This window comes from Acomys russatus, chromosome 22 (genome assembly GCF_903995435.1).
Source record: "Acomys russatus chromosome 22, mAcoRus1.1, whole genome shotgun sequence".
In the NCBI taxonomy this organism is placed as follows: Eukaryota; Metazoa; Chordata; class Mammalia; order Rodentia; family Muridae; genus Acomys; species Acomys russatus.
Genome location: NC_067158.1, coordinates 25,224,092 through 25,286,672, shown reverse-complemented (window position 1 = coordinate 25,286,672; position 62,581 = coordinate 25,224,092). Strand labels below are relative to the sequence as shown.

The 62,581-nt window shown below is 47.8% G+C and overlaps 1 protein-coding gene and 1 long non-coding RNA gene across 3 annotated transcripts; both read left to right on the top strand.

The window, feature by feature from the left end:
* Nucleotides 1–4,515: 4,515 nt before the first annotated feature.
* On the top strand, nucleotides 4,516–19,223 carry LOC127205929 (uncharacterized). Its single transcript, XR_007832709.1, has 3 exons — nucleotides 4,516–4,627; nucleotides 18,793–18,875; nucleotides 19,021–19,223. It is a non-coding gene; the product is annotated as an uncharacterized LOC127205929 (long non-coding RNA).
* Nucleotides 19,224–20,811: 1,588 nt separating this feature from the next.
* On the top strand, nucleotides 20,812–37,190 carry Fam53a (family with sequence similarity 53 member A). 2 transcript variants are annotated; one of them, XM_051165248.1, is made up of 5 exons: nucleotides 20,812–21,071; nucleotides 21,868–21,941; nucleotides 26,386–26,440; nucleotides 28,873–29,636; nucleotides 36,358–37,190. In XM_051165248.1, exons 4-5 carry the CDS (start codon nucleotides 29,010–29,012, stop codon nucleotides 36,667–36,669), a joined length of 939 nt encoding a protein of 312 aa, XP_051021205.1. In that variant the 5' UTR covers nucleotides 20,812–21,071; nucleotides 21,868–21,941; nucleotides 26,386–26,440; nucleotides 28,873–29,009; the 3' UTR covers nucleotides 36,670–37,190. The 2 variants fall into 2 exon arrangements, with proteins under 2 accessions (XP_051021205.1, XP_051021204.1); XM_051165247.1 differs by lacking the exon at nucleotides 21,868–21,941 and having other exon boundaries at nucleotides 36,358–37,187.
* Nucleotides 37,191–62,581: the final 25,391 nt, after the last annotated feature.

Below are 62,581 nucleotides of genomic sequence, written 5' to 3'. Positions count from 1 at the left end.
TTCTTTGTCTCTTTGGTGGGAGATTGTCAGTGTCAGTGGAGATGCCAGGTGAGTCATCGACTCAGACTGAACCTAAGGATTTTGTAAGCTCTGATGTACCTGGGCAGATGACGTCCCTGTACGTGGGCATGTGGGCTTGTCCACTTTGCAACTGATGCACTTCACATAATTCAATATACTTAAGACTGTTGAGGGCTTCTTTTATTTTCTTTAGATTAAGATTTTTATTTTACGGTGCACTGGTGTGAGGGTGGCAGATCATCTGGAACTGAAGTTACAAACAGCTGTGAGCTGCCATGTGGGTGCTGGAAACCAAACTTGGATCCTCTGCAAGAACAGCTAGCCCATCAGCTGAGGATGGTGGCACATGTCTCCCCCCCGCCCTTTTTTTTCTTTCTTTCTTTCTTTTTTTTTTTTTCTTCAAGACAGGGTTTCTCTGCGTAGCCCTGGCTGTCTTGGACTTACTTTGTAGACCAGGCTGGCCTCAAAAGAACTCACAGAGATCCATGTGCCTCTGCCTCCTGAGTGCTGGGATTAAAGGCGTGTGCAAACGGGATTAAAGGCGTGTGCAAACAGGGCGTGATGGTGCGTGAGTGGTTTCTTCCCTGAATGGTCTAGACAGACACTTGGAATGCGTATCAAAGGAGGGAGGAAAGCTCAGCAAGACATGGCCTCTTGTGGAGGTGGCGTCTCCAGAGCCAGGAGCTGCTCTGCGTGTAGTCCCTTTGGAGCTGGTCATAACAGGAAGCTGAGGCAGAGCCCCTCCCATGGTTTCTCCTGCAGCTGAGAACGTCCTGTCCTGCCTTGGGAAGGATCCTGATGTCAGGGCTCTATTTAACCCCTGCTTTTCTAACCTCTCACCTATCTCCTGGATTTTCTTGGCTAGCCAGAATCTTAGTTATGTGCTAAAAGGTATCCAAAAGGTCTCTGAGTCTTGTGACTCAGGCCTTATTTGGTGTATTACTTCTTCCCTGGTCACTGTGATGAAATACCAAGAGAAGGAACAAAGTCACGGAAGTCAGAGACCAAAGTGAAACGGACACAAGAAGCTGCAAGAGGCAAGAAGAATCCTTCCCAGAACCCTTGGATCGTGGTGGCGCATGCCTGTAATCCCAGCACTTGGGAGGCAGAGGCAGGTGGATCTGTGAGTTCAAGGCCAGCCTGGTCTACAGAGTGAGTCTAGGACAGCCAGGGCTGTTACACAGAGAAACCCTGTCTTGAAGGGCGTGCAGCTTTGTGACAACTGGGTTTCCCAACTCCTGGCCTCAGAATGAGGGAGAATAGGTTTCTGGAAGTTTCTTATTTTTTGAGGCTGGGTCTTGCTCTATAGTTAAGGCGGGCCTTGAATGTACATTTCTCTTACCTCTAGAATGCAGGAAGTCCAAGCGCCATCACATTTGGTGGTTGTTTTTGTTGTTGAGAGCTGTCTGCTGAGAGCAGACATTGTCTTGTAGAATATTCAGCATCTTTGGACAGAAGTCTCCACAGGGTCTTTGCATATTAGCCCAGGCTTATGTGAGTAGAGCAGGCGACAGCCATTATGTGGAAGGGTAGCTACTGGCCAGCTAGTTTGGCTCAGTGATGTCATGCATTTGGGGTACCTGTCAGCTCACTAACATCCCCTCTAGTTTGACCAGCCTCTGGTGGGAGGCAGCGAGGGCAATATCCAGCAGCCTGAGGCCTTTCTTCAATCTGCAATCTGACCTAGAGCAGAGTTCGAAATACTTTTTGGTTTTATATGAATTCATCAACTCAATGAACATTACCCTAAATGGGCACAGACTCTCAATCCCTGGAAGGCTTTAGTAATTATTCAAATACAGCTGAGCAGGGTGGTGTAGGAGACTTAATCAGCCATAGGGCTTGGGAAACACAAGGTGACTGTGGTGATTTGAGAAGGCCACCATGGGTCCAGATCTGCTGGGAGGGGGAGAAGTGGGGGATGAGTACTTTTCTGGGCAGAGTTCTTCTTGGGCACAGGTGCCTGGCCAGATGTCTCAGTCCTTATCTGGCCCCTGCCTGCTGTGATCCGGGTCACAAGTCCCCTGTCCTCAAGAAACCTGGAGGAGGAAACTAAAAGTCAGTAGCTGGTCATCTGGCAGGTGAGGGCATTCTTCATAGTCCATCCTGGCTCCATTTGGCTGGGCCTCTGAGCCTGTACAGGACCTGTGGAGGCCGGGCCCGACTCCTGGTGTTCGTAGCATCAGCCCCAGGAATACCCAAATACCCAGTATACCCAGTGCTTTTCCTAATATATTTATTTTTTAGGTCTTATTGTGAATGCTTTCTTTTCTTTTCTTTTCTTTTTTTTTCTTTTTTCTTTTTTGTTTTTCGGGACAGTGTTTCTCTGTGTAACCTTGACTGTCCTGGATTCACTTTGTAGACCAGGCTGGCCTCCGACTCACAGCGATCTGCCTGCCTCTCTGCCTCCTGAGTGCTGTGACTAAAGACATGCGCCATTACTGCCCGGCTGTGAATGCTTTTGGAACTAACAACTCCATTTTCTTCTTCAAGTAGCTATACCTAGCCTGCAACTTTTTTTTTTTTTTTTTTTTTTTTTTTTTGATTTTTTGTTGTTTAGGGACATAGTTGTCTATGGATTCTAGGCATCTGGAATTACAAGATGGGAGCTATCACATCAAGTCCTAGCCAAGTAAGCATGTTTTGTTTTCTTTTTTAAACAAAACAAAACAAAATTTATTATTTATACAGTATTCTGCCTGAATGCCATTAGAGAGCACACAGTCTCATTGTGAGGCACCACGTGGTTTCTGGGAATTGAACTCAGGACCTTGGAAAAGCAGTCAGTCTCTTAACGTCTGAGCCATCCCTCCAGCCCAAGTAAACATGATCTTTCTTTCTTTCACTATTAAAAGTTTGTTTGTTTACTTGTTAATTTATTATGTAGACAGTGTTCTGCCCTGCCTGCCAAGAGAGGGCACCAGATCTCATTACAGATGGTTGTGAGCCATTATATGGCTGCTGGGAATTGAACTCAGTACTTTTAGGAGAGCAGGCAGTGCTTTTAACCTCTGAGCCATCTCTCCTGGTCCCTGAGTGGTTTTTGTTTGTCTTTGTTTTTGTTTTTTGTTTTAATTGCTTAACCTGGCCTCCTGCACGCTGGGAAGTGCTTCATCCCAGCCACATCCACCTGTGGCCACCTGCAGAGCAGCCTTACTTCCTAGCACCAACATACACCTGCCTCTCAGTCACACGGTAGGTCCAGAAGTGAGACCCCAGAGGGCAGGAGTTGCCCAAAGACACATCACCAGCAAAAGTTAGGGAGAGTTGGGCGTGGCGGCGAACGCCTTTAATTCCATGGCTTGGCAAGCATAAGAATCTCTGTAAGTTCGAGGCTAGCCTGGTATAGAGTACGAGCTATATGGACCTTGTTTTTTAAAAAAAAAAAAAAAGGAAAAAGGTCAGGGAGATGAAGGTGGCCACATCAGGCCTTGGAATCCGGGGGCCACTTGATCCCTGCCCACAGACTCGAATAGCGGCCGTGAGCCCCCGCCGCCCTGCAACCACCCGGAGGGAGGTTAACGTCACACCCGGTGCGTGCCAGTTTACACAAGGGGGCGGAACTCCTGACGGGGGCGGTGCCAGCGGCGGCGCTAGCGGCGGCGCACGTTGTCCGTAGGAGGGGAGTGAAAGCGGAGGGCGGGGCGGCACGAGGCCACGCCCACAACAAGCCCGGCGGTGGTGACGTCGCCCCGCCCGGCGGCGCGGGTTGAGGGTGGACTGCTAGCGGCGGCTTCCGCGCGCGGGTACGCGAGCCGACGGCTGACGGCTCGGGGCGGCGGTAGCGGCGCGGCGCGGCGGCCAATGAGGGCGACCAGAGGGGGCGGGGCGTCGGCTGCGGTTTTGTTCCGCGGTGGCTGAGGCGCGTTGTTCCCATGCGCGGAGCGCGGCCTGCGCGGCCGGCGCCCCGCCCCAGGTACGGAGCCCGGCGCTCGCCCACCGCGCGGAGAGTGCTCCGGGCCGTGGTTCGCCTGCGCACCGTCACGGACTCCGGCCCCCGGGACGCCGTGCCCTTGCGCTGTCAGCCCGGAGTCTCCTCCGCACGTCGGCCGGCGCCGCGCAGCCGCACGTCGAGAGCCGGGTGCATCGCCGCAGCGCGCGGAACACCCCCTCTGGTCGGCAGGAGCCTCAGCACCTTAAGGTCCCCGCGCGCCCCGGGCCCAGCACCGTCCTCGTGTCCTGTGTCCCCTACACCCTAAGGTCCCCGGGGACCCAACACCTCAAAGACCCCTGGGTCCCAGCTTCCTAGACCCCCTGGGCCCCACGAGTCCCGGGACCCCTCTAAGCTTGACCAGGCCCCAAGCACCCCTGTTGTGTTCGCTCCTGCACGCCGGGCGCTAAGGCCTGCCCGCTGCGCCTGGGGCGCGCTGCCACTTGTTGAATCACTTTTCGTGTCGACTTTGAGACCTGTTGTCGCCATGCTGAGCTCGTGGGCCCCGTGAGTCCGCTGTTTCTGAGACTCGGTGATTGTTATTTTGTACTCAGGAAGCAGGAAGATACGATGGTCCCTTGAGGGAATCCCAAGAGCAGATCCTGCCCAACGACCTTCATGCGGGAGGTGACTTGGAAGTGTATTCCGAAGCCACTTTTCTGCGTAGACTGGAGGGTGTGTAAGGACTTTTAAGACTTCCTGTGAGTGGAGGATGGAATGTGAGCTGTACACAGTGTGTTTTACTGCCCCTGATTGGCTGTTGCCCTACTTTGTACATTGGATTTTATTTCCCCTTAGTCTTACGTACAGATCTGAAATATGTCACTCCAGATTAAAATTACGGTTGAATTTTTTGCACTCCTAAGTATTTCATCATTACATATATCTTTAAAATATGGATCTAAGCTTCCATAACTTTTTTTTTTCTATCCCCGGGCCTGGCATGCCTACACCTCCAGCCCCATTACATAGTTTATAATAATGTCTCAACTCTGAGAATTTTAAAGGTGGAGTAGTTTGACTTCAAGAGTGTACTTTAGTTTTTACATTAAGAAATTTGATGGTGTGCTTTACTGACGCAGCTTCTTCAAATACATATTTGGTCACTTTGTGTCACTGAGAAGGTAGGACTGAGGATGGTTTTCTTTCCAAATCCTGAACATTACTCTAAGATGGAGATTGAGATTGTTTAGAAACTGGATCTCTTTGACACAGGTTTGGTTGGTGTGGCATTCTTTTAGATGATTCTCTCTTGGGTCTGGCACTTTGTCCTTTCTTTACTCCTCTTTGTGTACTGGGCATAGCAAGCCTGGTCGCTTCCAATGGCTTGATAAATGGTTCTGCTAGCTGTCGCTGGAGCTTAGATCTTGGTTCTGGAACTTTTCGCTCTGGTATGAGAGCTTGTGGCTTGGAGTGGAGCCATACCAGCTTACATGGCCTTTCAGTTTTTCTTCACCTAGGTTGGATTTTACAACCATAAAAGAGACAGTTTTAGTTGCTACTCTGAGACAGAGAAAATGGCAATCTTTTCTTAATTAAAAATTTTGTTTCCGTGTGAATGAAGGAATGAACGTTTTGCCTGTGTGTCTGCATCACTTGCATGCTTGATGCCCTTGGAGGTGAGAAGAGGGTCCCTGGTCCTGAAGAACTGGAGTTACCGATGGTTGTGGGACATCATGTCATTGCTAGGAACCTAACACAGGCCGTGGGCAAGACCAGCCAGTGCTCTTAACCATTGAGCTATCTGTCCCTCTAGACCAAGCAGTTCTTTCTTCCTTTTTTTTTTTTGCTCTGTTTTGTTTTGTTTTTTTTTTTTGAGATGTGATTTTTTTTCTGAGATCCATCTGCCTCTGCCTCTGGTGTGCTGAGATTAAAGGCCTGTACCACCACTGCCTGGCTTTCTTTTCTTTTCTTTTTTTTTTCTTTTTAACTAGCTATATTTTCTTTTTTCTTTTCTAAAAAAAAGATGTATTTATTTTATGCATACAAGTGCTCTGTTTTCATGCACAGCAGAAGAGGGAATCAGATTCAGATGGTTGTGAGCCACCATGTAGTTGCTGGGAATTGAACTCAGGACCTCTGGAAGAGAAGCCAGTGCTCTTAACCGCTGAACTATCTCTCCAGCCCCCAGCTGTATTTTAAACTTCTAGGTACATAGATTTTCGGTATGCACACACATGTGCTCAGAGTCTAGGAATAGCAAGGAGCTCCCAAGTCTGAGAGAAAACGTGATTTTAATGATATAGACAAGAGTCAAGAAAATCCTTAGGTATTTTCCACTGGTGCTTTCGAAACAGTTTTTTTGTTTTTTGTTTTTTTTTAGTTAAGGAAAACTTTATTTCCAGAGTGATGGTGGCTGTTTGTAGGGTGGCAGTGCCTTCCAGCTTAAATCCCAGCATACTGGAGGCAGAGGCAGGCAGATCTCTGAGTTCAAGGTCAGCCTGTCAAGTTCCTGGTGAGTAAGTTAGTTCCAGCACAGTCAGGATTACACAGAGAAACCTTGTCTCAGAAAACAGAACAAAACAAAAAGTGTTACTGTTTTCGGAACGGGGTATCCCTATGTAGTACAGGCTGCCCTGAAAATTGTAAACCTCCTGTCTCTGCCTTTCAAATGCTGGACTTATAGGTGTGTGCTCCCATGTCCGGTAATGCTTTATTTTGGGAGTAGTTTTAGGTTCACAGGAAATTACTCTTCATTTTCCCACCTTACTTATTCTTTGCTGTTATCAATATCCCTATTAGAGTGGCATATTTGTTACAGTTGTTGGTACTGGACCTTTTTACTTTTTTTTGTTTTTTTGAGATAGGGTTTCTCTGTGTAGCCTTGGCTGTCCTAGACTTGCTTTGTAGACCAGGCTGGCCTCCAACTCACAGTGATCCGCCTGCCTCTGCTTCCCAAGTGCTGGCATTAAAGGCGTGCGCCACCAAGCACTGGCTTCCTTTTTACTATGTTTTTTTTTAAAGATTTATTTTTTGTTGCGGCTGGAGAGATGGCTCAGAGGTCTGTTCTTCCAAAATGTCCTGAGTTCAATTCCCAGCAACCACATGGTGGCTCACAACCATCTGTAATGAGATCTAGTGTGTAGGCACATGCAGGTAGAAAGAATACTGTATAATAAATAAATATTTAAAAAAAAAAAGATTTATTTTTTGTTTTTGCTTTTGTTTTTTGAAACAGGGTCTCTCTGTGTAGCCCCAGCTGTCCTGAGCTTGCTTTGTAGACCAAGCTGGCCTCGAACTCACAGCAATCCACCTGTCTTTGCCTCCCAGGTACTGGGATTAAAGCGTGTGCCACCAGGCCTGGTGCAAGAGAAACGAATACTCTTAACTGCTGAGCCATATCTCTAGGCCAGATGCTGGGCTATTTGAGTTTTGACAAATGTATAGTGATACGGATTTACCATTACAATGCTAAGCAGATAATTTCAATGCCCTAATAATGGCTCTTTGCTTCACCTGTTCATCCCTCCCTCTGTCAGCCACTGCTCACCACTTATCCTTTTTTTCTGGAATGTGTGTGTCTGTGTCTGTCTGTCTGCCTGCCTTGAGACAAATGTTTCTCTGTGTAACCCTGGCTGGACTGGAACTCAGATCTGCTTGCTTCTGCAGGCAGATTAAAGGCATGCCTCCCCACCTCCTTTTTACTTTCGCTATAGTTTTGCCTTTTCTAGAATGTCATATATTTGGCAGTCTTTTCATATTGGCTTCTTTCACTTAGTAATATGTGTTTACTGACTTGATACCTCACTTTCTTTTTTTAAGGTTTATTTATTTATTTATTAGTTATACAGTATTCTGCCCACACCAGAAGAGGACACCAGATCTCATTATAGATGGTTGTGAGCCACCATGTGGTTGCTGGGAATTGAACTCGGGACCTTTGGAAAAACAAAGGTCTTAACCTCTGAGCCATCTCGCCAGCCCCTGATACCTCACTTTTTAAATGTTATTTCTAATTATGTGCATTGTGTGTGTAAATGTACAAGTGTCTTAAGCACAGGTACTGGAGGAGTCTAGAAGAGAGTGGACTCACCAGGAGCTGGAGCCACCTAATGTGGGTGCTAGAAACTGAATTCAGGACCTCTGCAAGAAAATCTACACTGCACACTGGCTAGTTTTATGTCATCTTGACATATGCTAGAGTCATTTGGAAAGAGGAGCCTCACTTGAGAAAATGCCACCACTAGATTTGCCTATGGGCAATCCTGTTGGGCATTTTCTTGGTTAATGATTGATGTGAGCAGTGCCACCCCTGGGTTAGTGGGTCCTAGGTGCTCTGCTTTAAGAAAGCAGACTTAGCAAGCCACAAGGAGCAAGCCAATAAGTAGAGTTTCTCCATGGCTTCAGTTTCTGCCCCACTGCCATTGTTGATGGACTGTGATGTAGAACTAGAAGCTGGAATGAATTCTTTTTTCCCTAAGTTGCTTTTGGTCATGGTGTTTTATCCCAGTAGAAACCTCTAACTAAGACATGTTCTTAACTGCTGGGCCTTTTGTCCAGTCCTAGTGTCACATACCGAAGGGCATCTTGGCTCTTTATTTATTTTTGAAGTAGGATCTCATTATGTAGCTCTGGCTGGCCTGGAACTCACTGTGTAGATCAATCTGGCCTTGAGCTCCCAGCAGTCTTCTGCCTCTGATTCCCAGTGCCGGGATTAAAGTGTGTACCACCGTGCCCTGTTGGTTGTGCCTGTTTAAAGTTATTGCCAAAGTTAAGGACATGAATATTACTTAGGACAGCCACGCAGTTCTCAACCTGTGGGTCTGGACTCCTTTGGGGGTTGAATGACTTTTATAGGGATTGCGTATCAGTCATCCTGTATACCAGCTGTTTAGATTATGATTCACAACAGTAGCAAAATTATAGTTAAGAAGTAGCAACCAGGGGCCGGAGAGATGGCTCAGAGGTTAAGAGCACTGGCTGCTCTAGGTCCTGAGTTCAATTTCCAGCAACCACATGGTGGCTTACAACATCTATAATGTGATATGATGCCCTTTTCTGGTCTGCAGTTGTACTTGAGGAACTGTATTAAATGGGCGCAGCATTAGGAAGGTTGTGAGAGCCACTGGTGTAGGAGTTAAAGCCTTTATGATTTTGAAAGATTATTTTGCTTGCATGGTGTTTTGCCTCCTATAGTTATGTTTGGGCACTACGTGAACGCAGTACCCTAAGAAGGCACTGGATCTCCTGGAACTGCAGTTACGGACAGTTGCTGCCCTGTGGGTGCTGGGTATCAAACCCAGGGCCTCTGGGAGAGAAACCAGTGTTTTAATCCACACTTAGGTCTGTGGTCCTTTTGAATTTCCTTTTGTGAAGAGTATCAGGTCTGTGTCTAGATTTACAAAAAATGTCCTAGCCTCTAGAACTGTGAGAAATAAGATCTTATTGTTTATAAGCCACCTGGCCTGTGGTATTCTCTTTTTAAAAAAATATCTGTGTGGGTGTTTTGTCTATGTGCATGTCTGTGACCCATATATATGCAGTGCCCAAGGAGGCCAGAGGAAGGTGTCAGATCTACTGGAACTAGAGTTACAGATGGTTGTGAGCTGTCATGTGGTTCTAGAAATCGAACCCAGGTCCTCCAGCAGAACAGCTAGTGCTCTTAACTGCTGAGCATCTCTCCAGGCCCCTGTGGTATTATTCTTGTAATTAATGAATTTATTTTAAAATTTTTATTAGATATATTCATTTTATTTTATGTGATTGTCTTGCCTACATGCATGTATGTGCACCACATGTGTACTTGGTGCCTGCAGAGGTCAGAAGGTGGAACGGATCTGGAACTGGAGTTAAGGATGATTGTGGAACACCATGTTGGTGCTAGGAGCCAAACCTAGATCCTCTGCGAGGGATTCAAGTGCTCTCAATAGCTGAGCCATCTCACCAGCCTCCACTATGACATTGTTATGGACTGAGATATTGGGATTGTGTTGCTTGTGTAGATCAAATTAGGACAAGTCAGCATCCTTATTGTCTTCCTGTGCATGGACATGGGCTTTTTTCTTCATTTGTTCAGTGTTTCTCTGATTTGTTTCATCAGACTTACATAGGATATAGCTTATTAGATATATATGTCATTAATTTTGTGTGGTGTCAACATAAATGACAGTGGGTTTTTTGTTTGTTTGCTTTTGTTTTTTGAGACAGAGTTACTCTGTGTAGCCCTGGCAGTCCTGGACTCAGTTTATAGACCAAGCTGGCCTCAAACTCAGAGACCTGCCTGCCTCTGCCTCCCGAGTGCTGGGATTAAAGGTGTGTACCACCACCACTTGGTTGCCTTTTTGTGTTTTTATGGGGACTTTGTTGCACTGGCACAATTGAAGCAAGGACAACCATGTTAAATGTGACTGGACACAAAGGCAGTGGCCTTATGCTGACAGTCCCCACGACACTGCCCACATGACACTGCCCAGATTCTTGAACGTGCCCCTCTGGAGCACAAGGGCAGGATCTGTTCTCAAGGGGGAGGGTATCTTGCTATTTACTATTGGACAAGGCATTATCTAAGGACAAGTTAGTATTAGAGTTTCTCATATTATGGTGGGAGGAGGGAGGAGACCCGAGACATGGGATAGAGGGGCCCATGTTATCATGTAGTGTGATGGAGGGAGAAAGGTAGTGTTTATCTGGGGCAAGGGAAGGAGGTCATGTCCTCACATTAGGAAGGAAGGACAAAGTAATGCCATCTTGTGATAGAGTGGAAGAAGTGTTGTTATTAAGCATCCCAAACATTTGATTTTTAAAGACTCAGGAGACAGATGCTAAGGTGAAAACCTAGTAGCCCAGAGAGGCAGAGAAAGCACCCAGCTGACTGTCCTACTCAGCTTGTGTCCTAGAGGAAAACCCAAAAATCTTAGTATCTCAGCTGATAGTCCAGGAGGCAAAGTCAAAAAAGCTAAAAGCCAAAGAGCTTGCTAACTCAAAGCTCAAAATCTCCTTTTTTGTTTTTGTCTTTTTAAAGATTTATTTGTTTGTTTATTTATTTTTATTTAATTTAGTATGTGTACAGTGTTCTGCCTACATGTATATCTGCACTCCAGAAGAGGGCACCAAATCTCATTATAGATGGTTGTGAGACACCATTTGGTTGTTGGAAATTGAATTTAGGACCTCTGGAAGAGCAGCTCTTAACCTCTCTAGACCCAAAAGCCCCTTCTTCTTATCCACACTTCTTAAATACCCTCCCACTCTTTACTCCCTGTCATCTGGTTTCTTGCTGCACCTCTTCACTAGGGTTAACTTTATTAAATCCTGTCTACAAAAAGCTCTTGGAAAGTTGTGTGCTAGGCACTTGTAATCCCAGCATTCAGGGAGGCAGAGGCAGGAGGATCTCTGTGAGTTTGAGGTAGCCTGGTCTACAAAGTGAGACAAGGACAGCCAAGGCTACACAGAGAAGCCTTGTCTTGAAAAACAACAAACAACCCCTCCCCCCAAAAAAAACAAACCAAAAGTAAAAAAGGCGTGTGCTAGGGCTGAGCCACACCATAATCACCTGTTTACAATAAAGAGTTAAGTTCTTGGATTAAAGGTGTGTGGTAGGGATGAGCCACAGCAAACAAAAGACAGGTTTTTACAGTTCACAATCTCAGGGTTCACAGTGGGGTCAAATGTCCTGCAGCAGAGAAGGCTTTGTCCTCATGCGGAAGGGAGAGAAAGGCTGTGTTCTCACAGGTTAGAAGAGAGGGGAAGGCCATGTTCTTCGGTGGTGGGAGGCAGGGAAGACCTTGTTCTCTTGTGGTGGAAGGCAGGGGTAGACCATGTTCGCGTAGGATGGGAAGGGAGGGAGGAGGAGCTTCAGTGTTTGGAGGGAAAGAAAAGGTTGTGGTCTTATTGAGGACGAAGAGAGATGTTCCCTCATGCTGGACAGCTAAAGGGTGAGCCATAGAAACCTCTTTTATCAGAGAAGAGGTCTGAGATGGAACATCCAAACAGCAACACCCTTTTCCCTTTTTTTTTTTTTTTTTCCTCCTTTCCTCCTGATACTGGGGAGTGGAACCCAGATCTTTGTTTAGACAGGTGTTTTGCCACTGAACTGCCCCCAGCTCATCTTCTGTTCATGTAGGTTTTTTGTTTGTTTGGTTTGGTTTATTTCAAAATGGGGTTTCTCTGTGTGGTCCTGCTGTCTTAGAACTCACTCTGTAGACCAGGCTGCCTCAAACTCAGAGATCCCTCTGCCTCTGCTTCCCAACTTCCGGAGAGTAAAGGATGCAGCAGCTGCAGCAGCAGCACCACCACCAGCTGCTTCTGCTTTTGTGTGTATGTCTCTGTGTGACTGTGTCTGTGTGTGACTGTATCTGTGTGTTTATCACAAATTAGTTGTTTATTGCATTTTGTCAAATATTTTTTGGCATCTTTTGATCCCACAATGTGATTTTTTTTTTTTTTCTTTTTAGCCTTGTCAGTGTGATGGATTGCATGAGTTGACTTTTAGTCCTGTTTTAACTAAACATCCTACCATCCAAATCAACTAGTTCTGGGTTTTAATACTGTCAAGATGTTGATTTGTTATGTCAGGGAGGTTTTGTCCTTTCCTCATTTTGTTTTGAAAATGTTTAAAACAACAACAACAACAACAACAACAAAAACCCAAACTTGTACAGTTGATCAGTAGTACCAGTGTTGTGGCACCCAAACAGGGCTTGTCTAGCCCTCTACCCTCCCAGGTTTCCTTCAGGACCGGTGACCAGCCCCAGGAGAGGAACAGGATATTTCGCTCTATTCTGTGGATTAAGTGTCATTGTTTGGGCTACTGTGGCAGCATAACAAATTACTTCCACAGTTGGTAGCTGGAAATAGTAATAGTAATTGATTTCTGTCCATGGTTGCTAGGGTGTGGAATTGCACAGCAGCTCAGTGGGGTAGCCCATGTGTAGAGTGTCAGGTATGTTGATCAAGAAGGTCTGGCTGGACTTCATATATACACAAGGGGCTCACTAGGCCATTATTACATGTCTTCTGGTGTGCTGCCTTTGGGGGTTTGCCCCTAAAGAGCCTGGCAGATGGAATACCCTTTTGACTTTATTCTGTACTGCCTACCTTCTGTCCTGTCAAGGGGGTAATAGACTCTGCTTTTTCTGAGAGGAGCATAGGTGTCTCAGGCATGTTCTACAGCCTCTGCTAACAACTTGACAGGTCATAATTGATACGCAGTCAGATTATTAGGCTGCAGTGTGTTAGTCTGTGTAGTGGGAATAACAGGGATAGCAGTAATTCTTTGTTGGTCAAGTTCTGTGCTTTAGGCTCCAGGTTTTGTGCTTACAGGCAGCTCTTTAAGCAGGACTTGGAAGTTTTTCTTCCTATGTAATATGTTAGGAGCCAGGATGAAGAGGTGGAGTAGCGTATCAAGCTTAGGTTTGAACTTGGTGTCAAGGTCTGTGTTAGCTGGATGCCTGCTCTGAACCTGCTGCCCAAAGGCGACTTTCTACACCTGTCCCTGCTATTTCCAGGGTCTATAGCCTGGTTATTCACACAAATGCTTATTAAGATTTACTATGTCAGGTGGCCTGCCTGTGAGGCTGCCAGGATGAGTTCTTCTCATTCAGAGGGATTGTAGCTGTAAGCCTGAGACCCTCTGCAGTGTGGTGGCAATGGTGTCTTCCATTTCATAGTGTAAGCAGAGAGAGAATGACAGCGGGATCCTGAAGTGTGTAGAATGGGAGCAGAGGAGTAGGGTAAAGATTAGGTGATGTGTAGGCTGAGAGAGGAGAGACTGCAAGCTCCAAGCAGCAGAGATGAGGAAGCACTGTGGAGGCCATGTGTACCGGGTGTGTGTAAGTCATGAATCACTAAAAAAGTTAGAAACTGAAGGTGAAGGTGGGCTCTAGAACAGTGGCAGTCCTAAAGATTAGAGAGGTGGCAGGAGAGACAAGAGATGAACTCAGTGCTCTCAATAGGAGTCTGGGACCATTTCCAGAAAAGCACAGTAGCCACTAAGTATCTGAGGCCCCAAGGACTTGGGAGGTACCTAAAGTTCTTGCTCATTATTCTAACACTGGAGAGAGACTATGCTGAATCCCGACAGGAGCCAGAAGTGTAAGTTTCCTTCAAGGAGCAGGAAAGAGAAGGTGTGGTTTCAGGGGCACCGTTCCTAGGAAGCTGCAAGATAGGACATTCACAGTGGCTTAGGAAAGCACTGTTCCCAAGACAACACAGGGGTGACATCTGTGAGCCAGCAGACTCACCCCAGGAACTTTATAATCCTTCAGGAGACTTTTGGGAGAGAACTTTACTAGGCAGAGACATTTGGGGGTGGGGTGGGGAAGGACTTAGGGGCAGACCTTAATTTGTAGTTTGTTTGGACCATTTTTAATAGGCTGTGTGGTGTTGAAAATATAAGGCTCAGTGGATAAAGGCACCTCTGATCATGATAATCTGAGGAAAGAGAACCAACTGATCTTTACATGTACTGTGCATACATACAAAATAAATAAATTAAAATTTTATTTTGCCAGATGGTGGTGGTGGACACCTTTAATCCCAGCACTCAGGAGGCAGAAGGAGGCAGATCTCTGTGAATTTGAGACCAGCCTGGTCTACAGAGTGAGTTCCAGGACAGCCAAAGCTGCACAGAGAGAAACCTTGTCTCAAAAAACAAAAGAAAACAAAACAAAACAAAAAACAACCCCCCAGACAGGTGTGTGTGTGTGCGCGCGCGCGCGCGTGCATGCACCATATCTATTCATGCTGTGTGAGGAGGGCAGCAAAGGGCATGAGATTCCCTAGAACTGGAGTTACAGTTGATTGTAAGCTGCTATATGAGTTCTAGGAACTGAACCTATGTCCTCTGCAAGAGTAGCAAGTCCTCTTAACTGATAAACCATCTCTCCAGCCCCCAAATAAGTAAATGTTTAAAAAATGTTTAGTTGGGCAGTGGTGGTTCACGTCTTTAATCCCAGCACTTGGGAGGCAGAGTCAGGAGGATCTCTGAGTTTGAGGCCATCCTGGTCTACAGAGTTCAATCCAGGACAGCCAGGGTTACAAAGAGAAAAAAAAATTTTTTTTAAGATTAATTTATTTATTAACATGAATATGGTACTCTGTCTGCATGTACACCTGCATGACAGAAGAGGACATTAGATCACATTATAGATGATTGTGAGCCACCATGTGGTTCCTGGGAATTGAACTCAGGACCTTTGGAAGAGCAGTTGGTGCTCTTAACCTCTGAACCATCTCTCCAGCACCCCCCCCCTTTTTTTAAAAGATTGATTTATTTATTGTGTATGCAGTGTTCTGCCTGCCTGCCAGAAGAGGTGCCAGATCTCATTACAGATGGTTGTGAGCCACCATGTGGTTGCTGGGAATTGAACTCAGGACTTCTAGAAGAGCAACCGTGCTCATAACTACTGAGCCATCTCTCCAGCCCCCCCCCCCCTTTTTTTTAAAGAATGTACATAGCCAGGCATGTTAGCACATGCCTTTAATTAATCCCAGTACTCAAGAGGCAGAAGCAGGTAGATCTTTGTGAGTTCAAAGACAGCCTGGGGTACAGGGTAAGTTTCAGGCCAGCCAGTGGTACACAGTGAGATTCTTTCTCAAAATAAGTAAATAAATAAATGAACAAGTGAATAAGCAAATAAAACCCTCAGGAAGTGTAGCATGGCATGGTACAGGGGAGCTGATGGCTAGTATAGTTGTAGCCAGGTGTGGTAGCATACACCTTTAGTCCCAGCACTTGGGAGGCAGAGGCAGGTGGGTCACTGTGATTTCGAGGCCAGCCTGGTCTACAAAGTGAGTCCAGGATAGCTAAGGCTACACAGAGAAACCCTGTCTGGAAAAACAAAAAACAAAACAAAATAAAACAAAGCAAAAAAAGTATAGTTGTGGGTGTAGGGAGTGGGGCCACTGGTATAAAGTGAGGATCCTAGGCGTCTGTAGCTTCTCACTGCTGATGTGCATCAGTCCCAGGTCCAGAGCTGAGGGATGCAGTGTATCTGGAGAGATGCTGGTGGGCAAGTCCTTTCCAGGTTCAGACATACACAGTTGCATGAGCTTTGAACCTGTGATCCACCTTGCCATGGTAAGATAAAATATGACTTGTTATGGGCCTAATGGAGTATCCCCAATTTGTATGTGAAAGTTGTAACCCCAAGACCTCAGAGTTATGAGCTAAATTTGGAAATAGGGTCATTTTACATGTGTTTAGTTAAGTCATGCTGGAGTGGGATGGGCTCTAATCCCAAGTGACTAGTGTTCTTGTGCAGAGTGAGACAGTGGACACAGACATGTGTGAACATGGAGGCCGTGAGCCAGAATCTTGAGCACGTTCACAGGGCAGTCTGGAGGGACTGTTCAGTAAGTGTGGACAGCGATAGTATTGTCATGCAGTATCCAGGCTACTCCATATGATCAACTGAAGTCAACAAATGAACAAAAGAGAGAACCTACTTTGATGCCTTTTTTGAGGGTAGTTCACCAGGTAATGAGGTCTCTGTCATTGGTGGAGTACCTGTTTGGGGTGTGCAGCTCTCGGGATGCTGGCGTGGCCATAGTGTTGGCAGAGAAGATCGTGTTGGCAGAGAAGAAGATCTTGGGCTAGGGTGAGGATTTTGCTCTATATCCTGGAGCCCTAGAAGGGTGACTGAGGAGGCTGGAGCACTGGCTTTACCTGTTGAGGCCAGGCCCAGGGCTGCTTTAGGAGTCCGCAGTCCCCAGGCCCGGAAGGCTGAGTAGGGTGGGAGCCAGTTAGAGGGTCATCCGAGCTACTGGCTTATTTGCAACACAGTTTTGGTGACTGCATTGTAGAGGGAAAGGAAGTAAGCTGACTAAAGCCTGCCGTGTGGCATGTTCATTCCACGTGGACAGTTGACATTCAGGAAGGGTGGATGTGGGACTGCCAGAGTTCGCAGTCTTTTCTCAGCTCTCATCAGGTGTGGCCTGCCCTCTGTCCTGGTCAAGGTGGTCAGTTCCATTGTCAGAGCAGGTTTCTCTGATTTGGCTGTGTCTTCCTTATGTCTGCCTTGGTATCAGTCGTGGCCTTTGTCCCCCTCTTCTCTTGCTTGGCTCTCAGTCTTGCTTAGCACCTGTGTCACCCTTCAGAGCGGCTTCTCTGATTGCCCCTCTAGGTAGGCCTTTTGAGCTGTGTGTCATTTTGTGCATTCATGTTCCTGCAAGGGGAGATTCACTTGGCATTGTAGGTTGAATTGGCTCCCCCAAAGCTATATTCAAGCTCTAACCTCAGGATCTGTGAAGTGACCCTATCTGGAAATTGGGTCTTTTCAAGAAAGGCTTTTTATTTAGCACCTGTCTAGTCCATGCCACATGTGTACTGCTTTGCTTGTTCTGCAGTGCTGGGCATGGAGTTCACTCAGAGCCTTGAGCACCTAGGCATGGATGCTACCAGCGAGCCACACCCTAATCCCATGAGCTGCTTTTGAGCTGCCTATCCTTGTGAACTGTGCTGTGTACAACGCCTCCCTCAGCAGTTTCCAGGGGGCTCTTTGTCCCATGTTTTAAATATCTGTGATTATGACAGGGTGGCAGTTCCATGCTTATTTATCTATTCCCCTGTTTAGCAGCATGCAGACCCTCCACATATCCATACCTTGCCTCACAGGACACCGATAAAATTAGGAAAATAATGCCAGTAATGTGTTGTCATCTAACAGCAATTATTCAGACTGGCTGTTGTCCCTTTGCGGATCACAATTGCATTTGGTGCCCTTTGGCCTGGCTGGGGCCTTGCTCTGCTCTCTTATGACCCAGCATTTATTTAACATTATTTTTTTCTGGGGAGATTTTATTTTTGTTTTGTGTGTAGGGTGTTTTGTCTGTGCACATGTGTGTGCATTGCCTGTGGAGGCCAAAAGAGAGCATCAGATCCTCTGGCACTGAACTTACAGACGGTGTGTGCTGCTGTGTGAGTGCTCTGAACTGCTGAGACATATTTTCAGCCCAACTTCCTGCTTTTAAAGGATTTGTCAGCTATTTTGTTGTTTGCCTCAGTGGGTTCCCTGACATTTCCTCCTGATTAAATTGAGGTTCTGTGTTTTTGTGAGGAGTCCCACAGTAGGCTGTAATCTCCTTAGTGACCCCTGAGGAGTCTTATGGGGTCTGTATGTCCTGTCACTGGATGTGTCACTTTGATCCTGTGGTTCAGGCTAGTTTTCGTTATTATTGTCCTTTGTAATTGTCTTGTGAGAAGGTGCCTTGGAGACTCACATATTCTGTTCATCTTTGAAATTCACAGATAATCATTGCTAGAGACTGTTAGGTAGGATATTTGTAAGATGGCGATTTTTATTTTATTTATTTATTTATTTAAAATTTTTTTTAAAGGATAAGGAAAATTTTAAAAAAGATTTATTTACTTAGGTGTACAGTGTTTCACCTGCATGTATACCTGCACACCAGAAGAGGACAACAGATCTCATTACAAATGGTTGTGAGCCACCATGTGGTTGCTGGGAATTGAACTCAGGACCTTTGGAAGAGCAGGCAGTGCTCTTAACCTCTGAGCCATCTCTCCAGCCCCAAGATGGCGATTTTAAAATTTTCTGGTTGTTCTGTTAGAAGTTGTCACTGCTGGAGGGAAAAACTTTCACTTTTGCTGACTGGTTTTTCTCAGATACTGACTCATGCGCATTTGGGACTCAGACTTCGTTCTATGGATTGAATTATCCCCCTGTTCTGTGCCTGTTCCATTAGGAGCCCTTCTTCCTCCTTGGAGCCACACGTTGCCTCTAAACTCCTAGTGTGGCAGCTTTGGAAGCAGCCATTTCTCTAATGACTGTGTGGCTTATTTTAAAATCTAAGATCCTAGTGATTTTGCTATTTTTTTTTTAAGTTGCGTTGTACTTCTGTGGCCTTTCTAGGTTGATATGTGTGTTCTATGTGGTTAGGTTACAGCAATGTGTGAGTGAAGGCTGCTGAGGAGGCTCAGTGGTTAAGAGCAGTGGCTACAGCTCTCAGAAGGTAGAAACAGGTGAGTGTTTCTGAGTTGGAGGCCACCTTGGCCTACAGATTTGAGTCCCAGGATAGCCAGAGCTACACAGAGAAACTCTGTCTCAGAGGGACTGGGTTCAACTCCTAGTACCCACATGGCATCTAACAGCTGTTTGTAACTTCAGGTCCAGGGGATCTGACACCCTCTCTGACCTCAGTGGACACCGCATGCATGTAGTGCACAGGTATACATGCAGGCAAAATACACACATAAAGTAAAAATAAGTAAATCTTAATATTTTAATAAAAAAATCACAACAAGGTGTGTGAGAGCCCTTATGGTGGCACATGGGCCAGGAGTGGCCATTTGTTATTATTTTTCTTGACAGAAGACTGCAGAGCCCTTGTCTTGTTAGAGCATGGCTTAGAGGCTGGGAGCTTGGGGGCTTTCAGTTTAGATGTGCAGTGAGGCCAGGCTGCGCAGGGCCCTGTGTCCCTGCTGCCTCTGCCAAGCTTATGGAGGACCAGTACTGCTCTATGTCATGACTGGTTCTGGTTTAGCTTCCTTCGTTTGAAAGAAAGAAAATGTAGCCATCTGGCCCTGCTCTGGCTGTTGCTCCTCTCTAGTGAAAGTAGGAGACGGTGGTCACCCTTCTGGGGCTGGGTATACCAAATGCTGTGCCTTTCGGCGTGGTGGACAGGATTCAGTTCAGACAAACTAAACAGGAGTAGTGTGCGAATGGTGTGGATACCCCTGGCTGAGAGCAGCTCTAGGCATTGATGGCACCTTTGTTGAATTGAGCTCACAGATATGTCTGGGCTGGGCTACCTGCTTCCTGCATCCACGGATGGAAATTCATGCCACGCTCTAGGCTAGCCAGTGTGTGCTCAGTGTGGTGTTGGTGACATGTGGCAAGACTGACTACCAGGATATTTCACCTTCGTATTTTTTGTTGTTGTTGCAGTGCTGTGATAGAGCCCAGGCCTTTTTGCACTGTAAGTCAGTGTTCCCCACTGAGCCCCACTCCCAGCTCTACTTGTTGATGATCCCAGTTTGCCATGTTTCCCCTTCCCCACCCTCTGTTTTGGCTACTTTTGCTTCCTAATCCGGTAGTCCTTGACTGACACATGTGTTTGAGTCACAGTGAGACACTGAGAATTAGAGCTGTACGTGTGCACTGGGATGACATCTGCAAGGGTACAGGGCCTCTTGCATGTTCTTAGATGCTTGCTTCTGGGACTGAGAAGCAAAGAGCCCATGACACCCCCTTTTCATCAGTATTGCAGTCATCCTGGTTCCTTGCCTCAGGCTGGACCTAGTGTAGAGCTCTGTGCTTGTCTCTAGCACCCCATCCCTCATCTTTACCCCCAGCTTCAAGGGCTGGAGTTGGGGGCCAGCATGTCAACTGCAGAGCTAGCAGGCCTCTGCCTCTGTGGTATGGGGCCCAGTAGCTTACCACGGGTGTTATCACTGGATGTGACTGCTGTTGTCTCTTCCCATATGTTCATTGCCCTGTGGGGACAGAGCCAGCCATGAGCTCTCTTGCTGCCCTAGGAAAGGCCTCAGAGGCTGGCTCTAATAAGCATATTACCCTCTGGTCTAATGCTAGAGCAGTGGTTCAACCTTCCTAATGCTGCGGACCTTTATAGTTCTTCATGTTGTGGTGACCCTGACCATATAATTACTTTCATTGCTACTTCATAACTAATTTTGCTACTGTTATATGATGAGCAGCATAAATATCTGTGTTCTCTGATGCTCTTAGGTGACCCCTGGGAAAGGGTCATGCAACCCCCAAAGGGAATATGATCCACAGGTTGAGAACCGCAGGTCTAGAAAATGTTACTATAGTTTTCAGGAAGGAACATACATGGTTATTTTGGAATTTGGAAGGTATTTGCCAAAGAGGGGTGTTAGGAACACTTTGTGTACACAGGAATATTTTGCATATAACAGAATTATGGACTGAAGCATATGGTCATGTGGTGATTTCTCTTTACAGAGACACAGCCCTGAAGAGTCTAGAAATGGGTCAGCTTCTTTAAGACAGCGCTATAACCCTGAGTTTTAGCTCAGACCTGATGGCTTGAGCCTGCTGATGTCCAGTGTTTTGGAAATCCAGTGCCTGTAGATGTGGACTAAGGAAGAGCACCGACCATGGTCACTCTGATCACGGAAAAGCTGCAGAACCAGAGTTTGGATGACCTTACGCGCAGGGCCCGTGAGGCTAGCCCGGTGAGTCAGCTAGGGAGTCAGAGGTGGGTAGAGTGCACTGTTCAGAGACATAGACATGGAGACAGCGCACTGTGGGGTGGAGGCAGAGCTGAGTGGGGGCGTTGGACAGAAGCCAGTGTCTGTCGTAATCATCACTACAAACCAAATCAACTTCTAATGCAAAGCTGACCTACACAGAATTCTGTGGCACCAGATCTGTCAGGGTAAGTGATCCTATGATCCTACTCCCCCCCCCCCCCCCCCCCCCCCCCCCACCCCCCGGTCTCAGATTTATCAATATAGACTCATTCACTTGCTTTAGCTTAGTTGGTGGGTCTTTTTTTTCAAACCATAAAGTCAGCTATTTATTTTTTAAATGTATAATTAGTTTATTAAGTTTTTTTCATTTGTGGGGTTTTTGTTGTTGTTTGAGACAGGGTTTTACTGTGTACCCATGGCTGGCCTGGAACTAGCTGTGTAGACCAGGCTTACCTTGAACTCACAGAGATCCACCTGCCTCTGCCTCCTCAGTAATGGGATTAAAGGCATGTACCATGACATCCAGTGGTTGGTTGGTTGGTTATTTGTTAATTTATTTTGGTTTTCAAGGCAGAGTTTTTCTGTGCAGCCCTGGCTGACCTGGAACTCACCTTGTAGACCAGGCTGGCCTTGAACTGTCTCTGCCTCCCAGGTACTGGGATCAAAGGTGTGCGCTACCATGCCCGGCTGGTTATTTATTTTTAATGTTTAATGTTTGTAACTTACACCTTATCATCTGACTCTGGATGTACTTTAATATTTTGTCTTTGGTTTTCAGTGCCATGACACTTGAAGCTAACACAGATACACTCTGAGTACAGCTAGGGATTCCAGAAATACAAAGCAAAGAAAGTACACAGACAACTTGCACTCTTTTCTTAAGGTCTTCTATGATTATGTTGCCCATGTTGGGCAGTGTTTATGTCCAGGCTGTAGGCAGAAGTCTTTCTAAATTTGCATGCCTAAAGGATGTTTATTCTTTCTAATAAATTTTTCATAAAATTTACTCTTGGAATAGTAGATTCACCTATTCAAGCTATCCTAAGCATAATTAAAATTTTTATTTTCTTGGTTTTTGGAAACAGAGTTTCTTTGTGCAGCCTTGGCTGTCCTAGAACTCGCTCTGTAGACCAGGCTGGCCTGCTTCTGCCTCTTGAGTGCTGGGATTAAAGGTGTGTGTCATCACCACCCGTGACAATTTTCTGGTAACAAAACTGAGTACCACTTTTAAAGTAAAATTTCAAAATAAACTAAGTCAGCTGGGCTTGGTGGTGCACGCCTTTAATCCCAGCACTCGGGAGGCAGAGGCAGGTGGATCGCTGTTGAGTTCGAGGCCAGCCTGGTCTACAACGTGAGTCCAGGACAGCCAAGGCTACAGAGAGAGACCCTGTCTGGAAAAAACAAAACAAAACAAAACAAAAACCAAAATAAACTAAGTCATTAAAACATCGGTGCCTCCATTGCTGTGCTGCCTGCTTGAGACCCCATGTGCTGGGTGGGGACAACTTGTCGTGGCCACAGTTCTGGCACTTGGGCCACCAGAATAATTGAGCTTTTGAATTCCAAGGGCAGCAGAGCTAGAGGAGAATACAAAATACCTCACTCAGGCTTGGGCTCTGTTGGGGACAGTTGCTGATGAATGCCACCATAGATTCTATCATCATGAGCTCACCGTGTGTCCTGGTCCTGCACCTCTGGCCTTCCTCTGGAGCCAGTGTCCTCCAGGCCGTGGTTCAACAGGCCTGGCTCCTCCCATCTCTGCTATCTGGTTCACTTGATTTGGTCAGATGGGCTCCTCTTTTCCTGACTTACACAACCTGTACCCGAGACACACCCGTTTTTTTTCTACTTTGTCTTTTCATACTTGGAGGGTAGTGAATAGTCCAGCTGTTATAGAAAGACTTGGAAAAATGAGTGACTATTGCTGACTCTCACTGCTATCCAAGGGAGGAAAGGCACAGATGGTTTGTGGCCATAGGTGGAACATTGGTGAAGGCAGAGGCCTCGTGTATCACTGGGCTGCCCGAACAACAGTGAGAATTTGGGGTGTGATTGAGGGTGTACATTGAAGATGGAAGGAGTGTTTTGTTGGCAGGAAAAGTGAGGGATTTGAGGGCAACAAGGATGGAACAATTGACAGGTAGTTGGACCCAACTGTCACATGTGTTTGGGCTTAGAGAATCCTCAGACAGCAGGGGACACTGGGACCTGAATTTTACAGTGCATCTCAGTTATGCGCTGAGGCTTCTGATGCAGAGCTGGAAAAGTGGTTACTTACCTCTAGAGAGGCAGGAAGATAGCAGCCAGTGTAGCTGAGGAATTGGACAATGAGGTGGGTGGAAAGTGCTTTCCTGGCTGCTGGTTGGGTTTTGTCAGCTTGACACAAACCTAGACATATGTTGGAAGAAATCATCTTAATTGAGAAAGTAAGGTTATAAGCATTCTCTGACTAGTGATTGGTGGGAAGGGAACAGCTCAGTAGGGATAGTACCACCCCTGGGCCGTTGGTCCTGTATAGCATAAGAAGCAGGCTGAGCAAGCTGTGAGGAGCAAGCCAGTAAGCAGCATTCCTCATGGCTTCTGCTTTAGTTCCTGTCTCTAGGTTTATTCCGATTGAATTCTTGCCTTGGCCTCTCTCAGTGGAGTGTGACTCAGAACATGTAAGCCAAATTAACCCCTTCTTTCCTAGGTTGCTTTTGGTCATGGCATTTATCACAGCAATAGAAAACCTAAGACATATGCCTTGGTCCTGAGATTTGACTCTTAGGTGCCAAAGGCTTGAAGCAGAAGGACCATGGTTCAGATCAGGGTAGCAGTCCCTTTAGTTGTGGGAGAGAGGGTAATGAGGCCAGGGGAAGCCATCCAAGACTACTAACATTAGTGCTGGTCCAGGATAGATATCGTAGAGCTAGAGTAAAAGGCTATGAGCTAGATGTCGGGAAAAGGAGAGGAAAGTGTTAGGTGGCTGAGCTGGGAACAAGAAGCATAGAGCGTCATGCTGCTGTGTAGACGGCTGTAGCATGGGTGCTTGATGCCCTGTGTGTGTTCCCCAGCCATGTCCATCTGGGAAGATCCAGGCTTGAGTTGGCCTAGTAGGACCCTGCTGTCTTAGCAAACCTACTTTCTTGAGTATCTCCCAAGGAGCCTCAGCAGCTGCCCATGTATCAAGGCCCTGGGATATGGTGTGGCGCACCCTGCAAATGGATGCAGTCAGCACTCTCTTTTATTGAGACCCGCTGTCCTGAGTGCCTGCACCTGTGTCCTTGGGCTGCTTACCAGTCCATCTCTCACACAGCCAAAGCCTTGTAGATACCTGCTGTGAAGTGTCTGGCTCTGCTGTATCTGTTCTTGGATGTACACTGAGTACATCTGGTTAGGTATAGGCCCATAGCTCCTCCAAGTAACACAGGAAACCATTTCTATTGATGAAGAAAATCCTGTCCTTCCTGGAATCTATTTTGAGTTATTGTAGTGGGTGTATTCTCAGGCACACTGGAGATGCAGGCCTAGGGACTGTGAAAATAGTCCAGTTACTTGCTCTTGGGAAGTGGCTGGACCTCAGCATGAGGACTGATGGCTCAGGGAGTGGCTATCAGCCAGATGGAAGGGGAAACAAATATGCTGGCCCAAGGCTGGGGCATTTTCAGCTGTTTGATGTGGGCAGCTCACTAATTATGCACAGTGTTGTAAGAGCTTCCACCCCACGCAGTATCTATAGAGCAGCTTTCTCCTTCTGTTTGAGCCTGAGGTTGTTCAGTGACCACAGAGCCCAGGTGCTCACCAGCCCCGGTCAGCTGCGTTAGGGAAGCATGATCCACTGCAAAGGAAGACCTGTCTATCTGAAGACAGGCTACTGTTGTTCAAGGGTTCCCTTTCCTTAATCTCAAACCCAACCTTTCTTTTAAAAGATTGACGTATTTATTGTTATATAAACAGTGCTCTGCCTGCATGCACACCTGCATGTCAGAAGAGAGCATCAGACCACATTATAGATGGTTGTGAGCCACCATGTGGTTGCTTGGAATTGAAATCAGGACCTGTAAGAGCAGTCAGTTCTCTTAATCTCTGAACCATCTCTCCAGCCTTTCAAACCCAACTTTTAACTTCCTTCTTTTATTTTTATTTATTTATTTTTTTTTGAGAATGGAGTTTTACCTAGTCACCTGTTTTTTGAACTTGATATGTAGCCAAACTCCTGATCCTTCTGTTTTTATCTCTGTGAAGACCCAAGTAATGGATCATAGGAATGTGCCCTGTGCTTATCTTGTTTATTGATTGGTTAATTGAACAGGGTCTTGCTACGTAGCTCAGGCTGATCTAGAACTTGGAATATTCCTCTTACCTTGGCCTCCCTGAATGGTGGGATTATAAATGTGTACAAATCACCTGGCTTTCTCTTTATGTGGTGCAATTGCTATGCATTTCCTGCTAATCTCTGAGATTACTGGTAGTTTATCTGCCTTCCTGAATGGGGTCAACCCTGCCGTCTTCTCAGCACTGGGACCATCAGGCTAAGGCTTGGATCTTACATTTGGACTGTCATGAGCAGTAATGGACTCTTAGGTCTTGGTCAGTCTTTTTTTTTTTTTTTTTTAGTTTTATTTAATTTTTTTTGTGTGTGTGTATGAGTATTTTGCCTGAATGAATGGGCACCATGTCTGTACTTGGTGCTCAATGAGGCCAGAAGTGGACATCAAAGTCCCTGGAATTAGAGGCAGTTGTGAGCTTCTATGTGGGTGCTGGGAGTTGAACTGGGCTCCTGAAAGTGCAGCCAATGCTCTTAACTGAACTGCCTCTGCAGTGCCTTTCTGAAACGTAACTAAGTGGTGCGGTTTGAAAGACCATTAGCAGAGAACATACAAAAGGAAAGGGCCAGAAAGAGTAACACGAGGGCGGCTGTAGTCCTTAGGACAGTGCCCATTTGTTCAGCTAGATTTTGTCAGGTTTAAAAAACTTGTACTGGGCCAGTGAAATGGCTTGGTGGATAAAGGCATTTGTTGACAAGCTTGAGTTTGATCCTGCAACCCACATGGTAAAAGGAAATAGCTGGTTCCTGTACGTTGTTTTTCATTTTAACATGTACACTGTAGCACATGCATAACCTGACCCTATACACCACCCCACACAAAATAAACTTTCTTTAAACCTCAACCTCTTTATTAAGAAAAAGGTGTTTTCCGGAAGTCAGTGCTTTTTATATTCAACACCAATGGTAGTGTTAGGGAGAAATAGCATTACTGTGGAGAATTCTTGAGTTTTCACATGAGTACTGAGACTTCTCTCTTGTCACTTTCAGTATTCTGCTGAGAAACTGAGCAAAAGTGGCCATTTGTTCCCTTTGGAGATTGGCGGTAAGTGCCCCAGAAGCCCAGGTAGGGTCTTTCTAAAGCTGAAGTAGCTGATGATGAGCAAGGTGGCATTGGGCCTTTGGCCAGGACGGGGTCTTGGAGCTGGTCTGAGTCAGATATTCAGAGTAAGGTTTGGGGAGGACTTTATGTGACCTCCATGTGGGACAGGAAGATAATGAGCCACCACCCTCCCCGCTCATGGGCTAGGGTCAAGGCTCAGCAAAGTCTCTGTTTTTGCTGCTGCTGGTGATGTGGGAGGAAGCTTTTATGTGAGGCACAAGGGCCAGTTTGTGCTTCCTTCAGCTGTCAGGGCAAGGATGAGCAGGTGGTATGTGTTCTGGCTGCCATTCTGCTGTGGTACACTCTGGCTGAATGAGTACCCCGAGACCTGCCTAGGCTTGCCCTCACTTCCTGACACGTTGCTCTTTGGCAATTAGAGAGGATAGTGGTTCCTAAGTGCAGGGCACACTTCTGATAAATCCAAGCAAAGATCCTGGGGTTGGAATCACTCTGTGTCAGTTTTGACAGTTGGAACACCTTACACAGTACAACCATGTCAGGTTCACCTTGCTGACCACCAGATTACTAACATAGACGTGTTGACCAGGCTTTCCACGAACAGGAAGTAGGATGTGAAGTCTCCATCTGTCCCCCACCTCCCTGGCCTGTGTCACTTCCACTTGACTGGCTCCTCCAGGCCATCCTGCATATAGGACCACATTAACTATCTCAGTCCCTAGTCACAGTTTCTGAGGGAGGGCCTCTAATGCTCTCCTTTCTTCCCTTCTCCTTTCAGGCCCATCTTACCTCCTTACTGTCTCAGGTCACCCCAGGGTCCTTGATGTATCTTTCCCCAGAGGTGACCCTGGCTGTTTCCTATTTGGTCTCTGTGGCCTCTACTCCAGTGTCTTTTAGCTTGACAGTGGTTGGAAGCAGCAAGGAGAAGCTGAGTATAATGTGTTGGATGCCCTCCCAATAAGACTGTCCAGAGTATCCTCTGGTCAGGTCATTGGATATTTGGGCTTTACAGTGGGGCTGACATTCACATACCTGACTTAGCACTTCCGCCAGGGAGACCTGGAGTAGGTGTCTGCCCTTTACAGCCAACAAGAAGAACAGGAGCTAGGGCCATGGCAGCTCTGAGAAGCTCATGCGGGGTCTGGCAACAAATTGTACTGAGTGCTTGAGCTGACAAGAGGAGAGCTGGACTAGGCTGGATAGGTGTGTAGAGAGCTGTCAGATGGCACATGCCCAGGAGAAGCAGATTTGTATTAGCTCTTGGGTGCTGAGCCTTATAAACTACAGTCTGGTCTCTGATGCCGTAAGGACTCTAAATGCTCCTCAGTGGACTTGATGGAAGGGCAGGAGTGCCCCTCGTGCTGCACCTACCTGTGGTGTCTTGGGCACATGGTGTTACAGGATGACCGGCCACTGAGGGGCCATTGTTAGCACCCTGCGTTAGGGATGAAGAAATGGCAGCTTGAAGATGTCAGGGAGGCCTCTGTCCCAGTCCACTGTCCAGCAGGCAGATGTCCAGGCTAAGTCTTACTTTGTTTTGAGATGGAGATTCACTGTGTATCCCAGACACAAAGTAAAACTCAAATGCTCATCAATCCTGCATTTGCCTCACAAGTACTAGGATCACAGGAGTGAGCCACTGCACCCAGCTTCAGCCGAAGCCTCTTATCTGTAACAGGATTTGAGACTGGCTGTCCACTTGGATCATTAAGAAATGAGGCTATTTCCAACAAGTATTTGGCTCCTGGCTGTCAATGGTCTTTCTTTAGAGGTTGGCAAGGGACAGGGATAAAGAATTTTCATGACACGATATATTAGTGAAATGAATTAAGGTCAGAACTATATTATTTTCAGGAAACACAGGTGGAGAGACCACTCCTAAAACCGGTATGGTGGCACACGCCTTTAATCCCAGAACTCAGGGGGCACAGGCAGGTGATCTGTGACTTTGAGGCCATCCTGGTCTACATAGTGAGTTCTAGGACAACCAGAGCTACATAGAGAGCTCCTGTCTTTTTTTTTTTTTTTAAAGATTTATTTATTTATTATTTATACAGTATTCTGCCCGCATGTGTGCCTGCACTCCACAAGAGGGCACCAGATCTCATTATAGATGGTTGTAAGCCACCATGTGGTTGCTAGGAATTGAAGTCAGGACCTTTGGAAGAAAAGACAGTGCTCTTAACCTCTAAGCCATTTCTCCAGCCTGAGAGCTGCTGTCTGAAAAAAACAAAAACAAAACAAAAAAAGGGCAAGGTAAAGCCTGGTCATTCAGATGCCGGGGACCACTGAAGTAGTGCCCACCATGTAAGCAGTGGTATTTTTTGTTTAGCTATGTCCGTGAGCCTGGGAAGGGAGGCAGCAGGGTGGCTCCCTATTGCTTACCTGTTTGTTCCCACACCTTTGTGTTTCCTTAGTGGACAAAAGTCCCTGGAAGGCCTTACATGGAGGATGGCCCATTGGAAGCCAGGCGGCCTCAGGCCCCTTCCCATTGGGCTCACATGGTGGGGCTCACACTGAAGGTCTCAAGTGGCAGCTGGAATCCCCAGGGCCTATGGATGTGGGCAGCTTCTTGGACCTCCATGAGAGCACAGGGCCTCCTGCAGCACCACCAACCAAGCGACACTGCCGGTCCCTGTCAGAACCAGAAGAGCTGACTCGATGCCGTTCTCCATGGCGCCCTGGTAGCTCCAAGGTGTGGACTCCCATCTCTAAAAGGAGATGCAACAGCGGTGGGAGTGCCACACTGCAGTGCTGCAGTGGCCTTGGGAACCCTACCCTGCAGGGAAGTCTAGGTCCAGGCCTACCCAGGAGTCCTGTGTCGCCTGCTGGCCCTACCTCACCACTGACGCCCCGGCCAGCCTCAGCCAGCAGTGGCTTTGTGGAAGGCAGTGAGGGCAGTACAAGCTCAGGTCCTCCCTGGCTTTCCACAGGACCCTGCCCGTTTTCCTCCAGGCGTCGACTGTCTCTCTCACAAGAGCACCTTGTAGATGCAAGCGCTTGCCTTCCTTCAGCCAACAGCACCCCCACGTCTACACCTGAGCTAGGCCGGCACCATGGCCTGCTTCGGTGCCGCTCACAGCCTTGTGTATTGGATGGGAGGAGGGTCCGGCGCAAGCGGAGACGGGAGGAGGATGCCAGGTGGACGCGCCCATCCTTGGACTTTCTGAAAATGACACGGGTGAGGCCACATTTTTTGTTCTGGGGTGCTTAGGAAGCCTATGTTTTGCCTTATATTGGTTTTGGAGTGAGGTTGGTTGTGGTCAGCAATCCTGGAATCTTACTTAACTAGTTTCTTTTGAGCTTAGATGCTGTGTAAGGTCAGCTTGTCAGGGAACATAGCTTGGGTTGGTAGGAGGATGGCTTTCCCAGCTGACACCCCCAAAACCCCAGTCATACCTCACCAGCAGAGCCCCCACATGTGGATCTGAGCTCTGCCTGGCCTCTGAGGAAGCAAGAAGGGACTGGGTGTGAGCTTTCAACTAAGCTGTTGAATTTGCTGCAGCCTCATCTCTTGGGTTGCAGCTGTTTATAAAGTGAGAAGCCATTCCTGGAGGCAGAGGCAGAACTTGGCACCACTGAAAACCCTTGGCTTGTGATGACTACAACTACAGGAGCCAGAGCTACTGGCTTGCGCTGTGCCAGAGAGACCATCGGGTACCTGGATGTGCTATGCTCTCACCCTGGCATCCCTGGCACATTCTGGAGGTGTTTGGTTTTGACAGAGCATTTATTTAACTGGTATAGTAAAGCACTGTGTCTGGCAACACCACTGCCTGCTCTCATTTGGATCCCAGAGAGGTGCTTACTGCCGGCCATGGGGAGAAGGAGAACAGTGAGAATGTCCTCACTGTGGCCAGGCAGGCATGTCTCCTTGGGAGCATCTGGGGCCTGGGTAGCCTCTCTGTTAGAGCTGGATTGGAGCCCAGAAACTCTGCTCCCCACCCCACCCCCCGAAAGCCAGTGCCTCACTGTGGAGCCTTGGCTGGTTTGTAACTCATGGAGACCAGACAGCATGGCCTTGAAGTCATAAAGATTTGCCTGCCTCTGCCTTCTGAAGGTTGGCATTAAACGTGCTGTCCCTTGGTATTCCTTGCAGGAACCAGGACTGGGGGGTGTGCAGGGAGGCAGCTGGTGCCTCTCTTCTCTTGGTGACTGGCATTGGCAGTTCCCTCAGTCTTCATTGTCATCCTTATCCCAGGGCTTCAGGTCTGATTTGCCTCCTGTAGGCATTGCTGTGGATGCATGGCAAACTCTGGGTGTCGGGTTGATGCCAGGGCCACCCTGAGTGCAGCTGCTTTCGTGTGTCTGTGAGCCCATATTGGGGATGGTGCAGATAGGGCAGCCACCAGGTTTGGGAGAAGCCTGTCTGTTAGTCCCAGTCTTATGGGAGGTAGTCCAGCTCCTGCTGATGCCTGTTCTGCATCCTGCTGATGTGACTGTTGACTTGTGTGACAGGTTTTCCAGAAGCAGCTTCTTGGTGGCTGTGAGAGTTGAAAGCCCATACAGCTGGTGTGACTGTAGAGGGCTGATATAAAGCAAATGGTGGTCCTTTTAGTGTGATGTTGACTATTGGAAAGTTGGCAACGAGTTCTGGGTACCCAAGCTTTCCCTGCTAGCCAATGCTGTGGGTGCATCACCATGTGTCTGCCAGGCTGACAGCAGCATAGGATGAGGCTTCCAGTAGAGGAATCCTTGATCGAATGCATTTTGGGGAGAAAGATAGCGTGTAGCAAAGATGGACTGATGACCGAGGGATAGTCCTGTTCTGGAGATGCTGTGAACACTCTGGGCTCCTTAGGAGGTAGAGGAATGTAACTCTGGCCAGGGTGGTGCTGGTGCTGGGACATTATAGATGGGGGTAGGGTACCTGGTGGGCCCCACCCCATCTCTGATCCATTGTTCAGTCCTCTTGAGCAGTGGCTGTCACTTGGGTGGTCTCTGGTCTGTCCCTTCTCCCTCCCTACCCCAGTTGTCTACCTCAGGATTCAGTTGTCCTCTTCCTGACATGGATACGATCCCTGTCAGCCTCCATGTGTCCGCACACTCCACTGTGACTTAGACTCAAAGGTGAGGATTACTGTTTAGTTAGCTGTTGCTGGCTAACAGTTGAGCCAGTTCAGCTAGAAGCATCTGAGCTGTGCTTTCTCTCTATCCCTTTAGGACATCAGACAGAAAGCTCAGCAGAAAGGTTCTGGTCATGCTTGCCTGCAGGACCTGCTTCCCAGCCCCCTCCTGTGGCTCCTGGCCATTGGCCTTTGTGGGACACATTAATGTTCTTAATCTTTCCAGAGGGGTGATCTGAAGAGCTGGCAAGGAGACAGCCCTGGCTGTCCTGGACTTGCTTTGTAGACCAGGCTGGCCTCGAACTCAGAGGTCTGCCTGTCTCTGCCTCCCGAGTGCTGGGATTAAAAGCATGCAGCACTACTGTCCGGCTGAAGTCCCACTCTACAGCTATCAAAGATGCCGAACTATGGGCAGGATTTGTCCCTGTGAGGTCTCAGTCCCACTCTGTTCATTGAAAAGGCAACTAAATAAAGCACTGTAAAGTGTTGCTCAGTTACCCTTGGGAAGGGAGGCACAAATACCCACTACATTGCTTTTGAATAGCCTCATGATAAAATATTTGAAAGATTATAACGGTAAGATTAAGAGGATGGGAGCTTCAACAATACAAAGCACAGGCCTGCACCTCTCCACTATTGGCTGCACTGTCAAGAGCAGAACCAGGGCTGGAGAGACAGCTCTGTCTTGAAAAACCAAGGGGGAAAAAAAAAGAGTGGGTCTTCCTTTTTCTCACAAGTAGGTTTGCAGCAGACTAACAGGCAAAGGGTCCCGCAGGCAGGCAGTATCTTCAGGCCCTGCTACCCATAGCCCTGAAAGACCATATAAGACCATGGGTGGCCAGACCCACTTACCTCACTTCCCTTACCTGCTTGTTAGGTACTCCATCATAAACTGTCACATGTTTCTCCTCTGCGCCATCCTCTGTCTGCTCCCCTCTCTGTTCTTAGCAGTGAATGTCCCACATCTCCCCATTCTTGCCTGCTACTGTTGACTTCAGCATTGCCTGCTGGGTTTTTCTGTTTCACAGTTTAAGGCTGTTTAAACTGTGCATGGTGGCGCACACCTTTAATCCCAGCACTTGGGAGGCAGAGGCAGGTGGATCGCTGTGAGTTCCAGGCCAGTTTGGTCTACATAGTGAGTTCAGCCAGGGCAATGTAAAAGACCCTGTCTGGAGAAACCAAGGATGGAGGGGGCGTCAGTTGTAACATTTCACATTCTGCAGAGTGAGGTTTCTGCTCGTGACACCATGGCACCAGTGTATTGGGTTTATGAAGCAGCAGCTCACTACATTGCGTTCACTGTGCGGAAGGACCGGTCTCTATCCCTGTCCTTTTCATAGTGGGGCATTATGGATCACTATTTCCAGGGTGCTCAGTTTTCCTGTGCACCCATACATTCTCTTAAGCCCACTCTTCCCTCTTCCTGGGACCTTGATCAACCTTGTTTTCCGTTGGAGTAACATTTGCCTGCTGCCTGAGCATCCACTTCTAGGGTAATCCTTTGAGCTTCCAGTCTGTTGGCTCTGTTCCATCCTGTTTTTTGTGACCTCTACACCTCATTGTCTGTTTTCTTCAAGTGGGGCTGAAGCACTGGGGTGTCTTTGAACCCCTCATACCTACTTCTGTCTCCTTGGTGTTTCTCTGCCACTCCAGTGAGTCTTGTTTTGGAGGGATAGGGATGTCTTACCTTTGTGGACACTCTACTTTGTTGAGAGAGAAAGAAATTTTTTCTTGGCTCCTGTCCCTACAGCTTGCTTCCTCTCATGCTTATTCTGGTGTATCTTCAGGTGAGATGTTTCTCTAATGTTTGGCAGTAGCTGCCACTCACTCCTGTTTGAGACGGAGTCTGAGCACACCCCACCTTGAGTTTTATGGTAGACTAGTGTTGGAACTCCTGTGTTTCTGGCTAGTGCTTTAGAATCTGACTTCCTAGGATGACTGTCAATCTCTGCCTGGAGAGTGGAGGTCTTTGGGAGCCTGGGGCTCTACATTTGGGGTACAGGGGTTTTCAGTTCCTTTATCCCCACTGTTCTTAAAACTCTTATTGATTTTTAAAATTAACTCTTTCCTGAGAGTAGACCTGTCTTCTTGGGCAGAGCTGAGGGCAGACGCTGCAGAGTCTGGCCATCTTTGTCATCTGCCAAGGCATAGATGCTTTATGTATCCCTCAGGCCTCTTTAATTTGGGACAGGATGATTTCCCCCTCCCTGACACTTGAGAAAGGCCCTCCTGGATGTGTACAAATGTCTATTGGTGTTTCTTGGCCATACCGGGGTTTTGACCTGGCACACACCCACATATGGCTATGCTCTAGGCACGACTTATTACACTTAGCTCAGACTCTGGCTCCATCTTGGGCTGTGGAGCAGCTTTACTGGCAGGAGGTGGAACATCTGACTACAGGTTTAGGTGTCTATCTGCCAGGTGGCTTCCTCAGCATGAGGAGAGGAAAGCTCTTGGATGCCTTGGCAGCCGTGTCAGGACTCAGCATGAGGAGAGGAAAGCTCTTGGATGCCTTGGCAGCCGTGTCAGGACTCAGCATGAGGAGAGGAAAGCTCTTGGATGCCTTGGCAGCAGTGTCAGGATAGGTGTTCCCCTAGAATCCCCCTGGATCCGTCATGACTAGGGAGGCTTGCAGTGGTAACTGGATACAACAGAACATGTCAGTTTCACTCAACTCAAAAAATTGCTGGCATGTACAGCACCTCCTCCCCTTAAAAAATATCCTGTGGGTTTGTATGTCTGGATACAGATCATCATTGAGTGACAGTAGGTGCCGGGACTTCCCTTGGAGATATCCTTTGGGGATCCTGTCAGTTCAAGTCAGCTTAGATGCGGGCCCACATTCTGATGCTTGGTGTCTCAGTGATGGTGGTTTTGTTTCAGGTTCTTTGTTGAGCGGCAGTTTCTTCCCTGTAAATAGAGGAGTTCCTCAGAGGCTGCTGCTTCCAGTTGAGCTGACCCAGAGGGTGGTGTGGTCCAGCAGTGTTTCCTCACACTTGTCAGGCCAGTGTGTAAGTCCTGAGAGCAGGCTGCTGACTGCAGACCCAGGTTGCTAGTGTGAGCTCCGGGTCTACTGTCCTGCGTCTGGGTGTTTCCACTGTCTAGCAGGGCCACAGGAAACCAGATGTCACAGAGTCCTCCAGCTGGTGCAGTGACAGGGATAGTCAGATTCGTCTTGAGTAAAAAAATAAACTGTTCCCTTTTATTTTGTGATCAAAATCTAGCTGCTTCTATCTTTAAGGATTTGCATTTTGGAATATTACTCAGTAGCCTAGAAACTGAGATCCTCCTGCCCTCCAACTCTTCCTGAGCACTAGGACAACAGCTGTGTGCATAGCCGAGTCCCATGTGCCTGGCAGAGAGTCACTTTTTGCTGTTTGCTTTGTGGAGACAACTGATTCCCATAAAAACGCAGCTGCAAGAAAGAAGCTCTGTTCTCCCTTTGAGCTTACGTGTTTAAGTTTGTTTGTGATGAGCCTGTTTCTAGGGATCTTCTAGTGAAAAGGTAGATTTTTGCCAAGAGTGGTAACACATGTCTGAAACTCCAGCGTTCAGAAGGAGGAAGCAGGAGGACCCAAAGTTCAAGGCTCTTCTCAGCTACATAGCAAGTTTAAAGCCTCCATGCCCCCCCTGTCTGTCTGTCTGTCTGTCTATCTCATCCCAGAGGCATTTTAGGATGGCTCTTTCTTTTGTTTTGTAGCACTGGTTAGCTCATGTTCTGAAGAGCAGTGTTGCTTGCATGGTCTGTGTCCTGCTGTCTGATACCCACACAGCTTCTAGAGTACTCAAACCATGTAGTGGCACAATAAGAGGCTGAGGTTAAAGGAGCCTGGTGGAGACTGGTGAGGAGATACATAGGGCAGGCGCGTGAAAGGGACTGAGTACTGTAGGAAGGGAGCAACACAAGGTCATACCAGGAAAGTGGCAGGGAAGCAAGGCCTAGCCATATCAAAGGCAGTTGGCATGTGTAGCGCTAACGTGTGCCTCTTAGGACAGAGAGAAATTCCAAGAGATGTGCAACAGTCTTAGGGGCCCTCTGAGTTGGCAAGGATTTGCAGCTGGGAGAGTTCTGGTTTAGGCCAGAGACTGGTAGTTGAAGTCACAGAGGACATGCAGACAACACAGCCTCTTAGCTGGCCCTTATGGCTCTGTGCCCTGAGTATGCCGTGGGTATGCTGGAGGCAGCCTAAGATGCCAGCAGGGCTCAGAGTGCATGCCTGGACAAGAGTATTCAAAGGCCCCTTCTGTGTGTATGTGTGTATTTTTGTCTTAGATGTTTTAGGATGAAAAAGTTCTCCATATATATTAGAATACCAGAGAGAGGAAGGTGGGGAGCAGGATTGAGGCAGTTAGACATTGAGGAATGAACCATGTGTGTGTGTGGGGGGGCCTGATGAGTTCCAACTGGTTTACCTTGTCTCAGGCCTTTTTTGAACAACTGGGTGTTGTTAGAGGTATGGGGTACATGGACACCTTCCTGGATAGTCTGTCCGCTAAGCAAGACAGGCTGCGGGATTCAGCCCTCTCTGAGGGCTCTGGCATCTGGGGCTTCCCAGGTGTTAGGCACTCACACACTTGGTGTCTTTGGTTGGGGTGGGTCCACGCTGGGCTTCCCAGAAACAATCTAGCAGGCACTATGGGAACTCTGTGGCCCTGGTTCTGATGAGGCCAGGGATGGGATGAGCGGAGTCCAGGAAACAGCCTAAGGACTGTGACTGGTGTTTGTGACTGTTTGGGATGGACTGGACATCCTTACAGGTAGGTAGAATGCAGAATGTTGTCTCGCACAACACCTACCAGAAATGACTTCAGCTCATGTCTTTTCTATTGCAGACTTTAAAAAACTCAAAGAGCCTTTGCTCCCTGGACTATGAAGACGATGAGGATGACACCCAAGCGAAGACTGTTGTGTCCTCCCCATGTAACTCACAGGGCCTTGTGGGCATCACCACACCCAGCTCTAGCCCAGGGATTCTCAGGCCTGGCCCTACCAGTCCTAGTGCCTGGGCTTCAGGGGAGCCAGAGGCCAGCACAGGCGAGGGTGGGAGCAGTGGGGACCCCAGTGACTGGGACAGTGCAGGAGAGGAGGGCATCTTCCCACTGGACCACGGCGACCTGGACCTGGAGCAGATCGAGAACAACTGATGTCTGGCTGAGCAGTGGTTGCTGTCTGTCACCTTGGTGCCTGACCGGTGGAAATAACGTGTGTTATTTTGAAAATTGAGGCGTAATTTTGATTCAGTTTTTCCTAAAAAAGTATTTTGCATTTTTATGGCTTCTACAGTTTGGGAGAGCTTCTCTATTTTGAAATGGGTTTTCACAGGGCATTCTATTAAACATGATTCTGCCTAGAGTCTCTCCACTTCTGCTCTTTTTGCTGTGAAAACCAAGTGATTTGCTTGATAACCTTGGGGCTGATGGTCTGCAGGCTCCCTGGGGAGGGATCACAGCCTGAGAGTTTGGGGTGTTCTGTACCCTTAGCCTTTGATATCTGCAGTTGGCAAACTGGCAGCTTGGACCCCCTGACTTTCTGATGGTGAGGTGCTGGCTGGGTTGGGTTGAGTCTTAATGCTGCTTTTCTATAGCCCAGTGGCTTTGAGCTTCTGGGACATGCAGTGGCCATACCAGTCCCCAAAAGTGATGCTGCCAGCAGTATGGCTAGCACCTCTTCAGTGCTGTTAATTCCTAGATGTCCACTGAGAGAGCACCATCATAATGACAACACAGGGAATTATTATCTCTGGAGAAAATTTCTTCATTTAAAAAAAAAAATTTCTTTGAAGAAAATTTATGAAAGACGAGTGACATAATTAGTCCGGTTTCCCTCTCAGATGATCTGGGGTATACATCAAGTTGAATGAGGATTAGCTTTCAGGGTCTCTTATCCTTTCTCCTGTGACTGGGAACCAGTGTATGTCACCCCCACCCCCCAGCATCAGTGGCACCCATGTGAGTCTGTGGTCAGTGGTACTTGTCTGGCACATTCACTTACGCTTCTGTGACCTGACCGGAAAGGTTTCCTTTCCATTGATGCTCCAGAAGGGTTTTTGTTGTTTTTGTTTTGGGTGTTTTTGGAACCGAGAATCATTTGAAGAGCCCTATGAGGCAGGCAGTGGCCCAGCTAGTTCGTACAACCACACCAGAGCTTCTAGTATTTGGTTCTAGAACAGCCTGGTCTGTTTAGTGGCCCTCACCATAGTGTGTGTGTTACTCAAAGGTCTCACCCAGGCCAAGGATTGTGCAATGTGATTTCATAATTCTGTGGTATTACCCAAGGCTGGTGAGTTTCTGTACTACCATGCTCAGACCCTACAAGACCCTATCACTGAGAATGGCCCCTCTCTGGCTTCTGGCCTCAGCTCTATAGTGATTGTCCTGGCTCCCTTGCTGGGGACCACTAGAATCCCTTGTGATCTCACCCATTCCTTGGCCTGTCACCCTGAGGACATCACCCTGAGGCTGCTCAATGTCCCCCATGCCAACGAGGGCCTCTTAGCCACCTGGATACTGGAGGAGGGTGTCCTCATGGAAGTCTGTAAGGACCGTAGGTTTGTTTAGGCCCCATCAGCATGCCTGAGTGGCTTAGTCAAGGCCAGGTAGGGCCACCTGTTACCTGCTTGTTTGTCATATACCCTGTAGCTTTTCTTTAGTTCTTAGAGAGCTCAGACCTTACAGAGACCACTGAGCCTGCCTGTCATTTATTCTGTTGCCCCTTCCTGTCCTGCCCAGTTGCCTCTGTCTCCTGCTCTGGGCCTCTGAGCCCCACCCTAACTCCTCAGCCTGAGTGAGTCCCTCCTGCATCTGCGTAGGTGCCCTATTTCCTGCCCTCTTGACTGCAGCTAAGCTGCTCTGGCTACAACCCTTCCAGCATCCTCCTGCATCCTTACTGTCTCCTGCCTCTGCCTCCCACGTCATGCGCCGCCACCACCTGGCCCTCTCTTATTTTTTAAATTTATCATTTACTTAATTTGATGTATGTGTGCTTTGCCTACACTGCGTGTTTGCAACATGTGTGCCTGGTGTCCTTGGAGGTCAGAAGAGGGTCTCCTGGGACTGAAGTTACAGAGGGTTGTGAGCCACCATGTGGGTGCTAGGAACTGAACTCAGGTCTGACTGCAAGAGCCGCCAGTGCTCTTAATCTCTGAGCCGTCTCTCCAGGCCTTGAACTTCCCATATCTTGAAGCTGAATCCTTTTTCCTCTTTTATCACCCTCGTCACCTCCCTCTGTTGCTGAATGATGGCATTGTGTGGATCTTGTCTGTGACTTACACGAAGTCTCAGAGACACTTGTATTTGGAGTCTGTTAGACTTACTGTTTTTAAAGGACAGGCTAGATGGGTGGCCTGAGGCCTGCTTACTCTTGATTCATGTTGAGATAGATGATGGCTCTTATTGCTGTGAGGGGCAAAAACACCCTGGTGGCTGCCCTGTTCAGCCTGCTGTGGACCCTGACTACCTGCTCAGACTCTCAGCTTCTGTTGCCCGGCTGGCTCCTACCTCTTGAGTGCCATCTTCACAGGGAGTATCCTCTCCTGGGCCCAGACACTCCTGCCTGTCCCTGTTGGGCTCAGGTGGAGCAGGTCCTGCTGGTGTAGATATGGCAGTGGATCCCAGACAATGTGGCCCTGTGGCCTGATACCTCACCCAGGCTTAGCAGGCACAGACGCTTCTCTGGGTTCACCAGAAAACTTGGTCTTAAGGATCCATGTGCCCTGCGCTATTACCTGGCTGATCCCTGGGGACTGGGTGCTGCTGACTTGTGGGGAGACATCTGAGGAGGCATGTTCTGCTCAGGGAGAACAGATGGTGGTGCAAAAGGCCAAGGGGGAGGGACAAGCGTGGGGGTGTTGGTGGCAGCAAGCAGCTTCGGAAGAGGGAACAAAATATGGGCCCAATAGAATGGTAAAAAATTGGTTCAAACACATAAATGAAAATAGACTAAAGTATCCTGTGGGTAGGAAGAAACCGCAAATGTAGCTGTTCTCCGAAGCTGCATGCCATGACAAAACTGGACAGACTATAGGGGGGAAAAATCACCAGTCTCCTATCCCAGTGGGGTGTTATGGTGAGTGGTAAGGAAAGACTGAGCTCATACCCATCCCCTGGTGATGCTCCTAATGGTGGAAAGTCCCAGCATTTCAGGCCCGGAGAATCTGTCAGAATGTGACGATGAATAGGTCAGGAGGATATATCGATACATGCCAAAGGATTGGTATCTGACCATAACTCTTTAACAAAAAACAAAGACTTTTTTTTTTTTTACAAACATAAATCTTGATTGTAAAAAAATTGGTAAGAGGACTGGAGAGATGGCTCAGGCATGAAGACCATTGGAGCACCTGAGTTCAATCCCAGCACCATATCATGTGGCTACCAACCTCCTGTAATTCTGGCTCCTGGGCACCCAACACCCTCTTCTGGCATCCACAGGCACCCCCACATAGGTGGTATACAAATGTGTACATGCACACACACAATAAATCCTAAAAATTCACAAGAAATGCACTTACTGTAACTCAGGTCAAAGAATATATAATAGGAATTAGAAAAGAAAACATTTAGAACTAACTGAAAATGTGGCTCCGTGACAGCTCTTGCCTGGACTCTTTTCAGCGAGGGCCTGGCATGGCTGGACAGTAGAGTACTTGCCTAGAATCCACCAGTAAAGGACTGGGGCATTGTTTGACAGTAAATTCTGACCAGGAATCCACTAGTAAGGGGCAGATGGCATGGCTTGATAATAGAGCACTGGCTTAGAGTCTACTAGTGAGAGACGGGAGGTGTGGCTTGGTGACTGAGTTCTGGCATAGAATCCACCACTGAGGGGCATGGCTTGCACCCCAGCATTTGCCTGGCATGCATGAGGTTCCAGCACAAAACAAATAAGAAACCTCAAAAACAATAACCAAAAGTGAATACAACAACAACCTCCCAACCGCCAAGAATCCCAGAAAAATTTTTTTTTCCTTTTGGTTTTTGAGACAGGGTCTCTCTATGTATCCTTGGCTGTCCCGGACTCACTTTGTAGACCAGGCTGGCCTCAAACTCACAGCGATCTGCCTGCTTCTGCCTCCTGAGTGCTGGGATTAAGCGTGCGCCACCACACTTGGTTGACCCCCAGAAAACCTTTAAGACTAGGTGCTGGAGGAGAGGCTGTACACTAGACCCCATGAAATGTATATGAAGTTGAATATAGACAGGGAGTTATTATCTTGGGCGATTGTGCTAGAAGAAATCAAGAGTAGAACATGAATGAACTAAGTTTCCAGTTTGAGAAATGAAAACAAGAATGTCAAGTTTGCTCTTTTCAAACATCAGATAGTGTTTAGGGTTTTATCAGCCACAGCCTTGCAGCATAGTCCCTCATGCTTGTAATTCCAGATCTCAGGGGTGGACAGTTTTGTCACCATTTCACTGCACGAGGAGTTCCAGGTACAGTACAATATTGTGTACAGTAAGAACCTGTTTTAGAAAAACAGAGGCAGGTGTGGTGGTGCATGCCTTTAATCCCAGTACTCGGGAGGCAGAGGCAGGTGGATCACTGTGAGTTCAAGGCCAGCCTGGTTTGCAAAGCAAGTCCAGGACAGCCAAGGCTACACAGAGAAACCCTGTCTCAAAACCCGCTGCACAAAAAAAAAAAAAAAAGAAAGAAAGAAAGAAAAGAAAAACAACAAAAACAATAGTCATTTGCTTAATGAGGAAGAAAGAATAAGTCTTAAAAAGAGAAAGAGCTAGAGAGATAGCAAGGTAGGTGGTTAAGAGCACTAGCTCATCTTCTAAAGTCCTGAGTTAGGTTATCAACATTCACATGGCAGCTCACAACCGTGTAAGTCCAGTTTCAAAGGATCTAGTGCCCTCTTCTGGCCCCCGAGGGCACTTTACACAAGTGGTACACAGATAACGCATGAAGGTAAAACATCCATACATACAAATTAGAAATAAACTTTTTTCTTTTTCAAAAAAGATTTACTTGTTTATTTTTAAACATTCTTCATTTTTTACATATACACATATTATTACACATATATACAACAAACTACTTATATCAAGAAGAATTTTGACACAATCAGGAATTATATAAATGTTGCATTCTTAGTGTTTTAGCTATTTGTATTTGACAGCCTTGAAGAAAACATCTTTCTTGATGCGTCTAAAATTCTGAATGTAAATCAATATCTATTATCATTATCAACTTAAAACATCTATCTAGACCTAAAAACATCTTAACCCCTAAACAACTAAGCTTTATTTATTTATATGAGTTCTCTATCTGTATGTACACCTGCAGGCCAGAAGAAGGCATCAGAGCACATTATAGATGGTTGTGAGCCACCATATGGTTGCTGGGAATTGAACTCAGGACTTGCCTAGAAGAGCAGACTGTGCTCTTAACTGCTGAGCCATCTCTCCAACCCCTGAAATTAGCCTTATTTTTAAAGGGGACAGAAGAAATAAAATAAGAGCGGAAATGCAAGAAGCTGACCACCAAGCAGCAGTGAAACTGAACCGCAGGTTATGCCCACGTGATGAACAAGACTGTCTTGGTTTCATTTCTGTTGCTGTGATAAAATACCTTGAGAAAAAGGTAACTTAGAAGGAAAAAGGGATTGTTTTAGTTCACAATTTCAGGTGACACAGTCCATTATAGCAGCAGAGCCAAGGCGCCAGAAACAGTCACATCACATCCATGGTCGAGAGCAGAGTGATGTTAATCTATGCACACCTGCTGTTCAGCTTGCTTTCTCTACTCTTATCCACATCAGGACCCAAAGCTAGGGAGTGATGCCACCTAAAATGGCTGGGGCTTCCCAAATCAAATAAAATCAAGACAGAGTTGGGTGTGGTGGCACACGCCTTTAGTCTCAGCATTAGGAGGCAGAGGCAGGCAGATCACTGTGAGTTCGAGGCCAGCCTGGTCTACAAAGTGAGTCCAGTATAGCCAAGGCTATACAGAGAAACCCTGCCTCCAAAAACCAACAACCAAAAACCGAAACAAAACCAAAAAACTTAACCACCGCACTGGCAAAGACTTCAAAAAGTGATTAACACTTTTAGGAATAGAAGGAGAGACAGGGCCAGAAAGGTAGATGACAAGAAAAAAGAGACGCTATTAGGGGCAGCTCAGAGGAGATAGACAAATCTTTGAGAAGACACTGTCAGGGACTGACTCAAGAAGAAAGAGAACTCACAGGTAGTCTATTGGCCATGAGCTCATCTGAATGTTAGTTAGAAATCGTATTACGAAGAATGCTTCCATAGCTGAATATGGAAGGGTATACCTGTTAATATCAGCACTTAGACTGAAGCAGGAAACTCATGAGTTCCAGGCCAGCCTGGGCTACACAGTAAGACTTTGATTATTTGTTCTGGGGGCTGGAGAGATAGTTCAACAGTTAAGAGCATTGTTGCTCTTGCAGAGGACCCAGCTTTGATTCCTAGCACCCCATGGTAGTTCATAACTATCCCTAGCCTCATTTCTAAGGGTTGACAGGCATTCACTTGGTGCATATACACACATGCAAGTAAAACATATATACAAAGCAAATAAACAAATGCTTTTTTAAAAAGATAAGAATGGCCCTGATTTTTTTTCCCCAAGACAGGGTTTCTCTGTAGTTCTGGCTTTCCTGGACTTACTTTGTAGACCAGACTGGCCTCTGCCTCCCTGAGTGTTGGGATTACAGGCATGTGCCACCACACATGGTTGACTCTGGATGATTTAAAAAAAAAAAAAAAAAAAAAAAAAAAGCAAACTTTAAAATTACATTTATAGCCGGGTGGTGGTAGCACACGCCTATAGTCCCAGCACTCGGGAGGCAGAGGCAGGTGGGTCGCTGTGAGTTCAAGGCCAGCCTGGTCTACAAAGTGAGTCCAGGACAGCCAAGGCTACACAGAGAAACCCTGTCTCGAAAAAAAAAAAAAAACCCAAAAATAAAATAAAATAAAATTACATTTATGGGCTGGGACAGTGGGTTATCAGTGAAGAACACTTGCTGCTCTTGTAGAGGACCTGGCTTTGATTCTCAGTACCTACATGGAAGCTCACAAACATCTGTACCTCCAGTTCCAGGGGATCCAACATTCTCTTCTTCCCTCTGCAGGTCCCACGCATGCACATTGTGCATGAACATATATTCAGATGAGATTCCCATATATAATACAATATAATATATATTCATTGCATTATGTATTGTGTGTGTTCACACATGTGTGCATACCCCTACATGTACATATGTGTGTATGACCATGCATATGCACATGAACAATAGTGCTTGTGAGAATCAGATCTCTCCTCCCACCATGTGGGTTTTGAGAATCAAACTTAGGTTGTCAGGCTGGTGGCTAGCACCTTTTCCTGCTCAGCCATCTCACCCACCCTGCTCTGGGTGATTTTTAGTGGCCGGGCCTTCAAAACAAGGAAATCCTGATCATTTACAGTTTCTTCTTCTCTTCTTCTTCTTCTTCTTCTTCTTCTTCTTCTTCTTCTTCTTCTTCTTCTCCTCCTCCTCCTCCTCCTCCTCCTCCTCCTCCTCCTCCTCCTCCTCCTCCTTCTCCTTCTCCTCCTTCTTCTTGTTCTTTTTTAGACAGGGTCTCATATAATCCAGGCTGGCCTTGAACTCAACTAATAGCCAAGGATGACCTTGCATTTCTAATCTCTTCCTCCAAAGTGCTGGGATTACAAGCATACACCACCCAGCTCAGCTAAAATGTCCTAGTTTCTGAGAACAGAGGAAAAGATCCTCCTAAAGCACAGCACAAGGCACACGTGGTCTCCACATGAAACCAGACAGAATCTGTGAGCTGAGCCAGAGGGCTGGCCCTCTCTCATTGTTGTACTCCCTGTATATCTGGATGGTGTGAGGGAATTGTGACCTCATACTCAAGTCTCAAGTCCAGTCAAGGAACGTGGACAGGGCTCAGAGGATGGCTAGCCAGAGCCTCAGCTGGTCCTGGGGATGAGTGGCTCTCTCCACCTGCACACCTTGTTCTCTTCCCAACATCTGAACACAGGTTCTGGTTGCACAAAGAAACTCAGGCCCTACCTATCATCCCCCAGTGTCACGGCCACAGGCAGGTGGTGCCCACCATGGCCTCAGGTCCTCAGCCTCCAGCCCAGCCTTCTACAGGGCCAAGAACAAGGCCCATCATCCCTCACAGTAGTCACCAATCAGTGCCCCTAGAGGGGGCCGTTGAGCTGGTTCCATCTGCCGTTCACTCACCCCCCTTCCCCCACTGCCAGAGAGCCTCTCCCTGGTCCCCCTTGAAGTGTCCTGCACCATGCAGAGGGCACTCTGAGGTATGAGCTCCTGCCCCTGCGCTGTGTTGGATTGGAAGCAAGGGCACCAGCTGGAGCCTCGCAACACACCTCTTCCTACAGTTCTACACTGTGGGCTTGTGCCCTAAACAAGCAAACGAAAATCTTTAAGTTAATTTTGGTAATTTACATTGTCTTAAAATTGTCAATTTTGTCAAGAATATCAACCATATTAACTTGTCACTTTCAGTCTCCTTTGCTGTTCTGACTTCCTTCCCCACATCCTGTGAGCCTCTGTGTGTGTCTCTCTTTGCTGATTAGACTGGCCAGAGGTTTGTTTATTTTATTTATTTATTTATTTATTTATTTATTTATTTATTTATTTATTTAGAGGAACCAGCTCTTGGATTTACTGACAGGCACTCCCATTTTTCTTGTTTCCAATTCATTAATCCGACTTTATCTTTACCCCCTCCTGCCTCCTGTGGATTTACTTTATTGTTCTGTTTTTCCCTCCTTGTGTCGAATGTTTAGTTCATTTATTTTCAGTCGCTCTTGCTCAGTAATAAAAACATTTAAGGTTGTGAATTCTCCGCCAACTCCCTGAAGCTGCTCCGTGAATGTGCAGTTGCTCTTTCAGTATAATTGTAAAATTGCCTGTCACCCGCGTTTTATTAACTCTCTGGCTTAGGAATAATTTAGGAGAGCATCTCTGAATTTCCAAACCATCTGGCTTTGGCTTTTAGAGCCTCTTCCGAACTTTTGGGTTTAAATAACGATGCCTATAGAGAGCTGTGTGTATGCATGAAGATGGACCCTCACACACACATGTGCATGCATGCAAGTGTGTGTGTGCATCCTTGTGCTTCTGTGCACATGCATGTGTATATATTGCACAGTTCTATATACATGACCATTAACATGTGCCTAGATGATAGCTATGTGTGCTTGCCTCTATCTGTGTGGGGGCCTACAAACTCATAGGTGCCTATTTGCATGTGTGTGCGTACGCACGCACACACAGGTATGTGTGTCTATGTACCTGTGTGTTTGTATGCGGGTCTATGTGTGTGTGTTTCTGTGTATACCAATGTACTATGAGCTTCTATGTGACTTTGTAGATGTGTGTATACTCAGGTGCAGTCTGCGTCCATAGCCAAGCACATGTGTATGCATACATGCAGAATGAACTGTGGCTTTGGGTGAACATGCCATCTCTGGGGTGCAAGGACTCACTCCAGCTTAGTTCTCTTGATTCAGGGTCTTTGGTGAAATCCATGCACCATCCAGGGTGGTCTGAAGACTGGCCTTCACAGGGGGAGTTGGAGTTGGCACCCATGTGCATGACACATGCCCCAGGCTCACTGGTACTGTGGTGATCAGGGCTGAGGGTGAAGACTACCTGAATTCCTCTACAATTAGAGTGGAAGGCAGACACCTTTGACGTCATTGGACTTACCCTGAAGAGGCCATTGAGGGATGTGTAGTGATGGTGTCCTTGTCCTTGGGCCCTGTGCTCTTCCTCCAGCAGGGCCTCACATGGTTAAGCTGTAGAGCCCTGTGGAGGGACCCTTGGGAGATTTCCAAATATGGCATTTTAGTCTCTCCTGGAGCTGGGATTTTACTTGTGTTTTATTCATCCCTTAAGATGATCATGTAGCATCTTGGGCTGCCATGCCAAACTGCTACAAACCAGGCTGGACCTTGGTGACCTCTTCAAAGACATTGAAGGTAGTGGTAAAATGTGCTACTTTAACCTTTTTCTTTCTTTCTTTCTTTTTTCTTTTCTTTTTTGAGACAGGGTTTCTTTTTGTGTAGTTCTGCTGTCCTGGAACTTGCTCTGTAGACCAGGCCGGCCTCTTAACTGGGAGATCTGCTTGCCTCTGCTGGGAATAAAGGCCTGCACCACCATCACCTGCCCATTTTAACCATTTTTTAAAAAAGCGTACAATTCAGTGGTGGTAAGAACACACAATGTATACAACCCTGAGCATCATATTTTCCATCTTCCCAAACTGAAACTATGCCCACTAAACACTGGCGCCCCGTTTCCTGGCTGCTGGCACCCCCATTCCACCTCCCTACTCTAGGTCCCTCATGTATTCTCACGACTGGCCCATTTTTCATTCCACGTAATTTCTCAAGGATCATACATGTTGTGGAAGCGTCTGACTTTTATTCCTTTTTCAAGTGGAGTAATATTCCATCAAGCACTTATGATTTTGGTTGTGAGCCTTGAATGGCTGAGCCATCTCTCCAGCCCACAAACCAGTTTTCTCACTCATTGTTGATGGACACTTGGGCCTACCGTTTTGGAGGGAGGGATTATTGTGAATAATACATCTATAAATAGTGGTGTCCGTGAATCTTCTTAAGACCTTGCTCTGTTCTTTTCAGTCTATACCTGGTAGTGTTGCTGGGTCACATGTGATGGTGAAGTCACCCTCGGTGCTGAGCAGTGCTGCCCTCTAGCTGACCCACCATCTTCATAAGACCAGCTGTGCCTGCTTGTGAACAACCATCACAGCTGGGCTTGTTACTTGTTGACATTTCCTCATAGAGGGAGGGAGCATGGAGGCCATGTGACTATTTAGCCATGCCTCCTGGCCAGTTGCATGCAGTTCTGCCCTAATCCTCACACCTGGCTGTCTTGTGGAAGCAATCAGGTGTATAACCTAGGGAAGCCTGGAGGGGGATCCATCTACATAGCCATAAGACAATCGTCGTCAGCGCTGGGTACGGAACATGTAGTGTGGCTGGTTAAGGCCATCTTGCTCCTGTCTGTAGCCAACCCCTCATCTATGGTCTGTTAGTAGCCTTGTAAATTCACTGCTTCCCCAGAGGGAACACCAATAGAATTGAACTCTGGTTTGCCATTGGAACCTCAGAGGAACCTGAGAGGAAGTGTTGCTCAGTCACCCAGGAGCAAAGTGTCACAACAATTGGATTTGGAATAGCCATGGGATCATATCTGGTGTGTCTATGAGGGTGTTTCCATAAAGATTTAATGGAGGAAAGGAGAGCTACCCTGAATGTCAGTTGGCATCATCCCATGAATCCCCATGAATAGAGAAAGTCCAGCATGCATCTCTCTCTCCCTGCCTGTAGGCACACCGTGGCCCCGACTGTAGGCACATTGTTGCCCTGACTGTAGGCACATTGTGGCCCTGACTGTAGGCACACTATGGCTCTGACTGTAGGCACACTGTGGCTCTGACTGTAGGCACACCGTGGCCCTGACTGTAGGCACACTGTGGCCCCGACTGTCGGCACACCGTGGCCCCGACTTTAGGCACACTGTTGCCCTGACTGTAGGCACACTGTGGCTCTGACTGTAGCACACTGTGGCCCTGACTGTAGGCACATTGTGGCCCTGACTGTAGGCACACTATGGCTCTGACTGTAGGCACACTGTGGCTCTGACTGTAGGCACACCGTGGCCCTGACTGTAGGCACACTGTGGCCCTGACTGTAGGCACACCGTGGCTCTGACTGTAGCACGCGGTGGCCCTGACTGTAGGCACATTGTGGCCCTGACTGTAGGCACACTATGGATCTGACTGTAGGCACACTGTGGCTCTGACTGTAGGCACACTGTTGCCCTGACTGTAGGCACACTGTGGCCCTGACTGTAGACACATTATGGCCCTGACTGCCGGCACACTGTGGCTCTGACTGTAGGTACACCGTGCCTCCGACTGTAGGCACATTGTGGCCAGCTGCCACAGGCATCTGATGTTGGGCTTTCTCCACAGTGGAGGAGTCCCTTCCAACTGTGAGCCAAAACAAACCCTTCTTTCTTTAAGTTGCTTTTGGCAAGAATTTTGTCACAGCTTGGAAAAAAGCAACTAACACTGATAACTGCATTTTTTAGTATTTGAAACACCAACTGTTTTCCATAGTGGCTGTACCACTCACTGTGTATGCCACCGTGGAACAGGAGGGCTCCAGCTTAGTGGCATCGTCACTGCACTCAACGTGTTCTGTGTTTTGTTTCATTTGGCATCCTAATGTTCACACACCATGGCCTGTGAAGATTTGCTAGTCATCGAACTTACTTTATCACAGCAGCAAATTGATTTTAATTTTATGTGGCAATTTCTGTGGACGCTCTGCAAGTGCTTGGCATCCTAGTGCTTTCTGTTGCTGTGATAAACATCACGGCCAAAAGGTACTTGAGGGAGTGAAAGGTTTATTTGGTTTACGGGTCATCACTGATGGAAGGCAAGGCAGGAACTCAAGCAGGCTGTGGGGGATTGTCCCTTACTGCCTCACTCCCAGGCTCACGTCAGCTGACTTTCTTATGCTCCCTTTGCTACCAGAGGCCTCTCACGTAAGTCAGCAACGAAGAAAATGTCTCACAGACACATGTGCAGGCCATTCCATGTACACCTGGAATAGTTCCTATTGTACAAATCAGTCGGGCACAGTGGCTCACGCCTGAATTCCCAGCACTCTGGGAGGCAGAGGTAGGCAGATCTCTGTAAGTTTAAGGCCGGCCTTCCTGGTCTACAAAGTGAGTAAAGGATTGCCTCTGCCTCTGCCTCCGCCAAGTGCTGGGTCTAAAGGTGTGTGCCACTGCACCTGGATCTTTGTGGTTCATATATATATGTGGCATCTTAGTTACTGGTTGCTGAGTTAGATTCTGCACTGGCTGATTTATCCATCCCTCCCACAGTTTTCTTGGTACATAGTTTAGAACTATAATTATTTATGGATTGAAACTTTAAGCTGACTTTTTCTTTTTGTCTTGTAATATTTTTTTTCCATCTAAATTCTGTTTTGCTAGAGGTTAGTGCAGCGTCCCCACCGTCACTATGGCAAGCTTTCCTCGGCACAGGCTTACCGCTTTCCTGCGTCTCACTCTTCCCAGAATCCCTGGGCTTCCTTCCCTCTGCATTCATTTCTCTTCAGCCTCGGTCACTTTGTTTACAATTATATTGTGCTTACGTCTGTCAGTTCAGCTTTCACTGATCTGAAGTTGCTTTTATTTGCCTCATTTTTGAAGGTTGCTTGCTACGTAGAGCTGGTCTCTTTATGAACTTTTAAAGCATTGCACGTATTTATTGTGTGTTTGGTGGGAGGGGGCTGCATGCCACAGCACACACTTGGACATAAGAGGACAGTCTGTGGGCATCTGTTCTGTCCTTCTACCATGTGGGCCTCGAAGACAGAAAGTAGCTGTCGCCAGACCCCTTTCTGTGATTCTAGGGTACAGTCCTATTACCTGGCTTGCCCAGGTTTGGTAAGTTCGAAGCTAATTCTCACCACTGCAGCTTGCTGTGTGAGGGTCTCTAAAAGGTGCTTCATGCTGCTTGTCTTGACGCTTGATGCCCTTTGCCATCCTTGGAATCCTTCTCGCTGAGGCCCTGTGGGCTCCGCTGTGTTGCCCGTGTCGCTGTTGGAGTGGCTTTGGCTATGGAGTTGGCCAAACAGCACCTACTCTCTGGACTTGTAGTTCATGCTGCTAGCCAAGCCTGGCCAACTCTCCATGCCTGCTCTCTTCTCTGGCATGGGCCCTGCTAGGTATGCTCTGCAGCTAGCAGCTCTTTCTCTGCCTAAAACTTGCTCCCCATAGCATCCCTGGGGACGAACTGGCCTTGTCGTCCTCTGTGCGCCAGCCTGGCGCAGAAGTTGCAGCACATGTTTTTTGGTTTGGGCCACCAGCTTACTCAGCCTTAGGAGCTCCAGGAGTAGACGGAGCTCTTTCTCATCCTACCTGACCAGTTTCACACTTTGCTTTGCTGTAACTTCTGTAGCCCTGTTATGGGCCTTCCATCTCTACCAATTGGTGACAAGGTGACCTCCAGCCATGTCTAGCCCTTTCCCTAGAAACTTCAAAGGCCTCACCTTCTCAGAGCCTGTCGCTCTAGTGTCCTTGCTTCCTTTCTGACAGTGCCAGGACTTTGTCTGCTGTCTGTTAGACAGCCTCTTGCCTCTCAGTTGCCCTTTAAAGCCTGGACTTCCGTGTGTGTTTTCTTAGCTCCATGAGCCATCACCACTTTCATGGGCTCCTCACTCTGACAAGCTCCTGTTTGCCCTTTGCCTTGCAGAGGACTCCTCCAGGGTCAGTCACTCTCAGATCCTTGTCACTCGGCAAGGACAGCATAGTTGAAACGCAAGTGACAGAGGTAGGAGCCAGTCTTTGCCACCTGCTCTGCAGTGACCTGTCACATCCACCGATCCTGTTCATAAAAGGGACCCTCCCCTCCAGGAGTGCAAAGGTAGGGAGGAACATGGTCACAGAGCCAGAGGCCACAAGGATGCATGAGAGAGGAGACCTAGGCACTGTGTGTCCCCTCTCAGCTTCCCTTGTCCTTGCTGTGCACAGCAGAGCTTGGGGCCTGGGCAGAGGTGTGCCCTGCAGACATGTCCAGAGGCTCAAGTGACATGTCCCCCAATCTTAGCTGCTCCTCAGGTGGAATTCATCCTAGGAGCTAGGAGGGGTGGGACTAAGGTTAAGGGTCAAGTTCATCTCCTCCGGCACAATGGTTATCTTGAGACTGTTGAGATGCCTTACCAGAAATACCCCTTTGTTAATATATATGAAACTCATGGATTTGGGATATTAATTTTATACATTACTATATATGCATGCTACCTGTCTTCTTAAGGGTTTAAAGTAAAAACTCTATAATGTAAAATTAACCATTTTAAAGTGCTCAATTTAGTAGCATTTAGTACATTCATAAGACTGTGAAGACACAACCTTTCTTAGTTCCCAAGCGTAGCACTCTAGAACAAAACCACTAAAGAGCCTTCAGCCAAACCAAGCCCTGGGGAGTACCTGCTCCAGCCCTGGTGACCAGCCCTTGGCTCGCCCATATGCAATCTGTACACATTTGTAGTCTGGGTTTTGTTTGTTTAAGTTTTTTTTTTTTTTTTTTTTTTTTTTTTTTTTTTAAGTTTTACTATGGGCGCACCTCCACCATGGCACGAGTATGAAGGTCAGAGAACAACAACAACAACAAAAAACTTTGTGGGGCCAGTTTTCTCCTAACCATTTTTACGTGGGTTCTGGGGACTGAATTCAGACCATCAAGGCTTGGCAGAAAGCGCCTTTACCCAGTGAGCCATCTCATTGCTCCCCATATTAGTGTTTTTTTTTTTAAATTTATTTATTTATCATATATACAGTGTTTTGCCTGCATGCACACCAGAAAAGAGCACCAGATCTCATTATAGATGGTTGTGGGCCACCATGTGGTAGCTGGGAATTGAACTCAGGGCCTTTGCAAGAGCAGGCAGTGCTTTTAACCTCTGAGCCATCTCTCCAGCCCCATATTAGTGTTTTTAAAGTGGGTTCCAGGCCTGAGATATGCTGGGTCCTTGCTGGAGGGCTGTGGATGAGGTGGGGATGGACGTGTTGTGCCGAGTCAGACACTGGATCAGAATGTTCTAGATGTAGTAGAAGAGTCTCACTGGGCACAGAGTGTAAGGCCAAGGAGATTTTGGTTATTTGGGGCCTTGAATGACAATGCTGTCCTTGAGCCAAAGGAATCCTGGGGTCTTCAGGGAGGATGGCCCTTAGTAGAAATGGTGGCACTGGAGGCAACTTGAGCCTTGTGTCAACTTGCTCAATGAGACAAGGCTAAAGCATGAGTGGCGAGAGCCATGGAAAAACCACCTCTCACCAGTGGGCCTGAGGACACAGTGAGGAAAGGCGTGGCCCTTCATGTGGTGGCCCAGCCTGATGCCATCCTGAGACTGGCAATGCATAGCCTAAGAGCCCGGGGCATTGCAGCCTGGCCTCATTGTATGTAGGGTCCTTGCCACACTTAAATGTGAACCATTGTGAAGCTGAAACTATGGCAGATAAACATTGTTCCACGTGATTCTGAGGGCAGAAGGATCTCCAGATAGATGGATGGGCCATGTCCAGAAATTAACCTGACCTCCACAGATCCCTGCTCCTTCCTGGCCAGGCCCAGGACTCACCTTGGGCTACCCTGAGGGCTGAGGGCCTTGTGGTTCTGCCTCCTTTGCCCATTCCTCTGCCCTCAGCAGCCACGGGGTGGCAGCAGAGATCAGCCCAGGCAGTGGCTGTGTCTTTGGCATGCTGTAGTTGCCTTAGCCTGAGGATCACCCTGAGGGCATCAATGCTGCCCTCAGAAGAAAGCACTAGGCATCCTATAGAGCTTTGGATGGGAAGGAGACCCCTGCCCATGCCCCATGAAAACCAAAGCATCGAGGACTGATCCTAAGTTCAAGGGTTGGCGACAGGGCTTGTGTGGCTTCCTCACTCCTCGTTGCTGAGTGCTCTGGACTCTGAGAACAGAGATGAGGAGACCCTTGTGTGGGGCACAAAGGCAGGCTGAGCAGATTCCTGGGCAGAAGAGGGGTCCTCATGATCACATGAGCCTGTGGCAAGCCTTTAGCCTGGAGACTGGTTTTCTCATAGGCACTGTCCACTGAAGGCCTTAGCTTTCCCTTTAAAGATGGTCCGCATTGCCATAATTGTCTCCAGCCCCACCCCACCCCACTCCACCCCTGCTGCCACTGTACCTGCCTTGCAGAAAGCTGGCTTCTTCCCAGGTGGGATGTACAATGAAGTAAGTGGTTGGTGGTGAGACTGGGTGAGGAGTCCTGGGCTCAGCAATCTCTGTGGATCTTGGAAGTCCCATCCCCACAGTCCTGAGTCCTTCCATGCATTCTCCACCCAGATAAAGCCTTTCTTGTTCTGCCTCAGTCTGCCCTTGCTTTGTAGCTTAGGTGGGTGATGGTGCTTCTAGCTCAGATTCCAGCATCTTTCCTGGCGAGTGTGTCAGTCCATCTGTGCCCTGCAGGATGGCAGGGATGCATGGATCTCCTTACCTCTCTGTTTGCACAGAGAACGCCGCCATTGCTTTTGAGGGTGTGCAATGTCCCCATGTGCCTGGGTCCCATGGGGGGTTTCCTGGGTGACTTGCTCAGCTACTCTGAGGGTTAGACACTAGTCATCCTTGAAGCTCTGGAACTGTGGAAGCCTCTCTGCACTGGAATCCTGCTTTGCCTGATGCAAACAGGAATACCATACACCAGGGCTCTGGCTACCTTGCAACTCTGGACCATTGAATATTTATCTTCTCTCTTATACAGAAGAATGTTTATTGACTAATCCAGAGTGGCTGGTGAGCCCTCAGCAGGCAATATCTTGGCAGTGGGTGTGGCATCTTATTCCAGATGAAGGGACAAGGACAAGGCCTGAGCCAGAGACCCTTGTCCAGTGCCCACAGTGCCAGTCTCTCCCCAGTCTTTTTTTTTTTTTTTTTTTTTTTTTGGCTTTTTGAGACAGGGTTTCTCTGTGTAGCCTAGGCTGTCCTAGACTCACTTTGTAGACCAGGCTGACCTCGAACTCATAGAGATCTGCCTGCTTCTGCCTCCTAAGTGTTTGGATTAAAGGTGTGAGCCACCACTGCCTGGCGCCTCTTCCCAGTCTTGCTAGGCATGGGGTTTTCTGTTCTTCAGTGATGGGAGGGGACCTGACAGGAGGCCACCGGCTATCCCAGCAAACAGCAAAGCTTAGCAGGGGTGCAGGTTGGAACAGCTGGCCAGGAACTATGGAGACAGACAGTCTGGGCTCTGAACCCCTTCCCCAGAAGGGATAGCCACTGGGCCCTGGGACGAGCCTTGTGGATCCTTTGGGATGGGGCATCTCTCCTGCTCGGGGACTGTGCTTAGCCAGTTATAGTGCTTCTCACCACCACTGGAGACAGAGCCCGGTGGAGCCGTCCTCCTCAACTTTTTTTTTTCTCCTCCTCAATTAATTAATTTAAATTGACCATTAAGTCAGCCGAGTTTTTTGATTGATATTTTCATTAGTAGCCCTGTCCGACGCCCCAGGAATGTATGGTGATGTCCAATCCAGGGGCGGCCATGCTCCTCCCAGTGCTGAGTTATGGCTGGCACCGGCGTGCAGCTCCCAGGGTAATTTGAATTCAGATGAGCTGCAGCGGCGTTCCGGAGGCTGGCGGCCGGCTGCTGACGGATGGCACTTGGGTTACTACAAGGTCACCGTGCAGCCGCCACCACACTAGAGGAATGGGCCAGGCCTCTGGGGGAGATGGGCAATCTCAGGGTAGGCAGCCACATAGACTCTGAAAACTAACTGTCCAGCCCTATGGCCCTGTCCTGCTAGAGCACGGTTGAACTCCAGGCTTGAGGGTCTCACATCTACTGTTCGTTCAGTGCCTGCCGCCACTCCTGTGGAGGGCTCAGGTCACATCACCAGGAAAGCCAGGCTGTCTGTCATCAGGAAAGCTGCCCCTACAGGACACCTGCCAGTGGCGACAGCTGGGACATACTTGGAGCATGGTGACACGGTCTGTAGCCAGTGTCATGTCTTGGGGAAGATAGTCCAAATGCTGTCACACTAGGTGGGCAGCTGTACCAGCCTCGTTTCTACTGTCCCGCATGGGGAATGATGGCAGAATGGAGACACAGGGTCCTGTGAGCCATTATGCACCCGCATGGCTGTGACCGGTAACTGTGGCACCCCATGCTCTGTCAACCATCTCTGCAACAGTGGGGTCATGATGTCTGCTGCTTGAGTTTACGGTGGAGATAGATGGTAGTTGGGCAAAGACTACAACCTGTTCTGTGCACACTCGGCCTCTCCTGCTCTGGATGCCTAGTCACCAGAGGAGGCTCTGGCCAACCGAGGAAGGTCTGCCCAGTCCAGTTCCAGATGTAGTTCTCCTGGGGATGGCCCTCCTTTGTCCTTGTCTCTGTTTCCTTCCTATATGAACTCTGTGACATGGCCTGATCTGCTGACTGAGCTGGGGCTGGGCAGGGAGTTAACAGTGTCAGGCAGAGATCTGTCTGTCACCCACCCTCTGATTTTGCTTTGCTTGGTCTCAGTTGCCTGCGTGTGGTGAGTGGATGAGGTGCAGAGTGAATGTGTATTGTCAAGAACTCCAGCGTCTCAGACCCATGGGAGCAGCAGGCCTTCCTCTTCTCTGTACGGGGATGCTGATGGTGTGTGCAGGACCTGCCCACCACAGCTTCCTCCTCTGGGACGTCTGCAGCCTGAGCCGGCTGCACTACAGAAACACCTACAGAGATGAGTCAAACCTGCTTCCTGCTCAGCTATGTACAGTAAGGCCCCCCTCCTCCATCCAGTTGTAGAACATAAACTCGAGTTTCTGGGTTGTTACAGTTGTTGATGGTGTATCTCCATCAGAGGGTGCACAACCCACCTGATCGTGGGTTTTCTGTACATGCGTCTGTGTGCCTGTCCATTCTTCATCCCTGCATCACCTCCGTCAGGCTTCCAGGACCAATCCAAGCAGGTGTGACAGCTGAGGCTGCCTTCTTCCACCCAGAAATATTTCACCGGAAATGCCAATTCCTAACTTAAACTGTGACCCATCCCTCATGGCACGACGAGATCATGCGCAGTCTTGTGCCTTCTCACCCTCAGTGAGACTCCTCCCTCTGTCTGCTGTGTCCGCAACAGATATGCCATCCTCTAGTTACCACCTGTCATCAGTGTCAGCCATCTCAGCATCTCAGTGGTGGGTACAAGGTTTGTATGTATATTCAGGGGTTAAGGCACCTGTGAGGATTTGTAGCCTATTTCCCGTATGGGCGGCTCAGTGAGGAGCCTTCAGCGATGTAGTCATCTATGATTGAGGGCACCTGCAGGGCCTGTTGGTGTGCCCAGTGGCTGGTATTTTGTGTATTGGTGACAGTGTTGGCGGTGTCTTTTTGTTAGCGTTGTGTTGCTGTTGCTGAGGGATTGCTGCTGTTTATTAGGGATGTTGATGGCGGTACGTTTTGACTGTTAGGGATATTGGCATTGATGGTGGTGTGTTGTTATTACTGCTGTTGGGCTACTGTTAATGGTATTGGCGAGCATGTTGGTGTCTTGTGATGGTTTGTTGTTGCTCGTAGTCTGCTGTTGTTGGTTGTGTGTGAGCCTGTACAGTGCCAAGGACGTCAGTAATCATGGAGGTTCCACTCTGTGAGGAAACAGCCCTGAGATCCTCCCACATCTACAAGGCGAGGGGAGAGGTGGACCCTGGGGAATATCTTATAGGAGAAGTCATTTCATTCAACACCAGCTATTGAACACACTCAGAGAACATCCTGCTGTGGGAACAAGATGTCACTCAATAAAACATTAGCTTGGACGCATGGAGAGAAGAGATGAGAGGCAAGATGGTCACGGGGCAGAAGGAGGGAAGCTGTCCGGGAGCCAGCATTTGTGTGAAGGTTGCATTTCTCTAGGCCCCTCTGTGCATTCTGCCAGGCCTGTTCTCTGTCTGAGTTTGTCCTGGTTAGGACCCTGGATCCATGCTCCAGCCTCCTTCCCAGGGTTCCTGGCTGGACAAGAAAGGAAAGAGGTTAGAGGTTAGACCATTGGTGTGGGCTGATCCCATGGAGCCCAGGGTCCTGCTACAGGCATCTGGCCCCTGCCCTGCCCCACAATGGGGTGGAAGGGTGACCGATTGCCTATATTGGCAGCTGCAGGCAATGGTTAGTGTTAGTGAACCACTTGTTGTAGAAGGCGCTGGGGGTGAGTAGCTGAGTGTGTCTAGCCTCAGTGCTCTGCTGCCCGGGGGGACCCTGGGATGTTTGGGTGCCTCCACAGTGCTCAGCCTCTTCTTGCTTTCTGCTCTAGTCTGGGTGGTTGGTGTTTCACAGATGTCTCCATGTCTTTATAGTATCCATTTAAGAGCTAGCGCACTGTTGCTCAGGGGTTGCCAGTGTGGGTGAGGTCCAAGTTGCTCAACCCAGCTCAGTGATGAGCTGCTGGCCAGGGACCAGCGGTCAGTCTTTCCACTCTACAGCTCCATAACCACGGTCATGCCAGGTTCACAGCATGATCACACTCTAGCCCACATCCATTGTTAGAGGCAAACATCTGCCCACCTGTGGCTGGCCAGAGGTCTTTCCCCCTGTCCTCCCTTTTGGGGAGTGGCCCAGAGTACCACCATTATTGTAGAGTCCCAGCCCAGAACCCAGACAAAGTAGGGTACCAGGGACCCTGAGTTCTATGACCAGGGTATCTGGTCCTATTCTCTCATAGACACTCAGGGCACAGAATTTCCCTACATTGGTTTCCACTGGAGCTTGACTGTCCTTTGCCCACCAGTCCACGTTGGGATGAACACCTTCCATGTCTACTGACTCAACGTCAGCATTTTGAGGCCCTGGCTCAGTGTGAGGTAACTCCTTAATAGAGTCCTAGCTGCCCTGTTTGCCACTCAAATGTGGCAGCTGCTCCACTTTGGTCCCTAACCCTTAGAACTTTGCTTGCCTTTGTCATCTTTCCAAGGAATGCATGTGACAGTTTTTCCAAATGTCTTGCTGCCGTGTCCCACAGGCCTCCACCTTCTCGGTGCCATGTCAGTCGGCTCACTGGCCCACCCCATGCCGAGCAGATGCTTCCTGGGTCACTTTCTACTGAGGGTGTGCCCTTCCCATGGCAGTGTGACACAGGTTGTGTGCAGGGAGCTTCCCTGACACACAGGTTCCCACCGATGCAAACACCTTCAACCCGTGGATCTGCAGTTTCCAATGCTGAAGGAAGGGTATATCTGCAGGGATGTGACATCCCATAATGCTATCTTTTAGTAGATCGAGATGATCCCAGGTCACGGGAAGCTAAGAGTTGGCCACTGGCAGACCATTCTAGAAGAGTGGCTAGTGGTGCCCCTGGGAAGAAGTGAGCGTGAGAAGAGAGGAGAAGACTACAGAGAAAGCAGCTGGTGATTGCTGAGAGCTCTGGCCTCTTCATCTTCGGGAACAATCTAGAGCCTGCATGGGCCCTGAGGCAAAAACCAGATGTGGTTTTACACAACTCCTGACAGAGGCTGAGACAGGTGCATTGAGTGGGACAGGCAAAGGGACATTTCCACACTTCACTCAGCTGGCACAACAGTGGCAGCAGAGAGCTGTGGTACATGGTATGTAAGCAGCTATAGGCCGCAGCAGCCCACAGTGCGCCACAGACTCAAGACCCCTACCACGTCAGCGAATGGGCCAGAGCTGTGAAGTCATCTTGAGAATTTTCCAGAAGAGTCACGATGTCAGCTTTTGGAGTGAGGCCCAAGTTCCTATTTGGTTATAGTGTAAAGGCACTGATGTTCATACTCTGCAGACTGTTAACTGATGGTTGCAGAACTGCTTTTGGGAGGGTCTGTCCTCACTCTATTAAAGAACATTAATGTCACATATAATTGACTATATGTGCAGACTCCATACCCTTCAGTGTCTTCTGTTGTTGCCCTGTGGTTGTGGGCAAGTCTGGATTCTACATTCATGATTATCTCTGTGACCCTGTAGCTCCAGCAGTCTGCATGTACACAGAGCCAGAGTCATGAGTGATGTCAGGGTCTGCTGCCAGGCTGATCATTGGCTGGGCCCTCTTAGACCCCATAGCTTCAGTGATTTCTAAGTTCCTGGATGACTGAACCCGGAAAAAAACACTTCCTAGGTATCCCTGTGCGACTGGGTGTCCTGAAGATAGCTCTCTTTTCAAAGTCTTTTAAACAAGCTCATAATGTTCTCCCATGGATCCTGCAGTGGGTCTACCTGGTTCTTGAGGTGGCCTCAAGGCATCAACCTTTGACCCCTCTCTATGCCCTGTGCTGAAAACTGACCTTAGAGCTTCAGGGATGCTAGATGCATGCTTTCTCACTGAGCTATATTCCTGGTCCTTGGTTTCTTTCCTATGAATAAAAGAAAGAAAGAAAGAAAGAAAGAAAGAAAGAAAGAAAGAAGAAAAGAAAGAAGAAAGAAAAGAATAAGAAAGAAAGAAAGAAAGAAAGAAAGAAAGAAAGAAAGAAAGAAAAGAAAGAAGAAAAGAAAGAAAGACAATAATGCCTTCCTTAGCCTGGACTTTTCTGACCAAACTGCAAGTTCTCCAAAGTCTCTGATTTTTGCTGCTGATTCTTTCTCTGAACCTGGTATCCAGAAACAACTTGCCCAGCTGGAGTACCTCACTCACTGCCCGGGTCTTTCCTACAAAGGGAAGCCTGTCGACTTTGGACTTATGGTCTGGCAGTGTTTCAGGACATGGGTGACATGTGCACAACCTTGCCAGAGTATAACAGGAGTGACTTCCAGCCCAGTTGCTGACAGTGTCCTTTTTCCCATCAGAAGCCTCATGAGTGCAGTCCTCACTGGCCACACTACTATTGGTGTTCTGCTCTGAGCTCCCTGCAGCACCAACTACTGGGCTCTGCTTGCAGCATTCGATGACTCCCCAGCCCATATTCCTCCCACAATGCAGTTCCAGTGGCATAAGAACCATGTGTTCAGGGCTGGAGAGATGGCTCAGAAGTTAAGAGCACTATATGTTCTTTCAAAGGTCCAGAGTTCAATTCCCAGCAACCACATGGTGCCTCATAACCATCTATAATGAGCTCTGGTGCCCTCTTCTGGCGGGAAGACACATATGCAGGCAGAACACTGTATACATAATAAATAAATAAATCTTAAAAAAAAAAAAAAAAGAACCAAGTTGTCAGGATTATTACAGGAACAGCCCCACTTCTCAGGGCATCATGATCAAAACACCAGACCTCACTGTGGGAGGAGGGAGCGCTTACTTGAGCTCAGGGCTTTGAAGGAGCCACCCCGTGAGGGAGGGGAAGGGGCCAGAGACAAGGGTCATCTAACTTGTTCCACCTCCTAAAGTTTCAAGAACTTCCCAAAACTGCCTCAGTAGCTGGGCACCTGGCTTTGTAGCCCATGATGCTGTGGGGACATTTCACACTTCAAGCGTAAGAGAGGGTCTTACAGTAGCACATGTCAGGCCTTTCATCCCTTCTTAAGACAGTTTTACGTCAGTCTAGACTTTCTGCATAGCCCAGCAAGTTTTACAAGAGGCCATTGGTATTTTGATTGGTATCATGTTAGATCTATATACCAACTTAGAGGATAATTTACATCTTAACACTATTGAGTTTTCCATGACCTTTGCCCTATTTAGTTGTCGTCTTCAGTTTCTCTCAATTATTGCCACAGCACTTTTGCACACAATTCTTCAATTTATTTCCATACGCCTTTCCTTTTGGTGTTGTTTAGATCTCTCTCTTTTTTTTTTTTTTTTTTAATTTTCTGATTGTTTTCCACTAAGCTTGTAGAATAAAGTTGAATTTTGTCTATTGAACTTATCTCTACAGTCTCATGAATTCATTTATTGATCTCAGTGGCAACAGTGTAGATTCCTTAGCCCCTCCCCGTGTCATCAGACGGCAGCTTGCAGGAGACAGGACTCTCCTTTCAGTGTGCGGGTTCCATGGAACTCAGGTCTCTGGCTTGCCAGCAAACGTCTTTACCTGCTGAGCCATCTTGCTCCTTCTCCAAACTTATCTGCTCAAAACATTAACCATTGACTATGTTGTTGTGTCCAAGGATCTGTGACATACGGAGCTTAGCTGGGCTTGCCCCAATGTCATCGGCTGTGGTCCAGCTCTGTGTGGGATCCAGATCTCATCTGAAGAGTCTTCTGCAGGAACAGAACCCAAGGATGTGGCATTCTGCGTGTGGAGCAGCTAGAGTCAGTGACTCTAGGGATGACAAGAGGCCAGAGAAGGAGAGGGTGTCGGAAATAAGAATCAACAGTGGGCAGCGTGGAGGCCCTAGGGTGCAAAGGACAAAGTGTGATCTGGGCTGTCTTGAGGGAAGTGACCTCAGGGCCAGGAGCAAGGACAGAGAGTAAGCGCTCTGAGCACAGGGTGGGTGGATACATGAGTGTTCATATGTCTCTCAGATCCCCAGACTCCCTGTTCCAAGATCCTTGTATTGACGCTTGCTTTTTAACTCTACTTCCCTCCCATCAACCCATAAAGAATGTTAGTGGGGAGAGGGGGCACAGACCTCTTTACTTCTGGCTGTTTAGGGTCAATTGGGTTCTTTTGGGGGCAATACAAATCTCTGTCAACAGCAAATGCAGCAAGCAATCTCCTCTGAGCCGCTGCACTGAAATGTTTCTCTGTCTCTGGTGTCTCATGCCACCACCACAGGTCACACTTTCTCTCTCTGAGCTCTCCAGTTTATCTTCCTCAGAGCCCTAGACCACGCCCCTCTCTGTGCAGCATGAGGCAGGCCATTACCAGCTGGCCTCCCAGGGATATCAGCAGAACACTGCACAAGTTACAATAAGAAAAGGTACAAACCTTTTTGGAGGATGTGATACCTTCTTCTGGCATGCAGGTGTACATACAGAGAGAACACTCATACACTGAAAAATAAAATAAAATAAAAAGATATCAAGGCCTGGAGAGATGGCTCAGTTGCTTGTGAGCAACAGTGAAGACCAGAGTCCAGATCACCAGAACCCAGGTGAGAGCCAGACAGGTGTGGTAGCCACCCACAACTGAGAGGCAAAGACAGGGCATTCCTGGGTCTAGCTAGCTAGCTAGAGTAGGTAGAATTGGTGAGCAGTGGCTTCAGAGAGAGACCCTGCCTCAGAGAATAAAGTGGAGAGGAATTGAGGAAGACAACCATTGTCAGCTTTGACCACCTACACTTGCCCAAATATGTATACCACACGCATATACCAACATAAAACAAGCAAACCCAATGTTAAACTTCATGAAGCTTGTTTGAGACAACTGTATGGTTTGCTTTCTCTAGGTTCTTGACTGTGCCACCTTTGTGTGACATGTTTTCTGGTGTGGAGACTTCTGAGGGTATTTGACCAAAGTTGTCAGGAGGTGTCACTTATAATACTCCATTGGATACAGTTAGCAACATATCACTTAAAATATATGCATCCTCAGATATGGTGAAACATACCTGTAATCTCAGCAGTCCAGATGCGGAGGCCGAGGGACTGAAAATTGGAAATCAGGGGTTGGAGTGATG

Excerpts from the sequence above, each read along its gene's own strand:
- Fam53a (XM_051165247.1), top strand. The coding sequence starts at position 20,994 with ATGGTCACTCTGATCACGGAAAAGCTGCAGAACCAGAGTTTGGATGAC. Across the intron at positions 21,072-26,385 it reads GGGCCCGTGAGGCTAGCCCG|TATTCTGCTGAGAAACTGAG; the intron begins GTGAGTCAGCTA and ends TGTCACTTTCAG. Across the intron at positions 26,441-28,872 it reads GTTCCCTTTGGAGATTGGCG|TGGACAAAAGTCCCTGGAAG; the intron begins GTAAGTGCCCCA and ends GTGTTTCCTTAG.